We start from the raw sequence: 69,248 nt of genomic DNA, 5'->3' as shown, positions 1-69,248 counted from the left end.
GAGTGTACTATTGACTGCCTTGTAAACGTTGTGTGAAGGGATGAGTATGTCTGAGCATCAGTCTGATGACACAACACATGCGAGTTGAACTTCAGCGCCGATGGCCCTTTTCCCCCGCAGCAGCTGTGATTTGACCTGCTACGTTTCCTCTGGTTTCTGGCTTCTTTTGCTGCTTTCTCTGATGGTTTTGGTGACAACTGACAATAACGACAGTGTCACTGGCATTATGCCGTGTACTTGTGTATCTTTCGGTACCGATTGCCGTTTTTATCCAGTGTCATATTCTTTTTCTGTTCATTATGATTGGCTACTGTCTGTAAGCCAACTTAACCCTTGGGAACACGGAGACCTTTTTAGGAATTGAGCCTTAACAACAGGAACCCGGTTCCAGTTTGCTCCTTTGGTAGGACTTTCTAATGACCCCAGAACTACTGGGTTGGAGTTTGCAGTACTGAACATTTCTGACCGATGGAACACATGCTGGCTCATGGAGGAATGTTGGGTCTCTGTAAATGATATTGTAAAGTACCCTGTGATAACCTCTGTTATGATTTGGCACCGTATAAATAAAGTATATAATTAAAACCGACTGGACCTGACTTGACAAATCTAGAGATGGCTACGAGTTGTGTACAGCATCACTCAGACCGTACACAAGAACTAGTGGTTGCTAGTATCAATATTCTGACTTGAGATGGGAACATCACTAAATGTTTTTGGTGTCTTAACAGCTAACTTCACAAGTACGTGTTGGGAAAGCCCTGACAGGGTCCACCTAAAGTATGCTGACAGGGCCGAACAGAAGTTTAGCATTGGGAACAGAGCTGACATGGTTGGTCAGTCAACAGAAAATGAATCCGAAACTATTTCTCTAACAGACTAATCTATTGTCATTTTCAAGCAAAAATGCTGAACGTTTTCTTGCTCCAGTTTATCAGTTGGCAGAATTTGCTGCTTTTTCTTTGTCTTATGTGACAGTAAACTGAATCGCTGTGGTTGTTCGACCGTTGGTCTGACAAAACAGGTGATCGGAAGGCGTCATCTTGTATTTCAGAAAACTGCGATTGGTATTCACTATTTATGGAATTTCTAAAACAAACAAATAATCAATTATGTGAGAAAATGGTCGGCAGATTGATTTAAGATGAAATAAAGGTTAGTTGTAAGCCCTAGATGGAAACGCTGAATACGAGGTGTAAAAAACTTTGCATGTGAGGACGTTGTAAATGAACAGCCAATAACACATTTCTGTCAGTGGCAATGTTGACATAGACGGCAGGAATACAACCTTATCCTGAACACTACAGTATTTCAGTTCTCACCCTTAGTGGCGGTACGAGGTGTGACAGACTGTCCCTCAGGTAGGCGTAGTGTCTGAAGGTGTGATCGGAGAACAGCGCCGGCATTGTGGGGCATGACTTGGCAGCGTTGAACACCAACACCAGCACCGCAATGTCTGAGATCATCAACCAGAGTCAAGAAAAAACAAAAAACAAAAAAAAAAACAACAGTCCAAAGTTCCAGAGTCAAAAATTCCTCTGCCTCTGAGACACAGTAACAAAAAACCCAGTAAATCACTGACTGTGGTAAAGATACACGTCAATTTAACAAGCTGGTGAACTTAACAACATGTATAAACTGCGCAGCAGCTGAGCGATCTGTTTTCTACAAAGAAGAAGAAATGTCAATTTCGGGAAAACTTTGTTACCTTGTATTGTTTGTAGGCTGCAAAACTTGCGTCATGGTTTTGTTTTATTCGTTTTCTGCATATTGAGATTTTCTGGCAGTGGTTTAACATTTTTGTTAAGACAAGTTTTATGTTTGTACAGTGACGGATTTAGAAATAATCTTGTCCCATTCTGTTAATGATAAAATAAGACAATTTTTTGAATATTTGACTGAATAAAAAGAAATACAAAGGATGGATCCAGAAAAACTTTTGCTTTATGGCATTTTTTTTTTTTTGAGTGAGCCACACAAGAAATCGTTCTTTGCCACCCATGACTTCCATCCAAGCTGCGTTATGTACACTTTACTCTGCAGGACACAAACTGAAATATGGAAGAAACTGCCAACTTTTAACGCTAACCAGCCCAACAGCAGACCGATCACAACGGTACAAGTCTTTGTAGTCGTTGCACTGCCTGTATTCTGCTGGTCCCGATGTATTTATAGGCTGAAGCTCATTATGGCTTTAAGCTGCTGCCTATTACTAAGAACTAGTTTAAACTAAAAATGCGGATTTAGGAAACAAACACAGCAAAAGTGGAAAAACCCGTAAAAGCAAATCCGATGTGTCAAAGCTGATGTGTGTTTTGAGAGTTTCAGGTGTGTGAAGGATACAGGCAGGATCGTCCATGTCCGGCTCTGGTGTGTCGAAATATGGGTGTGTGCTGAGCAGCTCAGAAACCAGCGGCAACACCAGTGTTGGGTGGCGGGAACCCACAAACTTCAGACACCTGAGGGGACAGAATGAAATAGAAACCGCAGTCAATCATCAGGTCATCAACAGACAGATTCTATCCAAATGAAACCTATTTCTGTCAACTTGAATCTAGCTTTTGATGGTACTATAGTTTTGCACAGCCATTTACATACCGAGCTGTTTAATATGGTTTTGAATTTTTTGAGGACTGTTCATTGTAAACTAAGGGCTCATTTATAGCTGACTAGTGATTTCTCTGCAGTTACATGAAAACAAGAACTATGAAAAACAGCGTCAGCACGAATTTGAGAACCCCCGACTTAAACCCTAGTCCTAGTCCTCAACTTGCCTCCTGAACATGGACCAGCCAAAAGGGTCTTAAAAATCAAATCGCTTCTCATAAGGATTGTCTCACACACACAGACACACAGACACACAGAGACGCATAGACACAGACACACGCGCTCGCGTGTATTCTTACTTCCAGACAGAGTTGCGGTCAGTGGGATACTTGTTGAGGTTCTTTAGCAGCTCCAGCAGAGCCAGCTGGATGCACTCTTTAGTGGATACGTTGGTGTAACAAAGTAATTCGTGGAGAGCTTCTCTGATGTCACGAGACGAGTCCTGGAGACCGACAGCGGCTTAATCAGTGTGAGCAAATATCAGGCTTGCAGAAGGAGTGTTGTGTCACTAACCAGAAAATACTTTTGATAGATTGTTTGACCTGTGCGTGTGTTTGCTTGTATATACCTCCAACACAGCCAGCACAGTGTCCAGCTGGTCCTCTCTGAGTGTTATATTGGTAGAGATTTCTCTCAGCACGTGGATGGACTGCAGCCTCACTTCCTCAATCTCGTCATTGAACATATCGACCAGGAAGTCCAGACACTTTTCGGCAAAGCTGGGAGACGACCGAGCGAGCTGGCACAACGCCTCCACCGCTGCGATACGGACCTCTGAAATGATATCAGAGACAGAGTGAACACACGTGGGGAACGGCACTCAAATCAGAGAGTATTAAATATGTAGAGCAATACAGTAAATCTAATCCTGGGTATAGGGTAGAGGTGAAGGCGAGTAAAGAGGGGAGATGGACAGAAATTACCATTCTCTGATTTTCTTATATGTTACATTTTAATTGTAATTATTCATATTTGCCCTGTGAACCCCTTGGAGGAACTCATGAGCACATGCCATGTGGTAAAAAGTCTTAAAACACTGACTGGATGGCCTCTCTTTAGGGGCATGTGAAACAGATTCAGCAGAGAATCTTCACTCGAAACCTCAATTTGGCAACAAGAAAAGGTTACGAGGTATCAGATACATACCGCCGCCTACTTACTTGATTATAAATCAACACTATCATTATAATACATGAAAAGGTGACATCGGTAACATCCTAAGGCTGTGTAGGCTGAAAATCACTTGTATCCGTTGGGCTCTGTTTACATATGGACCGAAATTCGCTTTTGTTTCCCGTACCAAACATCTCGTCCTCAAGGCCGTGAACGAAGGCACCGCAGGCCCCTGAGGCAATGAGGTTGACGGTGTTGGTGTCCAGTTTCTCCTTGGGGGCGTCGTCGGCCCACTTCCTGCCAGAGGAGAACTCTCCGGAAGCAAAGAGCTCCTTGGCCCGTTCATGGGCTGTACGCTTCCTCTGGACACAGAATAGACGAGGAGGAAGAGGCAGTGAGTGGACGTGTGCTGATTAACATTTTAACAGTTTCGCTCCCCCATTTTCTATAAAGGGAAAGCAGATATCCTGTGAATCAACAAGTACTCACCCTGAGATCTGACATCAGCTTCTTATCCAAAGTTTGCTCCAGAAAGTGAGGACTGACCTGCAGCATCGAACCCTGACACACAAAAAGATTCAAGAAGTTTCACTTTCTAATGTTGTTTGTGTCTAAATCAAAAGTCTTTTTCAGATATAGGATACATGTCATTACTGGCTTTATCCATCTGTTAAAATAATGGATTTTGTCATTCAGATATAGGTGTCGGTTGCCAACAGCACACGAGCACAGAATGACAAGATGTCACGTAAGGACTCACGTTGATTCCTATTTGCTTACATGCAGTTCGTAGAGCATTTTGTTTGATATTTATTCATCTGTGCAGTTGGCAAGGCTGAAAAATGAAAGGGAGGAAGAGAGAGAGCTTGTCTGATAATTACTGTGGTTGTACAAGAGTCAGTATTTTTAAAATCTCTTTTGCCCTCGGGGGAAAAAAAAAATCTATCTTATGACCGATCTGACATATGACATAAGATATAACTACAACAAACTGATTCACTCTTAGTTTATTCAACTAATTTGATTTTCTTTGTGCAAAGGGGATGATAATTGAGCAATACTTTTATAGAGTGCTCCTACTGAGGTGAAAAGATTCATGTAATTTTTGTCCAACAGCATTCAAGGACTTGTGCGCATTGTTGAACCTGTTCTACAAATGTTACTACATCCAACCTAGTCAGACTGCCTTAGTCGACTTTATGTTAAAGTGACTCAGGAGCTTATTCAGACACAAGACTGACTTCCATCACATTTACACAATGAGGTTCATGTCTCAAAGTGACTCAAGTGACCAACTGCCTTAAAACGGATTCAAACAATGTCGACGTGTGTGAACACAACATTCTTTATTGTTTGTGCGTCAATTTGTTTCTATATCTTCATCACCCAACTCCTGTCTGTAAGGTCTAGACTGAAAAAAAAGAGTATTTATAAGGATGAAAATAACTGTGTGAGTACGGTGTGTGTTGGTCTGACGCGGTTGCCTCACCAGTGTCTTGGCGGCCTGCACACGGACCATCCAGGAGCCATCACTGACCATGTGACTGATCTTCCCAAATGCGTCGTCAACCAGTCGGATCTCTTCATTGGATGATGGGATGGGCACAATGCTGATTGGATAGAGAGAGCATTGAACCACAAGTCAGGCAAGGCCATTGCAAAATGTTGTAGCCAGTCAGTAAATGGCTATTTGGAAATTTATAATGAAAAGCGTCACTTACTTTTGGTAACCTTCAGTATTCACGTAACTAGCTAACTTAATCAAAATATCGACAATCTATATAGCAAATATTATCAAGACAATAAGCTGTAGCGTCACAGGAAGCAGAGGTTAATCTTATACAAAGAATCTCACAGATATCCAGGTGTTTTCAGACTTTCTGACCTTTCTGGGTTTCTGCCTTAAAGTCAGTGTCTGACTGATGATCACTTGAACGGAGACAATTGTTACAGACATGAGTGGTTTAGCCCCAGCGTCGCTGCTGTCCTAGATGCTACATGTGTTTATTACACATTCCTCAAGGCCTTGAGGGAGAGAACTGTTCAGTCTTGATGCCGTAAAGCTTGTAATGTTGTTGATCCAGGGAGTGGAGCTAAATCTACACCTACACTGAACGTAAGTCGCTCTGAATAGCAGGGTTTTCTCACCTTTCTGGGTACAGCTGGCTGAGCACCCAAACCATTTGCACCGCTGCAGAGCGGACCTGCTCATAATCATCTGACAGCAACCTGCAGGCCTACAAACACATTTCAAATACTTAATGTGAATCTGCCAGATACATTCTCGTATATTCTTTGACATTCAAGGATAAGGACACACACAAACACACACACGCAACAAATACAGTAGATACACGTGTTGACACTTTTATAGCCACTGTAGCTGTGATTGTCTGCTACGGCCACCACCACCAGAGGATAATTAACAGTAATCCGAGTCCGTAAAACATCTCCCTCGTGGCAGACACTTATTATCAGTATTTTATTATTATCTTTATTATTTCATTATTATTCTCCCACAGAGACATTCGTCTTGTAATAGCACGGGACCTGAACACACAAGTCTAAATGTCCCCTGTGAGAAAGGTCTTATTACACAAGAATGTCCATGATTCTGGCAGGTTAAACAGAGCTGTTACCTGCTCATAAATGATCTGATGAATCTTCATTCCCCTCTCATGCAGCTGCAGCTGGAAAAGAATCAGCAGCACACAGAATGAGCTGAGTTATGTAAAACGAATAATCACTGAAATAAGAATGGACTGGGTTCGGTCACTGCCGACTGAAATTGCATTGTGTGTGGTCCCTAAATACATGAGTGTGGTGCTGGGTTAAGCGTTTGGCGAGTGCAGGAGTTTGGTGGTGTCCTACCATGGCTTTGAGGGCTGCAGTGCGGACTCTGGGGTCCTGGTCTCCAAAGTAGTCGCTGATGATACTCTGGACATCCCTCACTCCTCCTGGAGCACCAAGTAACATGTAAAATGACGCATCGCAACAAAACCACGATAACATCATCTCAAAGTTCAATCATGACCCGTAAATCTGAGTTTTCTTAAGATTTGGGGGTTAATTTGAGTGAGTTCCGACTATAATGTCAGACATTTCAAAGCCTTGTAAAATTCCATAAAAGCTAACATTTCTAATCAATTCTGCCACAAAAATACAAAATGAAACAAAAACAGAACACGTGTTCTTGAAGACTGTTTTTTATATACATTCCTCTCTATATTTTAAACATTTTAAGGCAGTGAGGACACAAGATTCAGTTTACGCGCAGGCTCACATTGTACCTTAAACTAAAGAAAGTTGAATTCACAGTTGAGCCATCTAATTATATTTATGAAATGGCCCACACCTATCAATGTGCCCAGTCCATCGTTGTCTTTGTTCAGTGGAGTGTCCACCATGCCGAGACATCCCAGGAGCTGCAGACACTTGTTCCTCACCCCGAAATATGTATCAGAGAGGTGCTAAGGGGAAGAAAGAGATAAAACAGAAAAGTGTTTTGTGGCTTTGTGCAAAGAGTCCTGTTGAGTAAAGTGTGAACACTTAATGATGAGTACCGTGCGTGCGTGTGTGTGTGCGTGTGTCACCTTGCAGGCCATCTCTATGAGCCTCTGTCTGACTGTAGGACTCTCGGGTAGTTGCGTACCAATGACCAGCAGAGTGTCCAGCAGCTGGGCAAGGACCTGATGCGACTCTGCACACACAGACAGAAACAGAGCAGAGCAAACACACACATGTTGTTAAAGTTTGTCAACTGTTTAAGTTTGTGTTTTTGGTGGGGGACAGCAAATGTTTTTCATTCAAATTTCATTTTATGTCAAAGCGAAATGTTTTTTAGTGCCAGAGATGATTCTGCAGATCTTGTTGCAATTTCCATTGCTCCCCGTGGGAGGTCACTGAAAACTTAAAACCCCTCTAATACCCATATTTGGAAATACGTTTTAAAATCGTCTTTAATTGGAAAACTAAAAAGGGGCAGCTTTTCAGCTCTTCTTAGCCACTTTATACACATTTTTCCTACATCCTTTCAAACATGGCTCATTATGCTGCCCAATCCATAGGAACAATAATGCTGCTTGGCAACATTAATGCACTTAATTACTTACTAACAAACATTGTGTAGGCAGTGCTCAGTGAAGACAAGAAACCAAAAAAAAATCTGCGTATCACAGCATATTTCAAGGAAAAGCTTTTCCTCAGTTAATAACAAATAACATACTAATGTGTAATTGTGGCTTATTGACTGTGAAAGTGACCAAAAACAGAATGACAGAGGATCTATTGTGCATTTGTGTAAATAAGTGGGTAAAAAAATCCAAGGTCCAGACTGTGTGAATGTGTCTTACTCTCATTGCTGAGCGTGTTAATGGCGTCGTCGACGATGCAGTCGGGACTGAAGCCCTGTGTTTTGGACAGCAGACCCAGCAGTGAGGCAATCTTCAACCTCACCGAATTATCTGTCTCCTGGGAGAGGACATCCTCATCAAAACCAGACGTACTTTGTCTGTTCCTCTTAGCTTAGACTTAACACAATGAACAAAACTTTAAAACACTGTAAATAGTCTTTACAGTTGCAATAAAAGGCACTATAGGCTATTTATAATCACAGCAGAGCGATTGTATTACACCTTTGCAGAGATGATCTTTTCTAAAGCTCTCAATAGTTCTTTACCTTGTAGTAATGCTCCAACAGGATCCTGACCACACCCTCCACGCTCTCCGCCTCCACAGGCTTGCGTGCAAACTGCAGCAGGTACTGCAGGGCGTCAGTAGAGTTGGTGGCCTTACAGAGGTCAATGTGCAGAGCCGCAGACTTGCTGGGTTTGGACAGACGCAACTTCTTGGCCGGAGTTTCTTCGTGGGGAATCTGTCAGAATGACAAAGCTGGAACTGAAATATTATTTCCACACAAAGCAGGCGGCGTCCTCATCTCCCCTCTGGCTCATGTCCAGACAAAACCCTCAACATGTCCTATTTATTCAACATTACTCAGTCGGGTGTGAACATTTTACAAACACACTGCTTCGTGCTGGGTCCTCGTAAAACTAGCATCTGTAGAAATTTGGCTTGATTCTAAATTTGTTCTCTGTGTAGTTAAAATAAAAGCATCACCCAGATGGACGACAAGAGATGCCACAGTTACACAGATGCGCGATCGACGGGCTGTGAAACCCTGGTGAAATAACGATAGACATTCTCATAACCATACAAGCGGCTTCTCAAAGTCCCTCCAGAGCAACAGCACCAACCTCTGAAAGTCCTTCTTCAGCACAAAACCTTTTGATACTGTCAAATTCGCTGTAATACAATAAGCCAAAACCGTAGGCATTTAATTTACTACTCACTCTGCACGCATCTTAACAGTTAGCTAACGTAAACACCGGCTAGCGTATTCAGTCTCAGGCTGTTAGCTCGCTGGACTTCGGGTTATTTTGGTCACACGAACCACTGCCAGCAGCCCAGCTTATATTTACAACTGTCAAACAACAGCATTTATCCTGTACCCAGATCACAGAGGTGACCCGCGTTGTGTTTTGACTGTGCGCGGCTGGCTGTTGTTGGGTTATGTTATGTTATGTTATGTTAGCCTATAGCATTAGCATTAAGGGGTTAGTTCGCCCTCAAGCGGATCCGTCATATCGGGTTACGAGTCTACAGCGAGCAGCGACGAGGGGGGTCCGTGTGCTCACCTGTACAACTTTGGAAAATTCTTCATAAACTCGCTTTTTCAGATGTGCCGCCATGTTCAGGGAAAGATGGTTAGCCAAGCTCTCCCCCTCAGCAGCGACATGAAAGTGTGCCCTTCCGACTCCCGTAGCTACGGTAGGTTAAGTACAACGCGTTTGGTAACTTGCGCTTGTGCTGATGTGCCCGCGAGACGACTTTTGTCTAAGATTGACATTTGACGAGATAGTAAGATAATGAACCCAGCTATTTAAATACAAGCAACTGTAATGAAAAGAGTTGCTTGGAAGGATAGGTTTATATAATTTGAAGTCCGTCTTAAAACAGTGCTGACACAGATGTAGCCTGAACGGGTCATAAGTTGCTGTAGCTGTTCATACATACGTGCTCTTTTGGGCTCAAGTATGTGGTGTGTGTTTGATGGATGGATGTGTTACTGACCGGGCTCTACTGCCAGAGACTCTGTATTAAGTCACTATTCTATATTGATTTTTTATTTTCGACACTTTGAATTGTTTTGTCTTTGTCCTGCAAAGTGCACGCCCACACTGCGGTCAGCCCACAGCCATTTTCGACGCAACCTTAGACCTATGGTCGACCTGCAACGTGCCACAAATGCCCTGTGTGGTGCAGACGCTGCTTAAAAGCTTCCTTTTTGATCAAGCTTGCAGTCAGGGCTGGCTCAGGCTTCTCTTGAACCATACCCAAGTTATGCTGCTGCAGGTCTAGACTGCCAGGGGGACACCCCCCACCCCCTTTCTCTCTCAACCCAACCTGACGAGGCAGACGGCCCCCCCACCACGAACCGGGTTCTGTTCAAGGTTTTTTACCTGTTAAAAGGGAGTTTCTCCTCGCCACTGTCGCCAAGTGGTTGCTCATGGGGGAACGTTGGGTCTCTGTAAATACTGTAATATTGTTAAGAGTCCGGTCTAGACCTGCTGTATATGAAAAGTGCCCTGAGATAACTTCTGTTATGATTTGGTGCTATATGAATAAACTTTGAATTGAATTGACTAGATGTGGTGATGCAAGTATTACTCGTCACAAAGCTTGACTTTGTGCCTCTTGATGATATCGGTCCCCGTGTGATTCTTTCCCCCTCTGCTTCCAGACAGTATTCGAGACAGAGCGAGAGCTACCAGTAACTTGCAAGAAGAAGGGATTAAATATCTGACGTGGGCAACAGAAACATTTTAAAAACATGCTTTCGCCTTTGTCTTTATGGATTATTGATTGTAGCTTGATGGGATAAAAATGGAAATTTTATCCATGTACTAACTAAATCTTCGACATTAAATGTGCAAAAAGTGAAGGGGTCTTAACACATTCTGAGGCCGCCGTACATTCCACATTACATACTACTGTGTATGTTGCTACATGTATATATTTTTCAATGTATACTGAGCATTTTAGGGCGCGAGCGCTTCGTAGCCTCAGCAGAGCCTGTGTTGAGCAGGGACTGTGGTGGATGTGGCTTCAGTTGAGTCTGATAATATGCGACCTGAACCTTATCAGAGATGTGTGGTGAGTGTACATGCTCTGATGTTTGCTGAGACCCCCGTTTGCTTGACAGGGTGTTTGGTGGACACGGTGGGACACTGCCTTTTGGTGTGTCTCTGGGCAGAATGTCCTCAGATAAACTGACGATGGCCAATGTCAAGCTCAGTGAAGAAATTATATCATGGTTATATTGAACTTGTTGTAGTAGCACTGAGGCCTGTACTACGAAACGAGCTCAAATGTACCCGTGGCATCATTTCCTTAACTGCAGGATTTGTAGTTAGCGAGGCAACTTCAGGTTTAACCTTGGGTTTTCAGTGTTACGGCGTTGGTTCACTCCTTACTGGGATACATCGCAAATGTAACTTGTGCCGCACGCGTAACCTGCTCCAGAGCAGGTTCTGATTCGAGATAATAGAGCAACACGTATAAACGCTCCGCCTACTGACCAATAAATTCTCTTGATAAATGGCACCACCGTTCCAAGAAGATCCCGTGGAGCTCAGTGTGCGGATCGTGAGGGGGTCTAGGAGGGCACGGGTGTTCAGAGACCGGCAAACCCCTTTTGCTTTCCCTGACCATTTTTTATATGAGCGACCCTCATTATTGCAGAGGGCCCTCTCCTCAGCAGGAGTGTACTCCTGTGTAGGAGCCCCCCCCCTCCGTCTTCTTCTTTACAGTTTTTCCCTGTTGGCTGCAAACAAAGTCAAAGACATTTCGTTTCACTTTCGTACACCGCTATCAACTGCCTCTGCAACAGCCGCTGCTTGCTGCTCATTAAATTGATAGGAAAGAAGAAGAAATGAGTTAAAATTAGTTGAAACATTTCGGTCAGGACTTTGGATGGGATTGCTTCATGTTCAGATGGCATTACATGAAATCTCTAAGACTGATATTTTAAATATATCCTTAATGAACAATACACAGGAGAAAGAGGGGAGGCGGTTCAGTGCCACTCCAGAGAAATGTTTGTGTTCATTCTACCTGTTGTATGCGTGCAAATTGAACAAATTAGAGCAGACTTTTTTTGCATCAAACTACTTCTCCTCTTTCTTTTTTTCTGTTCTGTACTGACTTTTCCAGTTTCTGGGTGTAATGCCTTCTATAAATAGAGTATATGATGTACATTTGCAAACTGTCAAGTCTATGCATTTTCAGCTATATTAAATAGGCCAACTGTATTTGTTGCCAGATAAATCCTGCCAACAAAATCTTGCAACCATAAAGAAAAGACAATGTACAGGAGTTTGTTTATTTTGGGATTTACCTTTATGGTTCTTTTCAGCCCTCATCCAAAGTTTTTCTATGTTTTTGTGAATGAAAATATAAAAATAGAAAATGAAACATGCACATGCTGTTTTGAAACTACAACCTTGCTTTTTTTTTTACAGAAATCCATCCTGTCTCCACACAATGCAAAAACACACACATTAGCCTACTGTTGTTAGCTTAGTTTAGTTGTGTAAAATGTGAAATTTTTGCTTGTAGGCCAAGATCTGAATTGTAACACATAAAACATCTCTAACATATCTACAGTGTCTGGGATCCATGGACAAAAAGGAGAGAAATTCAGCTTAACACCAGAACAACACGAGGACAGGTACAGTAATCAGCAATCAGCTAAATTCCTGGAGCTCGAAGCCAGCTGCAGATGTTTTGGGCCTCTTATGGTCTCCTCTCCATGTGAAGAATCCCACTATGATCACCAAGACTGGCAGAGCCACACAGAGCACAATGCGGCTGATGGGCAGCTGGACTGGACAATCCATGGCAGATGAAAGAATCGGATTTTGGGCCGTGGAAGGATTATGGAACAAAAAGGCGGATGTGAAGTCCTGAAACACTGTCCGGCTTTCTTCTGTGGTGTTCACCTGACATCTCCACTTCCTGTTGTTGTCTTCCCTCCGGAGTTTTGTGACCAGAGTGATGTTGCAGCAGTTGTTTCCAATCAGCTCATACCTGCATGGAGGGGAGATTATCAGAGAAACACCATCCGGCTGTCATTCATCAGTAGTTAACGTTCTATACATTTTGTATTGTAGTGTTTTGAGTCGGCAGTTGGGTGATATTCTATATCTTGCTGTCAACAAATTTAATGAGGAGACCCAAAGCAACAATGAACTGATCCTACTGACATGGAAAGTGTGTGTATGTAAAGCTTTGTTCCTCTGTGCCATAGAGCTCCACCATTGAAAACACAACAGTGAGCCAAACTGTTGCACTGGGTGACACGTCCCTTCATCACCACAAACACGCACAGCAGTTCATCATACTCACTAGAGCAACAAATGTGGATTATTCCGCCGCTGAAAATAGTCCCCAACTATGTCCTCATGTTTGAGTAACTTTGCCAAAACAGATGAACTACAGTAACCAGCTTTTCAAAAAAAAAAAAAAAAAAAAGATATTTGTGAGTCATTTTCAAAGATTTGGATCTTGATAGGAACCAATGGCCCTGGGGTTTAGAGCCAAAGGCAGGAGACGTTGGGAACTATTGAGAGTTGGACTAACACATTGTTGGTTTTGGTCTTTTCATGCGATTTGTCGACAGTAAGTATAATAATTACATCAGCCTTGTCCTTTAATGTTAAGAAAACTAATGATTAAATACAGGTTTGTGCTGACTTATAATGTATGAAAGTCCATCTCTGCCAGGAAAATAGTAGATGAAATGTTAGGAATGCAAAAAATAAATGTCCGTTTGCACCCAGGTGAGGATAGTCACACGTCAGCTATTAGGCTATTTACACCCAGAAATGATTTGGGCTAAAAGTGACCCTTTCACGACCTTAACAATGTGTTGGAAGCCTTTCTGCCAGAACGTCTCCCATGTGACTCATTGAAGTGGTTCAGGAGAGCCTCAAATAATCTCCATATCTCCTCGCTCCTCTGTGTTTTAATGTTTTGCGCTTCTATGGTCACTTTGTGTAATTCCTGCTTTGTCTTATTGTTTGTGAGTTATCTGGTTCTAATCTTGTACCCAATCCCAATCTGCTGCTGAACACCTGAATTTCCCCTCGGGGATGAATAATGTTGTTCTTCACCTGGTGCGGCAGATCGGGACTCTGATGCTGTCTCTAAAATATACGTACAGTATATACAAATACAGTATCTAATGTGTGGCCCGCTGCAAATAGCATTGTCGGCTATTGACACCTGGGTGCTAATAGCATCTGTCAAAATAACAATACTCCTGGTAAATCACTTTTTTGCCCTTTTAAGGCAAGATTTTATTTAATGTTTTTCATATTTCCTGACTTTTCATCTGTTTGTTTTCTTTTCCTGGCAGAAATTGGCCTCCACAGCAACAGATTTAATTATTTTCTTAAACAAGAATATTTTCTTCTGTTGTAATATTTTTTAATAACTTTTTAAAATCCAAATATCAGTTACATTTAGGTCTTTTTGATATTGTTGATTTTTGTTACCTGTTGGGATTATAACAGTTGTCCTGAAACAAAATAATGTATCCTGTCACAACACAGCTAAACATGGAACCAAAATGAAAAAATGTCATTAATTTGTGGGTGCATTATTATTATTATTATTATTATTATTATTATTACTTTAATTTAATTTAATGAAATTCTGTCTCTTAATTTAGACAGCAACATCGGTACTATATTTTTTGTTCCTTCCGGACATCCATTATGTTTAGTAGATTCATTGTTGAAACTGATAAACATTTTGATTAAACAAAATAATTATAATTTTCCCCAGAGATGTAACTTCCCCCCAACACAGTTCAAAGGCAGCAGTGGCTGCTAACAGAAAAAAGAGAGAAAATGGCAACCTGCTCTCTTTGGGCAGCACGGTACCGTCCTCGGTCGCCCAGTTGAGGCTGAACACGTTGGAATATGACTTACAGCTTCCAGCATCATAGTAAGTGAACAGGATACAGCTCAGGATGAGGTTTCCTCCAGGCTGCAGGTCAGTGATTTTGGAGAGTGCGGTGACGGCGAGGAGAGAGAGGTAAACGTTAGTGATGGTGTTTTCATGCTTCTGGCAGACGTAGGAGCCGGCGTCGTCAGAACTCAGGTCATGAAGGCGGAGAGAGCAGTCGGAAGTGACGGACATGCGGGTGGATTTGTCTGAGTTCGCACTTATCCGCCCGCCGATGACTATCTGGGTGTAAGATATCTGCCGACCACTGTAGAAGGTCCAGGAGATGAGGGAGCAGTCTGGGGAAACCAGGTTGGTACATGGCAGGAGGATGCCACCTCCAAGTCTACTGTACACAAACACTGCATCTTTTTCGCACCACACACCTGGAAACACAAAATTCTCTGTCAACCGCAAAGTGAGCTGACATTTCCACTATCCAAACAAAAAAAAGAGAACTCTACAAACTCATTTTTATTTTTCTACTTGAAACAAATTTTGTGATACTTCAGCACTGGCTCTCAACCTTTTTTTTTGTTTTAGCTTGTAACCCTTACTTCAAAGCAGTGGCTACTTGTGGAGAGTGTCCATGCATGGTACATGTCTATAAGTTGAGAGCAGTGCAGAGTTTCATTTGAATAATATTTGGAGGCATGAAGAGGTAAAACTATCCACTATTCCCTAATTTTAAGCAGAAAATGTAAAATTAGACGCACAACGAATAAGAAACTCACTTTGTGGATCACTTTAAGATTTATTTGAGTCTTTATACCCCACTGAGTTTTATTTTAAGTTTATATAAACCAGTGGTTCCCAACCCTTTTGGCTCTTGTCCCCTCAAAAAAAGCAGTGTCTACTTGGGGCCACGTAATCACACATTTCAGATATGTGTATGAGCTGTGAGCAGCTTCGCCTGGTCAAACGACACAGCCTAATGTAGCAGGATGTCGTTTTTTCTCCTCTTCCATCTGTAATCTAATGTCCCCTCAGATTTATCTTGTGACCCTTGGGACATCTCCCAAGGGTCTGGCCCTGAGTGGTTGGAAACCACCAGACAAAACTACCGAACTGTATACAAAGTAGTTAAAACTAGCAACAGTGGTGGTAGTAGTAGCAGCAGAACCGGTACTTACGCTCTTGATATTTAAAGTACTTCTTCCGCCACTGACCAAACCGAATCCAACCCTAAGCAGAGCAAAGTAAACCCTACCTGTTAGAAGCAGACTGGTGAGCAGCAGGTGTCTCATTGGATTTTTCATGCCCTTCATGGCTGTGTTTACACCACTACAGCAGCTCTGTCTGTCTCTCTGCTGCTGCTGCTCCTTCTACTGAACTCACTTCATTTCCTGTCTTACACTGAATTGAACAGGACACACGCATCAGCCTTCATCTTCACTGGCACGAGGGAAAGAGATATTTAAACATAATTTATTCAATATTCAGCATTTTACAATTAGATGTTGCAAAGTACAGTATCGTGTCCTGCTGGACTACAGTGCGTGTGGCTTATGAGAGGAAGCGCACATGCAGAGTGATGAGACCTCCGATCTTTGATCTGTTGTCTGATTAATGAAATATATTACACTCATTAGCAAATGACTTAATCATCAATGCATCTGCTTCACTTTTCTGTGTGTGAAAGCTCATTCTTGTAAAGTAAATAAGCGTAGCTCTGGCTCCACTCACCAGTTTTTCCCGGAGCTTTCAGCCACATCCCACGATGCTGCTGTTAGATGAAGATCATCATGGGATGCGGTTGAAAGCCCTAGAAAAAGCTATCTGCCCATTCAGTACAGGAGATCAGTGATGTACAGCTTCTACTTTGTTTTAGGAAACCTGCTGCATTGCATCTCAGAACATTTGAACAGAAACTTACACAGCACGTCACCTGAATAAGAAACGTCGCATCTTTAATCAACGTTTATTGTTTTTTCCCCTGAAAGGAATTTACGTGACATTTTTCTCACTTCGTGATGTGTAAAGTTTCTTTCCTACTCAGCTGTGAAAATTTTTTTCACCTGTTTCCATCACAAATCAGCTAGTTTCAAGACTTTTCAAAAGTCTCAAGTCTGCATATGAGTGAAGCAGGTTGAATACATGAACACTCCAGCTGAACCAGTTGTGAAAATGTTGCATTTTCAAATTAAAGATGAAACCATCAACCGTGTGGCGTTTTATTTGTCACTGATCGGTGCCACTTTTCTTCTTCTAACTTGACCCAAGGTGTGAAATGCCGTTGTGCAACTCTTCTCAATTCTGCACCTTGGGGTTTTCAGAGGAAGCGTGATTGTGACATACTGTGGTGAAAATACTGTCGACTTCTGCCATTTCTTTCAACAAAGGAGGGAAACCTACTTTGACCTGAGTTTTTGGTGCAGATCCAAAATTGTCCGTCAAAATTTCCCGACCTCTTTGTTCTGTTAAATTAAATTGAAAGCCACGCTTCAAGAGTCTGAGAGCATCCAAAACGGAGCACGTGCGAAAAAATACATGACCCTCAAGACAATGAAAAACAAGAGTCTACAGCCATGCTAGTGGCTCCGTGAGGCTCTACTAAAGCACTCTGGTGCTTTGAGCTAAATGCTAAGGTCAGCATACTAACACGCTCACAATGACGGTGCTAACGTGCTGAGGTTTATCGGGTATGATGCCATGATACCACGTTCGCAATCGTAGCGGCAAAGTACTCATACGACAAAGTGTTGGACAAGCTCAAAATCTGATCTGACGGCGGTGCTTGAGGAAAAGTCAGAGGATGGCCAACGAACTAATGTCCGTGCCACATTTCCTGGCACAACCATCCAATAGTTGTTGAGATATTTCAGCGGCGGACGGATCGACAGACGAAGACTGCCATCCAAAGGCCCCTGGCGAGGCTAAAAGTCCTTTGAGCGGAAAAGTGCAACGTCCAGTTTTCTCGCAGAAGCGCTCGCAGACAGAAGATGGGAAAAAAAATCCCGCTCAACAAGAACATTTTTTCAAAAAGAGAAAACAGTGAGCTCGTGATTAGACCCACGGAGGGCAAAGCATCAAGGTTTCAAATAAATGATTGTATATGCTAGATACACTACAAAATTACATTTTTAATAAATAATGAATATTAGAAAGAATAACGTCGTCCACCTGGAAAACCTATGATGAATTTGTCTTTGTGCATTTTATGTGTTTAACTCATAATTCATAAATGTTCATAAAATAAGTTAAATCTTGATTTAAGGGCTCTAATGTTTCCTGTCACGTCGAGTTGACCGAGTTACAACCCTGAAAAGTTATGAATTAGCCTGGTTTTCATGGCTCTTGATGGACACGATCTGTGGCCTCGGGACCCTCCCTGAACCTGTTTTGTAACCAAAGCTGTTGTTTACTGTCGGGGATTTTCGCGTTCTGATCACAAAGGAAGTGGTCTGATGTGAAGGTGCTGTCACACACTCTGCCTTGCTGTGTTAAGCGCTGAGGCCGCTTTCTGCTGACATACTTTTTCAGCTTTTGCGGTCTGTGCCCATTTTGTTTCTTATGGCCTGGGCTGTGGGTCACCCATTGTTGTATATATGATGTAGCATTTTCCACAGTGACCGAATTCACCCTGGTGCAAAATATAATACAGAACAGTCAGGTATTTCACATGAAGCTGATTTGCAAGGAGAAAGCTCAATATGTGAATACCTGTATGACGCCATTAAATCTAACACCACAAACTTTGGCTTTCAAGATGGTTTGAAGGTGGGCGATGACACCCTGGACAAAAGTATTATTCATTTCAATGCTGTTGATTTGTAATACATTATATTATCCAGGTGTTCTTGTTAATATGTCCAGTCCCCTGTAGGTGATCAAGTGCACGGAAGGTACCTGAATAACGTACTTCTAAACTGTGAGTGAGTGAAACAATGATTTCGTAACTGGGTAGTTTATTGCTCATTAAAGGTTCGCTACAGTAAAACATGATTTCAATGACATTACACAGGATATGGAACAATATTTATATTTATAAGCATCTAATTAATTTTTTTTTTAATTTTAATTAATTATAAGATTATAAGGTCTTTGTTTTAAGAAGTCGTGGATATATAAATACTTTGGTGGATCCATCACTATCTGAAACCACAGTACCTTTGAAATCCATTACAAACAGATGCTGTACTGACCCCGTGTGTCTAAAATGGTTGGTGTTTTTTTTAGACGGGGGCATAGACATACAGCTTGACTTAAAAATATTTTGGAAAAACTGAAGCAACTTGGTCTTTTAACTCATGTAATTTATCAAAATGCTACCTGTTATTTTCAGAAACAATATGCAGAGGTTCAAATTCTGCTCTGAATACAAACAGAAAAGCAGCCTTCTCTTCACCACCAGGTGAAAATGAGTTTGTAGAAGTAGTCGTAGCTCCTGGACAGGAAGCTTTTCTCCACGACGTGAGGCTGGACGCGCACCTTGTAGCCCTGATTCTCGATGTCCATCTTTACACAGTCCAGCAAGTCTTGAACGGAGGGGACGGCCTTCCAGGGCCCGAACGTCACCACCGACTCCTTGTCCGCCTCCAGGCTGTTGATGGCGTTGTCATAGAAACCCCAATCCTCCTCCGTCCGCAGCACACAGATCATGATGGTGGAGTGGCGGGCGGCGATGGCCTCGGCTCTGGCGATACGAATCAGCACCTGGACGAAGGGTGAAATTACGGCGAATCATTTTTCGTGGACTGCGGATTACAGGAGACATTTCGAGAGTCGATGGCCAGCTGGAGTCTGCTGATTTCCCCCGAACTGGTCATAGCCGCTGGTTCAGGAGCTACTTTCCCTTTTCTTTTAGAGACTGAGTCAGTGTCATTTAACACAGAAAAACACAAGTGGCATGGATCATTTAATCATATATGATGTGATGAGATGATGGTTACAATGCTACGGTCTTCGATCCTGACACATTTCATTTTTTCTGTCAATTGGGTCTTTGCAGTGGCTCTTAATACTACAGCACTGGCTGCTACGACTGTTTTCAGCAATTCAAATGGTGTGTTGTGCCCGCTGACTGCTGACTGGTGTTTGCCGTCCTTGTTGGCAAAACCACTGAGCTACTCAGAGCTTTGTAGAGCTAAGGCTCCGCTGATTTATATAACAGAAATTCAGCAAAAATATTTGAATAAAATTGCCATGAAAAAGGGGCAACAAAGTCAGACTACATCAGCACAAAGAAAGGTAAAAGCTGTTGCGCCGCTGGGAACGTGACTTCCATTAACCGGGGAGTAGAAAGACACCCGTGAGAGCAGAGCAGCGAAGCTGGAGACTACTGAGGAATTCATAGGTTACGGGTGGTCGGCAATTGTCGTGGAGTTTTGGTGGCAGTTGGTTTTTTGTGTTGTCGCCACATAAGGTGAGCGCGGCTGACCTCGATGTTTTCTTTGTAGTGGGGGACTCTGGAGAGGAACTGCTGTCTTCCCACCAGCTCTCCAAACATCTGAGGGCTCTCCTCCAAACGTTTGATGAGCGGTCTGACGTTGTAGTACACTGCCTCCCTGTGGACCTGCAGAAACACACGCACGTTGGTTCAGACGCACAAGGGAGGTCGGTTTCAAAGTGCCTCTCGGAAAAATACCATTGTCTTTATACAGTTTACCAGTAAACCATCGGTGAGGACTCCTTCACGACTGACCGATGCTATATCAGGCTTATCCTTATAAATTAACCGAAGGACCCAAACCTCCTGGACGTTCTCTGTGGGCAGCCGGTCCGATCTCAGGAACTCGAGGACAGCTCCAAAGTGCGAACCATCACGGTCGATGAAGTAGCGTCCCTGTGCGTCAGTGCGTGCTTTGGGCTGTCCGCTGAGCAGCTCAGCCAGCTTGGAGTCGGGGTGTCTCCGCAGTGTGCTCAGGGAGGTGCTGAACAGGTGACCGCCAACGTTTAACTGCACCACAGGAGAGTGCTGAGGGGAGAGAATGTTCGTGCAATTTATCAAACTGTTTTCTCCCCTTTTGTTGCCTGTCTGGGTGGAGCTTTTGCTCTGCTGCTTTGGAGACAGTTAACAGTTGTTTAATAGTTTCGACTGAACATGTCCGGCAGGAGAAATGACTGAACCTCAGAACGCAAATTTCATTTATGGTTGCACATAAAATAAATCAAATGGAGATATTAATAAATGTATCAAAGAGGAGAAGATAATGTTCCAGTAGTGTCTCAAACAGGAGTCAACAACTGTTTTTATTTTTTAAAAACACGAGTCAACTTTAAGTCTGTTGTTTCTGACAGCTACTTTAATTTTAGAGATAAGGTAGTAAAGATAGGGGTTTACAGGGTTCGTCCTCCGTAAAGTAGTGGTTTCCAAAGGTTTCTCAAACCGCCGCCTGTCACGTTGGCTCATGCGTTAGCTAAACACTTCGATCAGAGCTGAGCCCATATATCAGGAGACATTCGCTTACGGCAGCTATCGGCATATCAGTGCTGCCACGTACAAACGACGGACGATAAGTAAAGTGAATGTTAGGGCTGCAACTGTGATTATTTTCATTGTCATTTAAGCTGGTGATTATTTTTTGATCCATGTCAGAAAATAGTAAAAACTAATGCCCAGTGCTATTTTCCCAAGCCCAAATTCATCTCTTCAGATGTCTTTCTCTGACCAATAGCCCAAAACTCAAAAGATATTTAGTTTAATATCACAGAAGACTAAGAAAACAGCAAACAGCAAGCTTTTACATTTGAGAGGCCTGAATTGGATTACTGTTGGCATTTTTGCTTAGAAATTACTTAAATGATTAATCCGTTACGAAAACCGTTTAATTACACTAAACAATTAAACCACAAATCATTTGAGTTCTCAGTAAATTGCAGTGAAAGATGTGTTGCAGCTAGTTTAAAAACAGAGTCGATGCTACATAGTTTGTCCACCAGAGAGCGACGGCAAGTTTGTTTTTCAACCAATGTCCCGCTCACTACAAACTGTATCTTGGTCACAGTTCTGTAGTCGTCGAATGTACGGGATCCTTATCAAAAATGTTTGCTCATGTCATGTGAAAGGAGCAATGAAAAAAAAAAAGAAAAAGATATGATCGATGTATTGTTAAACTTGCAACTATCGATGTCAGTATCGGTCCCAAGAATCCAGTAACAGTCGGGCCATGTTAGATACATTAGATAAATTATTAAATCAGATGAATATGAGGAATGTATAGATGAAAACTTGGCCTGCGTGTGGCTGCTAAAATCTGCCCACATCGTTATATTATAGCCAAAGTAGTCCCCAACGAATTATTCAAAGTGGTGACTGACAGAAATGAAATCATCATAGTCTTGCAATGGATTATGGGAGTAGAAATGTCAAGTGTTTGCGGGCTGCGGTTTCATACCTTATTACATTTCTCTGTTTGGTGTCATTCTGAAATGAACAGTTTGGGTTTAACTTAGATGCTGATTGGACGTAGTGAGAAAACTTGGGAACTTTGGGAACTTGTGATGACCACTTATAATCATTGTCACTGCATAATAAATGATACGTTTGATTAAACGACAGTAAAAAAAAAAAAAAAAAAAAAAAAAATCTGTTCTTGGGACTCACTGCGAACACTAAAATACCACAGCACATCAGTAACTCTAACACACACACACACACACACTGTGTGCTGAGTAGCTACAAGAAGCACAAGAAGGGCGGCGGCATGAGTCACCTAACACCAACACATTGCTTTGCTCAGGCTGATAAGACCACATGCCTCTGCTGTCCGTCAGAAAATCACTGATGTCTCTTATTCCTGAAACACCCAGTCACAGCGGCGGCGACAGCAGGCACACAGGGTCTCATCGTTCACCTTAAACTGTCCCCATGTTTCCATCTTCCGACTTTATAGGCCTTTTGGAAAAAATGCGAAATCCATACTGAATAATAGAAGCTGAATGACAGACAGGCGGGAATGTAAACAACAACCTGATCTGTATTGGCCATGTACAGTCTACAAAAACAAGGCAACACTCACATTGAGCACACATGGCCGACGTTGCAGTGTTTGGATCGACTAATGCAATGTCTTATTGTGGCCCAGTGGTGACTGAGTGAAACCTATGAGCTTTCAGTCAATCTGATCAGAACAGGCAGATAAATAATCACAAACTAAACAACTTAATCCAACTTAAATACGGACAAGCCTGTGCAGCATCTTGAAAGCGCTTTATAATCTCTTTTGCAACTGTTCTTTTTAAGTTCCCCTCCAGCCACGTTCTAAAGTATGATTGATTATTTTTTCAAACATGGTTTCCAACCACATAAAAAGTGAGAAAAATAAAGCAAATCTAAGCCGCCTTCCTCACTGAGACTCCGTGGACCGGGCCTGGTGCCCCGGTGGGCCGCTGAAGGAGCAGGCAGCATCGGGGGGGCTCGCGGTGGAGGAGACACCCGTTCCGCTGATGGTAAGAAGCAGAGGTAACTAAGCACATTAACCCGGTACAGTACCAGAGTGCAACTTTGAGGTGCTTGGGCTTTACTGGAGCATTTACTTTATACTCCCACTCCCCTGCAATTCAGACTTTTTACTCCACTACATTTCCTTGACAGCCATAAATGTACTACAAAACCATACAATGGGCTTTTTAAATACAACACACTATTAAAGTCTAAACCAGAGGTTCCCATATATCCTAAATATTGTAATTTTTTCAGATATAATAGACCAGAACGAATGTTTCCCTCTGAGATGTGGCGAGGTCGACGTTTTCTTTAAACTGTGCAGTACTTGAGGACAAGCACCTAGTTAATTCCACCACTGTGGCTGTCATATGAAAAGCCGAAGGAGGGTAAATAACCTCCCGACCAGAGACAACTCCTTACTCCTGCCTCGTCAGACTAACTCGGGAGTTTCCTCGGGGTTTCCGTGGGAGGACGGTGGCTGTTCAAACCGCCTTGAACAAACGCCCCAAGGCGACAGACTGGCCAAATACAGGAAAAACGACGGCGAAAAATAAAGATTCTGCATGAAGCCCGTCCGCCTGCTCGCTCCCTCAGCGGGTACCAGGTTCCGGAGGCTCCCGCTGCTCCGCTCAACACTCGACACACGGGGCTCAAACCCGGTTTTTCCTTACTGGGCCGGCGGGCGCGGAATGCCTCTCGGGTGACTTGTAGTCCGGCAGACTCATCTCGCCGTCCAGCCTTCGTCCAGGTGTCCGGGCGGGAGCTGGGAGCTTCTACGCCGCTCGACAGGTAGGAGCCGGGGCGCGGCCTAACCCGGACCTGATGCTTTAGTGCTGCGAAGAGGAGTCACTCGGTCGTAGGATCTTTCTCGGGACCACACGCGAAGTTAGACCAATATTTGATTAAGCTAGGCGACGCGAGGGCTACACGAACTACCCTCAAACATACCTGTACAGACCGAGGGTTATTTATTTACCTATAACTCCCACGGTTCCGTGTAGTCTGTGTTTTGCTTTCATCTTTACGTTTCGACCTGTCCGTGTGGCTGTAACATTTTGTTAACTGCGAGGCCCATTTCCACGGAAGCATTCGCCGAAGAAAACGCTCGTCTATAACTCCGACGCACTGTCTCATAAGTTACGAGATCCGGACCCCGTGAATCCGAGACAGAGCGCCGCAACGGACGGGAGCCTCGGAACTGGCCTGAGAATCGGCGGGTGTTTAGGATTTCCTGAGTTTCAGAGTAATTCACTCGTAGTCGCAAGCTCGCCCCGTGGTACCGGGCAAAACCGACGTGTTAGCAGCTAAGTCGTCGCACGTAAGTTTTCGGTGTAAACGGACCCAGGCTAAACCACGGGGCGCTGCTCACTGTATCCATGGCAACACTATATTTCCCGTTTCCTGTAAAAACTTGACTTTTTTCACACAAATTTTTGTTTTTTTTAACTCGGCGTTTTCCGAAATATTTTGTTGATTAAAAAACCCCTTATACCGATATTTAATCTTATTATGTACAGCTGAGATCGCCTTGATAGGACTGGTAAATCAAGAAGCGCCAGAATTCCCTTCTTCTCAAGAAAAATTAATTCAAATTAATTTTTTTTATCTCGTAATTTTGATTTGGTGGCTTATTGTGATAATTATTTTTTATGCTGACTTACCTTTTCCTCTTTATTTTCTTTTACTAGCAACACAAAAAAAAAAAAAAAAAAAAAAAAAAGATCTCCATGTGCCTGCGGGTGGAGTTTCTAACCTTGGCTTTGAAAAGCCACCGATATAGTTTGATCAACATAAAAAAAAAGTAGAAAGTTTGAATAGGTCAAAAATCGTGAAATAATGGACAGACGCTCAAATGAACGACGCCTTACATCCAGCGAAAAAGGTTCATGGCAGATCGATGCATTCCTTTACCATCAGACGACAAAGTTGAATCTTTTCGCCTTTTCGTTGCTCATCCTGAAGACTTCGTCCGCAGCGGGATGAGAACCGGAGCAGAGCGAGACGTCTGCCGGCCTCCCTTCCGGTTGAGGAGTACCGCTTGACCTCAAGCTCGCTGCTCCGTCGGTGCGGACCACGCTGAAAGTCTGTCACGAAACCCGTTTCCAACGCGGTGTACATTCGTCCGAACCGGTGTTGAGAGAGGTTTAGAGGCAGCAGGAGCGCGCCAGGTAGTGTATTAGGTCTTGGGGTACTGCTGCGCACCGATGGCAGATGGTGCCTTTTCATTAAGAATGATTCAGACCGGCTGAAAGAATGAAGGTGCCGAAGGCTGTGGCAGGAAATACACGCAGTCCTTCCCCAGTATCAGAATTTATTGGTCCTGTGGAAAGTCAGAGTTGACTTTTTGAGGGGCTCGTCCCATTCTAGTGCTCAGCCGCATTGTTCATTCATTTGCCTTTCTATTTTAAACAAAATTAAGGTACTGAAAGAGGAGCTTCACATTTAATTCACCCTGGAGAGACTCGTAATTCCCTGACTTTTTCTGGGATTTAAAGACTGAACATTGTGCGCAACAAAGTGACCACAACATGTTTAAGTGTGTTTTCCAGATTTTATTGTTTTTGTACACAAAAAACAAAGGGTCTTTCTTCCATCTGGTGGAACGGTTGAAAAACCTGTAAAAAACAAAAGATAATCAGAATTAAAAACCGGCTTCAAACACTCAGGTAAATTTGATCCTGCTGAACAAAGCGGCGCTATTACTGTGTTTTCTTAATGACAAAACCAATTAATGGTTTTAGCCAAAGTAAAGTCACGACTGATCGACACCTCACAGCCGGTTCGTGTAGGTTCAACTTCTGCTACGTTTCTGGCTTAAGCTGATTTGCCAGCCAGGGTATAAACTCAACATTTGTTTTTCAGATTTTCAGCAATCATACTAGATTTAAAGCAATCTTAAAACTGTATTTTAAAGCTTCTGGCGATTTAAAGTATATCAAGAGGCAAAAATCAGATTCTCTAAGCCGACTTTTCCCCAAAGTTGCTTTACGCAGCTAGATGTGTTTGTAGTGCTTCAACCCTTCTCAGACAAATGCCTCGATGTCTTCAAATGAAAGGACTCCCTGCTCTGAGGAACTGGAACAGAACCACAGAACGTGAATCTGAGCCAGTAACCACCAGAACCAGACTGAGTTCTGTTCCGACTCGTCATCGTATCATCACCGAAGGGACAAAAACTAAGACTAGAACTTGCTTCGATTTAATACCTGTTATTGCCCACGCATTCTAACGTCAAGTGGATAAATAAAGCGCAATTTGTTTACCTAACCAGCCCTGCCTACTGGATCAAATTTTCACTTTGATGCACCCAGTACGCAACCAGTGCCAGCTTGGGCCAAAGATCCTCTGCTATCAAACAGTTATTAAACTGGATGGAAGCAGCTGTGGTGCTTCAGTTTGTTTTTAGGAGCATTATAAAGATCACCACCGTTTCAAGATTACAACCATCTTCTCATGATATCAGGCCACTATGTTAAAGATAGTGTTGCTATGGTGCCGAATAGAACCATAACTAGGAGTCTGTTGGATTACCAAAACACTGAAATGACAAAGTCTTTGGGTAACTGCCTCTTCACGGTGATGGGACCCTGTTGTCTCTTACCCTCTTATGCGGTGGGCACAGGTGCTCCCTGGGGCATGACAGGCACCTCTGGCTTGGCCCCCTTCTGCTCAGACATGGGTGTGGTGGGCAGGGTCTCCTCCTTGGGCTCCACAATGCTGACGTGGTCAGGCAGGGGCTTCTTGGGGCCAATCTTACCGCTGGGGTCCCAGGGAAGCATGATCTTCACCTTGATGCCGAGCACACCTGAGGATGACCAAGAGAACCCATCAATAAACATGCAAAGGAAAACTATGAAGTAGAGCCAAAAAACATCCTCTTAACATTCATGGACCACAAGTATCATGTGGCTTAGTTCCAGTTCCAGTAATCAGGTTCTCGTACCGGCAGAAAACCCTCCAAATGTCAAACACCAAAGTAAAAAGGTGTTATATCTTTAATGTTGCTGCCGAGTCCCTGCTGCCATGTCCCTGATCGAGCTATACCCACCCTGCCTTAGCAGGACGTGGCGGACTGCTGTGTCGACGTAGTAGTTGACGGGGTCTCCGCTGTGGATCATCAGGCCGTCCACAAACTTCATGGACTTGGCCCTCTGACCCCTCAGCTTGCCGGAAACCACAACCTCGCAGCCCTTGGCACCGCTCTCCATGATGAACCTCAGAACACCGTAGCAAGCCCTGAAGAGCGGAGGGGTAAGAACAGTGTTAACATACAGCCATTTACTAAGAATTACTGTTTGTTCTTTTAGGGAAACTGAAGGCCATGAAAGCAAGTATTGATTCTAAGCTTTAGGTTTATTAAATCCAGCTTTTATCTGTAGTGCTTTAGTTACTTGCTCTGGTCAGTCTGTTGGCATGTCATTGACGGATCTTCACAGAGACAGATTCTCTCTGTTCGCTCCCGATACGTTACTTTAAGCGGGTAAAACAATGTGTGTTTGTAGTGCTTCAACCCTTCTCAGACAAATGCCTCGATGTCTTCAAATGAAAGGACTCCCTGCTCTGAGGAACTGGAACAGAATCACAGAACGTGAATCTGAGCCAGTAACCACCAGAACCAGACTGAGTTCTGTTCCGACTCGTCATCGTATCATCACCGAAGGGACAAAAACTCTGACGCTGAACAAACGCGTCACCCCGAGAATCTACTTGGTATTTCTGATAGCATCATCAAATCAGCTCTGCAGAGATACATCCTGCTTGCATTTGCATTTTTGAGGAGGCTAAAGTCGGCTACGATGTTTATCAGTTAATCCTGGTATAATGTTTCAAACATGTTACTTGCTTCACTAAATTAAGACCACATTTTCTCCCCGTGTTCTGTTTTAAAGGACGTGGTGTACAGAATATGGCAGATATCAGCCTCAAGCAACACTCCTTATGAATCCTGCCCTGGCAAAATGGTGAAACTGGAGTAAAGGCGGGGGGCTGCTCGCAAGGTAACATTTCGGATATGATGTGAAGGGATCCAATATTTTTAAAATCTGACCGCTGCAGTGAAGGGATCCTTCTTGGCTTAAGTTTCTAAAAAGATATACATTCACAGTCGAGACTTAGTGTCACGTCACCTTTAAGATAAAGAGCCGCGACAATGAAGCCAGAGCAGGTTATGAGCATGATGAATAAGTTATGCCAGCGACAGTAAATCCTTCCAGTTCCTGTATAACACTGCTTACCTACGAACAGCCAGGCCTCCCAGCAGCTTGTAGCGCAGGGACTCTGCCTGAGCGATGGCACACAGACCACGGGTGGCAACCTTCTCAGCATACAGCTAACAGAGAGGGGGGAGGACAGTTCAGTCAACCATCATGCATGCTGCCAATGTAAAACTACAAAATGACTCCTAAACCCATTAGTGAGTCAGAACCACTATGTTCTCATTACATTGGATTAATATCAGATACACGAGTTTACTGTTTCCTAGAGTTTGCTCTCATCCTTTCTGGGCTCTGTTTTAGGAAATGCAGTACACTCCTGATGCTTTGACCCTTCTCAGACAAATGCCTCTATGTCTTCATGTTGAAAGGACTCCCTGATCTGAGGAACTGGAACAGAACCACAGAACGTGGACCTGAACCAGTAACCAGCAGAAACAGATCGAGTCCTGTTCTGTCTCGTCATCGTATCATCACTGAAGGGGGGGGGGGGTAATACCGATTTAGGAGCCTTTGCATCTGCATTCACAGCAATAGACTATTCACTGTAGCCAAGCATTTGGCATCATTGTACATCTATCACATTTGGTCTGAAATGTAAACCGGCTTACCAAAGTTTAAAAGACACTTTAAATGGGTTAGAAAATAGATACTGAGTGAAAACTGAGTACATTAATCAGCTTGAAAACAAGACTGTACCATTTGCCAGATCACTGCACAACTATGAAAGAATGAAATTCTTTTTATCCTTGCAGTAAGTTTTTAAAAGTTGCCTTAAGACCTGCTATTACTACCCCAGCAATGGTCCTTGAAATGACTTGCATTCTATGTGTTAAGCACAAACGTGTGTGTGTGTGTGTATATCTGTGTAGGTATGCACTACGTATTCTATGTATGTAAGTACTATGCCCATGGGAAAATCTTTTGCACAATCATGTTTGTTGTAGAGCACTTTGGCACCAACCTGGTTTGTCTTTTAAAGTGCTCTATAAATAAATTTGACCTTGAACTTAAAAAAAAAAATCTTAGTATGTATCTAACTTTCTCTTGTGCCTGAATTTGAATGCCACCTTCACACCGTTCAATGCTGTAGATATTATGGATTATTGCATTAATCGTAGGGACTTTTAGACATTTTGCACAGATTTAAAGACAAAGCTGTAACCAATTATGAATATTAATAGCATGGATTTGTTTTCCGGCAATAAGGTTCACTAAACAAAATGCTATTAAAACTGCTGGTATCCCAATACAGATTTTTCTCTCTTTCTGCATTAACAGATTCTAGTTAACATTTCGCTTCATGTAATTCATCCTGGTTCCCCTACCTCCACACTGCCCTCAGGGAAGCCAAACCTCTTCTGGACCACGGCGGTCAGCTCTCTGATCCGACGGCCCTTCTCTCCCAGAACATTCTGGGTCCTAAAGACAGTTTAAAACATTTAGGGTTACACTGCATTCCTGGGTAAAAAAAAAAAATAATAAAAGCAGCTGTCAACAGCATCCAGTTTTGTCATAATGTCACATTCACGTCATGGCATGAATAGGAAAGACACCGATATTAACGAATCTGTGACATTCACGTCGTCAAGCTTGTTGTAGGACTACAGGGGTGGTCGTGTGAGGACCAAAAGATTGTGCAGTGTCAACAGTGCCATGTCCATTAAATATGTCCCGTATTAGTAGGTGCAAGGTTGGATATATCAGTACTTTCAGGGGAGAAACAACAAACCAAAAAACGGTTTCCAAATTGTAATAACTACTTGGAAGTTAATGGGAACGCTACTTAAAGGTCCATACCTCATTATTGAAATAACTTTGAAATGACGTGAATGTGGCATATGGCAACGCTTATTAAGGTCAGGCCACGATCCTGAGATATGGACATGGTTACAGGTGTGGTTGTCATCTGCTAAAGTGAATGACAGACACTTACGCAGCACATAGTTTAGTTTAGTGTGTCAACGCACGTATAACAACCTTAAAGTCTGAAGACTCACCTAGTAGCCAGGATGATAATCTCAGTCCTGGTTGGAGTCACACGCACCTCCACACCGGAGTAGCCATCCTCAGCAAGCTCGCGAGTCAGGAACTCGTTCAGCTCGGCCTTGAAGATACCGTCTGAGACGAACTGAGGACGGAGAGAAGGGTCAGATTCAGATGGAAACAACTGGCCATCACTTAGAAGAAAAGCATGGGACGCTGCATTTTTAACAGGGACAATTTCAAAAGAATAGATCCTTAATTCTTCACCTTTTAAACGGGAAACTCCAGGCTAAGGCTGGAGGGGTTTGGATTTAGTTCAGGCCAACTCAGACCCGTAGAGACAAACTCTAGAGATGCTCCACAGACAGTGAATACGGGGGCGAAATGAGAGCAGTTCTGTGTTTTTACCGGGATGTACGGGCACGTTCAGACTGACAGCAGTCCAGACGCTGGGCTGCGGTACAGAAACCCTTCGTTAACCTACACGTGTGACATCGCTGAATCAAGTACCAACTTCAGCGGATGTTTAGTTATGTCTCATCCCACCAAATACACAGGAACCAGTCGTCAGCTCTATTACAAGGTGCTTTTAACGCCAATAAACCCAAATACGATGCTGCTTCCCGTCGTTTGTTTCCATATTAAATACAATCCATTTACGGCCTTCGGATGTTTTATTCAAACGTCGCATACGCTCTATAACTACATAAACTACTCTTTAATAACTAAACGCCCGCATATCTGCCGGTATATCAGGGATAAGCGGCGTTTTCTCGGTCTCCTATCACTTGACTGCGAAGCTAGCTCACCAGCTAACCCACATTACGAGAACTAGAGCACACCAAGGCGACGGGCAGCGATATTTCACCATGGCTTCACTTTGAGGTCTGGTGAAACCGCCTCGTACACAACCCGCCCGAGAGTTTTAACCGGGCCTCATGTCTGTGGGTCCGTCACTTTAACTCACAGCCGGCCGCGGTGCACCGAACCATGCTAGCGAGCCAAATGAGGAGGTCGTTGCGCCGGCATCATCTGGATCAATCCTCTCCGGACCGGCGGAGCACAAGCTCGACTAACACCGGGACGAACACCAAACGCTCGTATTCTAACCGCCGCGACACCATTTTTACGGAAACTCGTTGTCTCTGTGAGTAAAACGCGGATAAAACAGTGCTAACCTTCCTCTTCTTGGAGATTTGCACCGCCATCTTCCAATAGGCCGTAGACAGGAAAGGACCGTCAACGGACGCGGAAATGCTTTTATACCAAAAGGTCAAACTTCCTGTGACGTCCTCTTCAGGGTGCCGCTGGGACTTGTAGTCCCCCTCCCCCCCTCCCCATGCCGGAAAACAAGCACAGAAGTCGCTCCCAGAAAGATGAGTGGCGGGAAGTACCTAAGTACATTTACTCTAAGTACAAAGTGGAGTATTTAACTGACGTGTACAGATACTAAATATTTCCTCCACTACTGAGAAAGACGCACTAGCAGACGAACCTCCGAATTCTTTCCCGTTGTGTCTATTATTGGAGTCTCTGCGGGGTTTTACCAGATGTGCCTTCTGCATGCTGAGCGGAAGTCGGGCGTATTTATCTAACGACGCCGATTAGAGCAACGTTGTTCACACCTCGGCGCAGGTATTTAAAGGTCTGCCCGGGTGTTTTTAACAGGTTTTGAAAAACGACTGGACTATGAATCTGCATCTGCGGTATATACCACACAAAGCCCCAGTTATTATTCTCTCTAGTCCTATTTTTAGATCATTTTGTTCTAAATGTTTTTCTTGTACTATACTGATTTTTTTTTTTTTTTTTTTTTACTGTAATTAAAGTATCTGCTTTTATTTTATTCCTTTTACGCGTGTCTGCTGCTTGGATTATTTTCCTGTATGTTTAAACCATTTTCTTTTCTTCGGTATTTATTGACAAGATTTCAAGATTCGGGATCAACTTCATGCCGAGACGAAACCTGTAAATCGCGTTGAGCGGTAGCTGCTTTGAGGACCGGGTGTGGGTTCAAATCCAAACGAAAACCCGATTCATGGGATGGACGGCAGATGTGTGTACGTGTGTGAAATACCGATAAAAAAAAACTGTTTTAGTCTCGACTCAGTGCAGCGGTTGATGCTGGTGTTGATGTTGATGATTATTATTATGTAGCTTAGTATTAATGTTAGTGTCAGAACTGATAATACACAGTTACACACTTAGATAAAACAATGTAAGAGTTTGTTATGAACGGATATAACCCCCCCACTGTGGATTGTTTTCTGATAGCCACTCAATAAATGCTATTTATGCGGATTTTTCATTCACTTTCATTTATATACTTGACAGATCATTTCAAAAAACGAAAAAAAAAAAGGAAAAATGAACGAAAAACTGCTGTCGCATTTGATTGCTTTATTTTGAAAGATATCACCGGATGTCTTGGCATGGCATAGTTCCTGTCTGACGTTAGTGTTTGGTGGCATAAATGTTTAGTGCCCTCCGGTGGTCACGTCGTGGAACTGCAGCACTACAATAAATCCGCGGCTGAAACGCAGTATTGATTTCAGTATAATCGTTATTTACAGCAACACGTGCAATTAATTACTAGTGCAATTAAAATGCACGCGTTGTTTTTATCTCAAAAACTATTTTATTCAGCGGGCTGATGGTTCCATGTCTCGGCACCAGTGTTTGCTTCCCTCTAGCGGTCACAGGGGAGAACTACTTCAAAGTCACACGTCAAGCTGGACACGATAACATGGAAATACTTTCAAAATAAATCTATAAGACAAAACTGAATCCATTAGAAAACAAATTTGGAAAAATGTTCCTGAAATGATGATACGATTTCTCTGTGGCGACCAGAGACTCTAACGCCACAATCTTCAATGGAAGTAATACAGCTATTTATTCTATTTGGTATTATTTTTTAGTTCAGTCTTAGTTAGTCATGGTAGCGATGTGGTTAGCATCTGAACTAAAACCAGTCCGGGATGCAGGTGCAGCAGGGGGACACAAATACAATTCTGCAACTTATTGAAATTTGAATTCAGAGGCACATTGGAATGTGGCGCTGGTATCCAAACTAACCAAAGTTCCTGTTCTAAAGGCCACTTTGCGGTAGGTATGCGTGGGGCGTAGCCAGCTATGCAAATGTAATGTGTAACAATGTGTCAGTGCAGGAGTTCGTGGGTATTATGCCTCTGCTGCACACCTGGACCTGTCACCGTCAGCGTAAATGTGACGTGTTTTCCGTCGAAAATCATCAGCCCGCACTTCTACCGTCTCTCACCCGGTCGACACACCTGGACTCTAAGCGCGCGTCAAGCTGATCTCACCGAAGCATCGATCACAGAGCCCGACGAACCTCCAGCATTCTTCAGGGAATGAGAACAGCTCGTCTCACCTTGACGCAGACCTTTGCTCTTCACCAGTTTTCGGGCAAAACTATTTTGAAAATCCGGAGCTGTGACCAGATCAGACACATTTCTAGTTCTACACTCTAAGCGGACAAGTGATCTTCTCTTCCTGTGATACTGAACATTTTTCACCTCTCCATTATCGATTCCACACAACACAAAGCAGAACTACACCAGAGCTGATGCCTGGCTCTCCCCTTTCTCCTAAAACGTCCTGCCTAAAGACATTTCCCGTGCGCCTACACGGCAAGGATCCTGTTTAATGTCTGTAACCGTTTCCCAGTCCGCAACCTTTATTGGTCACTTACAGCCGGACTCAGCCGCTTGGCTGGAGGCGTTTGCCGCTCGGTTCTGTTGTGCGTCTTAAAAGCGTTTTCCTCCTTCATTTGCAGGATGTTTTCCTACCGCGAAATGGAAGCGTTAACTGACTCAACCGGCAACACGTTGTCAACCACAGTTTGTCCTTTACAGGGTTCAGAACAGGAATCTGAACCTTCACTTGGTCCCTCCCTCGGTCCACGTAGACCCGGCTATGAAGTGGTTAAAATGTAAGTCCTCTCCCTGAGTTGAAAAGATGAAGCTTTCTTCGAGTTTTAGAAGACGGTGCACGCACACGCACCTTGCACGCACCATCGTTAGTAGCTAGCGTCGTTTACGGGTTCAGAGTTACACACATACACCGATGAGCCAAAACCCTGCGACCCCTCACAGATGGAAGCGAATAACGTTGATTGTTTCGTCACAGCAGTGCATGTCAGCAAGTGAACAGTTGGTTCTCGCGGTCGGCGTGTTGGATGAGGGAGAAACGGGCAGGTGTGAAGGCCCCAGGGACTTTTACAAGGGCCAAATGATTGTGGCCAGGTGACTGGGTAAGCGCATCTCCAGCCGAGGTGCTGGCCGTCGGCGGCGGCGAGGGGGGGGCAAACCGCGAACCGGAGCATCGGCGACGCAGGCCAGCCCCTCTGGTCCGAAGTTGCCCAAAATAGGAACGATGGTTATGGGAGGATTGTGGTCAAAACCCACGGAGCGGCGACACACCCTCGCTGCGTGCGGGCCGCGGACGGAGTGTGAGCAGGTCACTGCCTCCGAATGATGCAGTTACACGTGGGGCCAGTGAGCGAACGACATCGGTGGCAGTCGCGATCCATTCGGTGCCCCGGGTGAAAGAAAGGAAAACATTGAGGTTGGTCACGCGCTATGCTGGTTGGTCTTGGGTTGCTTGACTTTAAATGTACTTTATCCTCAGTAAGTTTAGGGAAAAGCAGCGGGTCACCACTGGATTACAAAGCCGCTCGATGAAATGGACCAAAGGTTTAAAGTGAAAACGTGTGACGACGCGGACACTGCCCCCTGCTGTCTCCGCGGCCTCATCAACAAACCCAGTGCAAACTCTCTGCGTGATGACAGAGTAGCTCCGAATCCACATTCCCGAGACTCTGACACTAGCTTTCCAGGATAATTCTGTTTTGTTCGAATTGGTTCTTAGTTTTGTAGTTTTGTACTTTTCATGACAACACTGTACCCACCAGTTGACTCACCGAGACGCCGCTGAACGGAGTCAGGTAGGTTTTTTTTTTTTTTAAAAAGCTGGGGAAAAAAAGTCACCCCTCCTTGCACCGGAAAGCTGTAGGTCAGAGTTGAGGCAGGACGCTGGTCTGTAAACTGCGCTCGATGTTTACAAGGGACAGTTTCCGCGGTGGCCTACGTTTTCTCTCAAAATAATAACCCGAGGGTTTGTTTGGAACACGCCCGGCCGTCTGGCCGCTTGTGTTTCTTACCTCATTTGACTGATTCTTAGCCTTGTCTCCGTGTTTCCAGATCTCATCCACTGACCCTGAGAGTACAATGTAATTACCACAGATGCGAGTAATGGCCGGAACAAATGAAAATGAAGCCTAAGCTTGAATAAAGACGAACTGTTCTTCAAACTAAGCCTGATTCCAAACCTCGTCCCCCTTCGGTCAGAAAGGTGTTCTGCTCACCTGCCCTTCACCGTGCAGACTGATGTACGCGCTGAAGTTGTTTTCACATTCACCTGCTGGGAACGTTTCTCTGTGCTCACCTTAGATCTCCCTTTTTAACAAGTACCTACAAGTGTCACAACTAGTTCGGAGCCTATCGTGGTCCGAAATGCAACCAAGTGTGATGTGGACACCTGCATTCATTGAGAACGGACTTGAGCGGGAGACATTTTGTGTCCTGCAGTTCTTCCAGCTTTTGAAATAAAGACTATTTGCGTGTTTATAGATTTTTCAATGAAGGAGGAGGAGTAGATGTAAATTTTAGGAATTTTTAAGGAGGTAATTGAACCTTTTATTGTGGAAAAACCATCTCACACACAAAAGTCAAAGTTGAGTATTTTTGTAGCTTAAAACATGTTTAGAAAATCAGAAAATCAAGTCTCAACCCTCAGACAAACCTCCGGGGTGGTAAAGAATGGACTTTCCAAAAGCCAGCTTGTTCCTCACCAGGTTAGAAGACCAGGATCACACACACACACACACACACACACAGACGAACAAAGGCTAGTGTACGCTGTCCTCTGGTAGAAATCCACTCTCTCTGAGCACAGTATCGACAGCTGGCGTGAGGTAGGTGCTATAGCTCAGCAGTCTGCTGTCATAAATCAGCTTGTCTGGTGTCAGCTCGGTTTGTTTCGGAGCTCTGCGCAGACAGAAAGCAGAGACGTAAAGGTCACAGTGTGTCCGCAGACGGGTGCACCTGTTTCCCTACAGACAGAAATCTTATCTCATCTCAGTGCTCTTTTTTCTCGCAGCTACCTGAACCGACAATGTGGAGGAACCGTCTCATATTCTCCACACAATAAAAAATAAAAAAACAGTGCAGTCTCGCACATGATCTGATTAGGAAGTTCACAGCAAAGGTCTACCTTGTGTGGTACAGCCGTGCTATGTCCCTGTCTACCCAGGAGCAGCCTTTCTCCGATTCCAGCAGTCCGTGGACGGTTGGTGTGAACACGGCGCGGGGGTTGACGATGATCTTGAAGTTGCTGAACTGAGTCTCCTCCACAATGGGCTCTTGGTACAGGTGAGCCAGGATGTTGACCCCGGACACGGCCTGCCAGCCGCGGCAGCAGCGGCCCCGGCGGGGCAGAGTGTGGGAGGTGGGGGGAGGCAGCGCCACGGTGTTGGGGAACACGTTATTTTCAAACATGTAGCACCGGTCAGCTCCATATTTCTCCTCCAGCAGCGGCAACAACTCCAACCAGCTGGTAACAGAACGATTATAAAAAAAAAAACAAAACAAAAAAAACGGGATCAAATTATGGAACCAGCCGTTTACATTCAGGAGCAGCATTTCAACAATTAATAAACGCTTCATGTTGCACCAGAACACACCAGCAGGAAGTTGAAAGCCCACATCAGGATCTGTCTGAAGAACATCATGTGTAAACATCTGTAGCTCCTTCAGATTTAACTTGTGCATAAAATGAGGAGTAATTGCAGCAGAGTTATCATCACGCAAGATGTTGTCAAAGTTCAAGCAGCTCTTGAAAGCTGGAAACTACTTTAGGCACTGTGAATGAAATGAACTGAAATAAATGCTTTATGACGATAAATGCTATAAAATTGTTTTTCCTTCAATTCGCCTTTTATAACTTTTCAAAACAACATTTTTAAGATTTGACTTTAAACGTCAAAGTCAGTGTTTATCACGTTTCCCGCTCTCTTCTGATATGTACAGAGCTGCATTGGCATAGATTTAACAAATGCTGCGTCACACGTTTATTGTTATTTAATCCTACGTGTTTTCATTGAGATATTTGTTTGTCCGTGTGTGTGTGTGTGTGTGTGTGTGTGTGCGCGCTCTCTGCTGCATATACTGTTTAATTGCCCTGCTGGTGGTAAATAAAGTTCTTTGAACTTGACTGAATGTTGCAGTAGGACATGAGGGCATTAATTAATCAATAACTATTCATGCGTTTTTTTTATTCCCCTCTGACGGTGACCTAAATTAATGCCTCATTAAAAATGCTAAAAACTACTCGGCGCTTTTCAGGAGTGTGTGTTCTAGGTTTGCGTTTCACGCCGTCAGTTTGCTGGTACTAAAAACTTGATACGGAACTGATGTTGACACCAGGTGGCGTTTTTGCTCGGCTAAAGGCTGATTTATCACAACGAGACGTGTCCCTCGTTTCCCGCGCCGACGCCCGTGGAGAAGGTGCTACCTGTCGACCGACTGGGGCAGAATGAGCTCGTCAATGTCCTGCAGGGCCACGTATTTGGACCGGTACATGTATCTGTAGAGGCAGTCAGAGAGAGCAGGAATCTGGCCGTAGTAGTGGAGGTCTCCTGGACCGTGTTCGGGCAGCCAGCTTCGGGACACATTCAGAAATCTGGACAGGGACCAGGGAATCACCTCCACTAAACCTGAAGGACACACATGAGCAACCAAGTGGTTTGAATTCTGTTTTTTTGTTACATTGTCTGAAATGACTTGACTTTTGTATCATACAACTGATCATTTTTGATGCTATTGATGGTCGGCATTTTTCCGGACAATATCCATTCGGTGTATTTACATCCTTTTCATTGTTAGTCCGCCGTTCCTGAGCCAGAACCGAATTCCCCAAACACACGACGGACTCATAGGAAGCGATGCAGCACACGCTGTAAACAGATACAGCGACTGCTCATCCGCCCCCAGGGGGCAACGCTGCGGCAAGATTTGCGGGACTTGGATTACACAACTAAGTGCGATGCGAACGCAGCGACGAACCTACGAAGAACCACTGTTGTGGCAGAGTCTCGGCGCTCGCTCTCATTAACCCTGTACTGAGCGGCGGCGGCAGCAGGCAGCTGTCAAAAGATCCAGTTTGAGGGCAGGACATTTCTGGACAGTGGATAGTTTGGGGCCGTCGGGGCTCACGTGCTCTTCCAGGTTATGTTGATACTGGGATTAGTGTCTTCAGGCTGGAAAACAGGCCATTTCCATTCTAAAAAAAAAAGGATGATTTTCAGGCATTGAGGAAACACACTGCTGTCATGGAACTGGGCAGCGCTGTGTACTTGTTTTTTTTTTTTTTCCCAGGGCACGGAACACTGTAAAAGCAATTTATCATCATAGGAAATCCACAAACTTCCTCCAATTCTTCCTGGGGAGCCGGAGGAAGAAAGTCAGTGGAGGTAAAAGAGTGTTTTGCAGCTCTTGTCATAGTGTGCGCACGATGCCGAGAGAGACAGTAGGGAAAACTGAGGGATAAACGATGGAAAAACAAAACAAAAAAACCCTGCTTCAATTGACTGTGCTGACAGTACCGAGTTTAAAATTCTATTCTGACACAACCACACACCTAAAAAAACACCATACTCCACCTGTGTGGGTGTAGTAGTCCAGTATGCGCTGTGTTTCGGGGCTGCAGCTGGTCTTGTAGACCACGACCCTGTTCACCCCCAGTATCTGCAGCATTTCCAGGCTCTGGACCAGCTGCAATTTAACACCGGTAATTAGTTTAAACAGAACTGAAAAGGAGAAGCGTTTGAAGAGAACTGTCAAACCGGGGTCATGAGACGTCACCTGCAGCACGTTGGTGAAATCGAACATGGTGGAGAGGCAGACGGTGAAGTTGTAAGGGAAGGAGTCGCTTTTCCCCTCTTCTGGAACCTGCTGGTTCTTCACCTCCACGAACTCTTTGTCAAGTGTGTCTACGAGGCCTCAGAAAAGAAGCACAGGTGCATTTTGACAGTCACATTTTTTATTTTTTTTAACCAGCGTGTTCAAACGGGATCAAAGACTGCAGACATCCGTTGAAAAATACTTCAAAACTTATTCGAAAAGGGCTGCAGGTCTTACACTGCTCATCCGCAGCCTGTTGCACCGCGTGAAAGGTTTGAACATTAAGTCAGCGCCAACTTCTGCATTCTAGCCATATTGTTTACGACCTCCCGGCCATAAAATGCCGGTGCGATTCGAAATCGCAGTGCAGCGGTGAAGCAGTTCCTCTTCACCTGGACCCGATTTTCATTTATGCTCAGTCAGTTACAGGAAGATAAAAAAACAGAGAAATATGAGAACAAGAACAGTAAAATGGTGAGTGTGTCTGTATGTGGGAGAAACCGCCGAACGTGCGCTACGTGATCGCAGCCACCACTTCAGCCGCAGTACATGTCGAGCGCACATCACCTGAGGAGTCCGTGCACACTTTACAGGCTAAACAGTAAACAGCAGACACATTCAACACAAAGTTACGTTAATCTGTCTGCAGTAATCTGAATCTCGAATGTACGAACCTGACCACACATTAGCAACACCTGGTAATAAGGTGCAACAGCTCTACTGGTTTCTAATCTCTGGCATGACGACAGACGACATTTGACAGTTCATATGTCCTATATGGATAAATATTACCCGGCCTGAGACAGTTGGCAAATAACAATACCGTATTTTTTTTGTACCACCATTTTCTCAACTCACCGGCTTAGTGTGCAAACAGTCTAATATATGGTGGAACTTACACAGCAACTGCGCATCGTGCTGCTGATACGAACGCAGACCTTCCTCAAAATAAATTCAGGAGTCAGCACTTTAAACACGCAATCATATTTTCATTCATATTTTCCACAGCTGTCCTTATATTGGTTTGTGCCATTTATTCAAAAAGACAGGAACAGTCATGACTTGCTATGTTCAACAGTGGACACAATTAATCGATAATTGATTGTTCAAATCAATTTTTCCAACACAAATGCATGATTTCCAGACTCTCACTTGTGGGAATCTGATGCTTTTCATGGTCCTATGCAACCGTAAACTGAATATCTTTGAGCTTCGGACTTCAAATTTCAAGGCATTTAATCTCAAAGTCGTGGAGATGTTCAGAACCGCGAACGTGTACCTCACGGTGGCGGTAGAAGAGAAGTCGCCAAAGTCGTTAACGTACATCGTCTAGATGCCTGAACGAGTTCTGGTGCCAACCCGCGTGGGAGATGTTGAGATATCTCAAAACAAGGGAAAACTTTGACCTGCTGGTGTCGCTAGAGGAAGTCAGCGACCACCAAAGTAGTGCCCACAGATGTTTCAGTCTTGAGTAAAGTGGCGGACCAACTGGCGGACAGACTGACACCCCCACCTCTAGAGCCCTGGTGTGTGGAATCTGTCAGTACCTTCGGACTCGGCCTGGCTAGTGGTCACAGCGACGTGAGACAGGGTCTCACAGCCTGCGGGGAGAGGGCACATGATGTCCGCCGTGCCGTACGCGAAGTCAAAGTGATCCGCGTGGATAGTGCTGACACCTTCGGAGATGTGCAGCTGATCCTGACAACAGAGGAGGCAGCGGTAGGCTACCGTCTCGCTCCTCAGCACCACCGCAATAACACGAACCTGGCTCAAGAAGAAGACAAGAATAAGGAGGATGTTAGAGGGAAAATCTACCTTCCTGTTTATCCTGGTATTTGCTTTTAATGTCTCATGGACATTATTAGATTCTCTTCTTTTATTGTCACTGTTACTTTTAAACAGTTTTTACTTCCTTTTTGTTTATTCTATTACACTTTTCGTACTCGCCCGTATGAAGGATGCTACACAGATACATCACGAGTACAAGTGCGAGCGATCGACTGATTGGAGACAGATCTTAGCTTCATAAAGCTGGACCGCAGTGATTTCCGAATCAAGTGGCTAGAAAACGTGCTTTTAGAAAAAAGGCATCTATACATGCGTGAGTTAAATCGTTGATGTCATGGTTGGGGCTCTAGAAAAGGCAGGGAATCACCGAAATATTTACAATGCAGTTTAGAGGGAACGTGAATCAGCGTACCAGGTTTTTGTGGCGATCCAGCCCATAAATAATTCACTAAAAGCCGTGAGGTCTGTATGGGCCTGTGGCCTACACAAATTTCCATTTATCTGTGAGCACAAAGGAAGTGCCCCTCGCTTTATCTGAAGGTGTAGCGGTCCCTGTGGACACTCAACCCAGTTGTGCAGAGTCCGCGCCCTGCTCCCTTCACTGACCTCCTTGTGTCCAGTGCGGTGCTCCTGATAAGCTGACACCAGCAGCGTCTTCGTCCTGTTCACTGCCACGAGAGACACCTTTTGTCTCTGAGGAACTGCATGGGTGAAAATGAATAAATCAGCTCGGTGCCTCAGTGCCGCACAGTGGCAAAAGTCGTCTTTCCACGAAAGCTACTAAGCTGCACAATTCTTTGCGCTCACGAAATGTTCAGGTTGGAGCGATCGCACAGTAAAAGCATCATTTGTTTAAGTTAATTGCTGAGATCTGGGAACACTGGTATCACTAAAAAGAAGTTGGTTCAAACAAACTCCCAAGTTAGTTAAACTAATATTACAAGAGAAAACAAAGACAAAGGGTGAAATTATTACCGAAACTGTCCTGAGTAAACATCCACTGACGTACTGCCTTTGACTTGATTTCCTGACTTCCTGAAGTTGTCTGCACAATCACGTAAAAATTCCATTTCTGTATCCCCCACTTTCAGTTTGACCTCCAAATAAAGTGCTTTAGTTCAACCGCTGGCTTGTCTACAACCTGCCTGATTGTCTGACAGCTTGTTGTCATCTTCCCAGTCATCAGATATTAACTTGGTGAGAACAATACGACCATACAATAATCATAATCAGTAGAAATGGTGGTCAAAATGAAAAAGAACCAAGCTGTCATAAACTGGGATTAGTATGTATAAATATATATATATCCCTTCTCGTGCTTTAGGTCACTTTTGATTTTTTGAAGTATTTAAGCCTTAACCATAAAAAAGCTTAATCTTGTTTTAGTTGCTACAAGCAGATATTGTAGGGAAATATGTTTTTTTCTGGCTTAACCTTCCCTCCTGTTGCAGTGATATACCGGTGTGCCCCTGGTGTGGTTCCAGGTTTATTAAAGCACACTCAGCACCACAACCAAACTCACCCATCAGTCTGCTGAAACAGGTTTGAAACCTGAGGAAAAAAGGCAGCACTTTTCACCCCGTTGTTAAGTTCCTCTTTAAAAACATCACAAACGTTAACCACAGGATGTTTATTGAAGGACTTCATTCATTATGATTTTCTCAGGAACAGAAAGTTTTTCTTCAGGATTGGTACATTCCTTGAATACTTCAACGTGAACTGGATTAAGGGGCGGTTTGTTTACCCATATGTCCTGGATGGCACTTTTGAGTCAGAATGGATTCTTCTTGGGGCTGTGGCTCAAATGTTCCTTTGAAGTTCCCGGTCCAGACCTGATCAGTCCTGTCGGGCCTGTTGATCCACAACGCGTTATTTGGATGAGGTCAAAAAAGTTTTTGAATATTACATTTTAAACTGAAGTTCAAAGAACACTTCAAGAGGTAAAAGAGGAGGAGGTCCAAAGGTCCTCTGACCTGAAGGAGGCACTTCTTTGAACCTGAACCACAATCTTTCCCTAAACCTAATGAAATCGTTTTAGCTGCTAATTTTAACCAAACCCTAACAATAACAGTAGCAGATCAGAAAAAGCATCACTCCCGCAAATAATGATTTGTGACAGTTTTGGAAGGCACTGACAAATGTTCTCCTGCTGACAGGGGCTTTGTCCCGGAGGGAAATTACACACATCAGGGTTTGTCAGTTGATTTGGAGGAGAAAAGAGCAGGTGGCACCAACACCAATACTGTCTTCTAGTTGGTAAAATACTACCTGGATCCATCCTGGAGCCTCCTCAAAACTGTAATACATTACAGTCAAATACACAATCACATACTGGTGTCCAAGAAGAAACTGCTCTAACAAAAACCTCAGGAGTCAGGACAGCAAAGAGACAAATTCTCTTTTTAATACACATCACACCTACTATAACTTGTGTGTAACGAGCTCTTCAATTTAAAAGTAGAGAAATTACACTGAACAAATGTTGGAAAAGACACAACAGAATCAACACAACAGAGTGTGCTTTTTTTTATACTTCATGTCAGATGAGGACGTAAGATAAACAACTCAAAGTGCTTTGCAAGCAATTGACAAAACGTAGGATGGTAAAAATTGATTTAGAGATCTAGTAAATCTATGAACTATTACACAAAACAAACTGATTATAGTAAGACTGTAAAATGGTAATAAAAGAAAACAGAATTAAATAAATAATTACAGACAGCAAAATGTTGTTAAAACAAATAGAATAAAATAAATAATAATGATGATAATAAATAAAATAAGTACAAATACCAAAACCATAAAATTATAAAACACTACAAAGCCAAACTGAATAGACAGGTTTTTAGTTTATGTTTAAAATATCAGTACTTGTAGCTGCTGTCAGATCCTCTGGAAGTGTGTTCCAGCGGCCTGGAGTTAAATGGTTGAAAAGCAGCATCGCCAAATGTTTTTGTTCTGCTTTGGAAAAAAGCTTCGCTGAAAGCGCAGAACCCGAGGATCGGAGGGGCCTTCCTGGTTCGTACACCAAAAGCATTTCTGAGTTGTAGTCCGGTGCAGTGCCATGTAGTGCCTTATGAACTGATATTATCATTTTTAAAATCAATATGAAAGCTAACTGGTAACCAGCGAAAAGACTTTAAAATACGTGTAGGCTTTGCTCCCCTTTTGGGTGTAGGCTTTGTTCAGACTGCAGGTAAATCAGATCCGTCTCTCTAATCAGATCTTTAGGACAGACTGTTCTGAAGCAGATCAGACTAGCAATTTCACCCACCTGTAGGTCCGAAGCAGCAGGATGAGAGAGAAGATGGTGATGACATGACCGAGGTACATCAACCGTCTGAGCTTCTTCGGTTGAGGAAGATGCTTCTGATTGTGGCCCATCGCAAACATACAGTCTCAGCTCCGCCTGATGCGTCTCCCCGACCGAGGTGGAGAAACCTGGGCAAGCACAAGGTAAGTGAGCAATCCCTATCTGTTCTCTCGGATGCGTCGGCTCCAGCTGCTCAGATGCCCTCAGTGGAGGATCTCTATAGATCTGCCAAGTGGGACCAGAAACTCCCTCAAGGAAGTGTAAGTGTGTCAGGTCAACGTTTCACAATTTAGATACAGAGGAGGCTCCTAAATAATGTAACCGTCCAACTCATCCAACCTGAATGAGTGGTTGATTGTCCCTACCCTCTGATACGAAACGCCCCATAAGAGCACTCCCTGAATTTGCGCATCAACGGCAGCCATTTGCTCATGTCATAACTAGTAGAGTACCAAAGCCACTAGATTGTTTTGGTACTTGAATGTAAACACGTCTTCTTGGGGCATTTGACGAGGGTGACGCCGTTTCACACGACCACCAGAGGTCCTTCAAAAGTAGAACTATGGGTTGTAATAAGTTGTCTGCAAAAACAACCTATGGGCTCGTTTTTTAGGAGAAGACAGTCTCTCGCAGTCTTATAGGTTTATGTTTATGGCCACCAGTTTTAATTATTTCACCTTTGCTTCTGAGAAGTCTTGTTTTTTTTTTCTGTCAGGTTACAGTAACACAAGACTCGTGAGATGTGAATCACAGCTGTGGTGAATTCAAAAAGCTTCATTATCTCTGTGGGTACCAAAACACAGTGCCACAGTTGCAGAGTTTTGTAGTTTTCTTCCTGTCAGTAAACAACTTTCTTTCACCATATACTCTGTAACCTCCTCCTCTCCATCTGTTTTCGGAGCATATTTTTCTTTCCCGCCTCGGAAGAGGTGAATAGCAGGACGGCAGACTTGGTGTAATTGTCTTCAGCCTCTTCCTCTGCTCTGCCCCTAGGCTGCATTCAGACCCATAGCACTGTGTTGCTTTCTTGCTAATTTCAGTGAGACCACTGCTTTGGCACAGCGGGAGTCCAAACACAGAAGGCGCCAGGAAAAAAAAAACAGAATCAGAGGGCTCGCCACAATTTGGATCATCCTGTAAATTTGTCCTCTGCACTGTGTTTAACTGATAGGTTAACATTTTTTTCAAGTTTGTCTTAAAACAAAAGCAGAAATTAAATAGTATTAATGCTGTATATTAATTTTGTAACAGATATAGAGAGCTACTGAGAACCGTTGGCTTCTTGGTCAACTCCCTGACCAAGGTCCATCTTGTCCAGTTACTCAGTTTGGATCGATGGCCAGCTCTCAGAAGAGAACTGGTGGTTCCGGACTTCTTCCGTTTCATAATTACCAATGAGTCAATGAGAGATTTCAGTTTTTAATTTTTAATTCATTTGCAAACATTTCTAAAAAGATGTTTTCACTTTGTCAGTATGGATTATTGAGTGTAGACTGATGAGGCAAAAAGTGCAATTTTCTTAGTTTCAAATTAAAACTACGACACAAAAAAGTGTGCTAGAAGTGACGGGGTCCGAACGCTTTGAAGCTGCTCACCAGTGCATTCAAAAAAAGCTCATATACTGTTAAATCCCAGTGCCATTTTGGAAGATTTATATAATTGATGAGCCCATTTATAAATCCTGACCAATTCTGGAGAGGTTTTACTGTGCCCCTCTGCCGACAACTCGCTCTGAGCAGGAGGAAACACAACTGAACATAGAGCACAGAAAACATGGAAGTGTCTTTTACCGCCAAAATCTGCAAAGATCACCGTCTTTTTTATTATTATTTCATGATAATGAATTTACTTTTTTCCAGCCAAATTTTCCCTCTCCGCTTCTAGATGCTTCCTGTACCGCTCATGCTAGCAGCCAGCTCTCAGCTTGTTATGGGTCAGGTTGCCTATTTTCCATTTGGGTCAGGTCGGTTGTGGTCCAGTCCTGCGCTTTGTGGGTTTTTTAAAACACGACTTTTCTGTCAAGTTTGTAGGACTCTGAACTGGACTCCTGTTTTTTGGGGGGGTTTTTTTGTTTCTTTTGCCAATTTAAATATCGCATATGCACACCAGGGGGTGCAAAAGAGACAAATGCAATAAAAACATGTAAATAAAAAATCTGAAGTCTGACTATATTGAACAAAGCTGGCTCACAGAGCAGGATGCGAAAACTAAAGGCTCAAGTATGAACATGCTTTTGGCGGAAAGTGGTGCATGCCCTAGTCTCCCCGCCTTGAATGAAGATTGTGTTACAAGTTGCATCATCTGCAACAAGCCGAACCATCACTCTGTGTTATCTCAACATGATGTAAAGAAAAATTGTAAAAAAGAAGAACATTAACTAAAACAACACGTTATATGCAAATCAGGAAACATATGGCGTTTCTATAGAACAACTTGTTGGAGGGCGCTTGGAAGCTCAACCTGACGAATGGCCTGTGGACGATCCCGAGCACACGTGGTAACCACCAAAGTCTGACAACAGCTTTATTGTTGTCTGCCAAATTTTCACTTTCAAACAGCACCAACAACCCATGCTGCAGACCACACCTTACACTGAAGCAGGCTGGTTTCACTTCAGCACGTCAGAGTACTGAGTCCTGTGGGTTTAAAGGACGCTTTTTTTTAAAAACAAATGCAAATGCCCTCGTCTCCACTGAAACAGGTTTTGCCGCCTGCAATTCTTCCTCCTGTTCACACTGGCCATTAAAAGAAGAGATTTCCCTCCGTGTCCCTCGGCGTAGTCTCGGGTCTGCTTGCCGAGACCCATTAACACAACGAGAGACTTTGGTTCTATGAAGTCTGTTATGTTGAGAGGCGTCCACTTAATTTTCTTGCTCTGCCGAAGCCCCGTGGCGGCTTCAGATAACCTTTGACCACGTTTTTTGCACAGAAGGAGGACTGTGCATGTTGTCCCCCATCACTCATATGGGGGGGTGGGGGGTGCATTAGGAAGGTAGGTACCTTTTCATCACCTGGACTTCACAGATTGTGACCATTCCCTTGAAGAACATATGAAAATATCTCCTTATCCCATCTCACACTGGGCTTTGTCGCGCGCCAGCATTTCTGAACCCTGACCAACCCAAGTCAGGACATGTCACCCGCTGATTCCTGCAGATTCCATTTTCTCCTCTTCTTTTTTCACTCAGCAGGACTTTCAGACTGATGTGCCTCAGTTTCTAAGATGCAGGTCATGCGAACGCTTCCGCTCGTCTCGACGGTAAGTGGATGTGCGCAAACCCAGGCTTCTGGTACCCCGGTGACACACCGTGTAAAATGCGTGGGCGTTTTTAACGCACCTGCGGGCACGAGCTGAAGCCAGAGTGGGAATGAAAACTTACCTTTCTCGACGTGCGCACTGATCAAATCTGACGTCCGAATTGGTTAATTTTTAATTATTTCCCCAAAATGTCCAGATCTCGTCGTGGCTTCCCGCTTTGATCACCAGTCTGCGCTTCATCTGCACTTATCTTTTTTGGGTTAGACCCGATGCAAATTCGTCCCTCTGCTCCCGGATGACTTCAGTTATGTCTTCAACGGGCTGCGCGCAGGACGCGGGGAGGAGCGCGTTTCATCGGCCGTACAGAATGATAAGCTCTCGACCGCCAGAGAGGTGTCTGTAAACCTATGGTTGACCAGACGTGGGTTCCGAAGTGCGTTAGTTCAGCTTCGGCACAAGTAATAAAAGGAGCGTAATAGTTAACATTGGGCTGGTGACCCCAACGGGTTTCTGGTTAGATCTCGCCGAAGAAGAGAGAGACATCTAAAATTACAGTTTATCAATTAAAAAAAACAAAAAAAACGAAACAAAACTCATCAGCACAACACAAAGAAGAAAATGGAAAACAAAACAAAACAACATGGGCCGTTAAATACGTAGAATTTATATGAACAGATGTGCTACAACCCAACCAGGCTGCAAATTCTAATGTTTATTCCAGAGTTAATGAGAGAACTTGTTCACTTTTATTAGACATTAGGACATTTTTCAAAATTTACAGAAAAGCATTTTGTGAGACAAATCTTAGAAGTTAAAGCGTTTATGTCTTCTCTGAGAGAACAGATGCAGTATGGAATAGACAGGAAGGTCACGTAGGGGATGTTATCAAGACTACAGCTGTGCTTTCTCAGTTCTGCTTCATTCTATTGAGTATGCAAAGCGCAGAGTAAGAAAATCTCATGCTCAGCCTTGAGAATCAAATAAAGAACGTAGTCACTATGACAACACGACTAAGAAGTGAAGGATGTTGAGGAGCGTTTCATAAGAAAAGGTCATTTATCATCAGACTCCCCTTGCGAGTACAGTGCCTCCCTGCTGGTCATTCTGTCACTCAAACAGCCTTGAAAAGCTGATGTCGGTACTGTATGTTACTGACCCGGTTCTCGTGACTTCCGCCGTCAGGCGGTTTACGTCGGTATTGGCTTCGATAACGGCAAACTGAAGCGGAGATTCCTGTCAGAAAATGTTATGACCATTTAGATTTAACATGTCGCTGTAGTGCAAACTGAAATGTCGCTCCTTCCAAATTTGGCATCCAGTTATAGAAATCTAGTGTGAGAAAAAAAAAAACATATAAAAACCTGCACAACATTCATTTCTTTAGGTTAATGTTTGTGTGTTAAATACACTATTTGGTGACAATATAGAATGAATAGATGTAACAATACAGTGTGAAACCTTTGTTCCGAGTATGACTTCTTTAGTATGTAAAATGTTTGATGTTTTTGACACTTCATTCAAGATTTCAGTGTTTCTTTTTATAAAGTGAAAAGAGCGTGACGGCAACGTTCGATCATCGTGGCACATTTGCCAGGATGAGCGAAGAAAGAGCCAAGGTACAGTGGTCAGTGGGCCTTAGGGCAGGAGAAGTATTTGACACAACACGGCACAACACGGCAATGGCGATATGTGTCTTGAAGGGTGAGTGGAAGGTGCCGGTGTGTTTTGGCCCGCGCCAAACACACACCGCCTTCGCAGCCACCCACGACTGTTCCAGGTGGTGCACGGGGAGCTGTGCCAAAAACAAAGGAGAAGTGAGATGCAAAAATGAAGCTCGCCTGGAGCCAACAGCATCTAAATTATGTCTTCATATAAAACACAAACGGTCGCTAGCTCTGGCTTCTCCTCTCCACGCTCCAACGATGATAACGATGGTGTTGCTAATCACTTTTAACGTGTGAACCGCAAAACGCCACCAACAGGCTGGTGCGATGAAACGTGAGTGTTTGTGCTGCTCCGTCTATCGCGTTTGTATTTATTAAGATCCTGCAGCAAGGCAGAGATGATCCGGCCGGGTTTAAGATGCACGTGGGCCATTTGAAGTCTCTCAACAACGACTGGATTGCTGAAATTTGTAACAGAGGAGGAATCCGATCGACTTTGATCCTAACAACTTTCAGGAGACAGGCCGCACGACGCGGCGAAGCATGTCCAGCTGTTATCAAAACTGCTACTGCGGGACGAGAGGAAAACCTCAGGGTCGTTCTTCGCCTTTCGAGACAAGGACGGGTCAGGTACTGCCGCAGCGGCGGATGCTTTCATTCATAAGGACAATAATGCTCGGGTGGAAAGATCAGATGTAGAAGACGAGGGTTTTCCATGGCTGTGAGGTCTGTCTCTCCTCTATTCTGTTTCTGACAGCAGCTGAGTTTTCTTGGGTGACTGTTGTAGTCTGTCACGAGAACCCTGGGCCTATTCTAACGGGGGTCGGTCCGAGCAGTGGGAGGGGGCACTAGTTTCCGATCGTCTGACGCTTGGTTTGACTGGCAGCTCCTCCTGTTCAGCCCTGCCTCCCAGAAACGATCTCCACACAGAACTTATCTCGGTCTCCCAATACGCGTTGCAGTGAGGCATGTAATTGCTGCCTGGGCCGTTTGCAGTTCGTTCCAGTGAAGGAAGTCCTAAGTTTTAGCACTGCTCAGAGGTGGCAGGGGGTTGGTCAGGACTTTGACGCTGGGGACCAGTGTCTTACCAGTTAGTCAGTCAACAATGTTGACTATGATGTTCATTATGATGATAAAAACTTGGAATCGGGATGGAATTGTGTGTCCTCCAAAACATATTTGCAGTTGTAAATTAGTAGTAAGTAAACTGTAATTTCTAGGAGACAGGCTTTCCCTGTTTTGCTAGCCCCGTAATACCAAACACAGCATCCATTTTTTTTTCCAGTTACCAGTTTGGGAGCCACTGTAGTAAAGATAACACGTAAAGACATAAATAATAAAGATTTCAAAACGTTGAAAAACTCTGCTTTGCAAACGCTTGATGAGGAAGGATAGAAATTCCAAACAATATGTAATGAGAACACACCGGCTTCTCTCTGACAACTTTCCCTCAGCATTAGTAAAGGTTTGTTTATGGCAGTGTGTTGGTGTCTGCTAAAGTCTTTAATGGCTCTTCCTCTTCGTCATCCTCAATCTGCCGCGAAGGTCAACGGCTCCCAGGTGGTTTTGACTTTTGTCCTGGAGAAGGAAGACCCTGTTCCGAGCCAGAGGAAGTCGGCTGGGCTTGCTGCGTGTGCATCAGGGATGTAGCAGTTATTTCTCCCAAGATAGTCATTTCAGCTAATATTTCCAACGTGCCGCTACAAAAAAAACAAAACCACTGATTTCCTCTTCTGTTTGTGCCTCAGCGAAAACATTCTGGCGCAGAGGCCGTTTAGTTGAAGGTGAATTGTCTTCCATCTCCTACATGAGATAAAATAAGAGCAATTTTCACTCCTTTTCACTTTACTGGCTGTTCCACATTTTGATTTCCATCTCTGTTTCCTGATTTTAGTGCCACACACACACACACACACACACACACACACACACACTACCACTCAGAGTCACATTACAGTTGGCAGTTGAGGGGCGGCACGCCCTCTTTTATCTCTTTAGCTGCAGTTCAGCTGGACATGCCCTTGTTTTGACAGAGCCACCGGGTCCAACTTAGCAAGCAGCTGTGAAAAAAGGCGTTAAAACCGAGCTGCATTGAGCTGGTGTCCTACTCCCTCTATTGTAGCAGCTTCTCATTGAAAAGTTATTGAAATATAGTGACAAGACTGTGCTTTTTTTCCGTCCTGTTTCTACCTAGTTGTCACTGTTTTTAAGAGGGGGCCGAGTTGTCGACTAATGATACCAATAATCATTTTTTTCTCGGAGAGCTCTCTGGGACTCCAGAGAAGAAGAATGAGCATCGTAAAACTCTGAACCACTGGGGTTCTCTCTCTCTCTCTCTCTCACACACACACACACACACACACACACAAACACAGAGAGAGAGGGAGAGAGAAACTTGTGTATTTCTCTAAAGCTTCCACTAGATGGCATCGCCTCTCCGCACCTCTGCTGATACTCAGCCACAGGTTGTCATTAGTGGACGTGACATTAGTGCTCAAGGAAAAATGTTCTGTGGTTGGAGAAGCTCTGTAACGACGATGAAAACAATATCATTTCTGGCGTTGAAGTCACCTGCCTTAACATTATTTGCCATTTAAGACTTCTGTGTAACGTGCAACCATCGCTAAGACGTGAATCATTCAAAGTTTAGAACACGCCCATGCAACTGTTGCAACAACAAACAGCAACAACAACATTCGTTACTCACTCACTACACCACAGGCCGCCGGCGCGGGAATTTGTTGACTAAAGCGATTCATTTAAATATGCATTCGACAAAATGTTTGGAGTGACGGGTAACGACCACGGAGCCCGTCAGGTAACGGAAGAAACCTTCTGACCGCTCATTCCCTCAAATGAGAAAACTGCTCCTCGAAATGACTGGATCCCCGACTTCAAATGAACCAGATGGCAGTAGGCACTGAAGGTACTGATTGTTTTTCCCGCTGACTGGGCGAGTTTGTTGCTCCCAACAGTTATAATACAGTGTGTTATACATACATATATATACAGTATCTTATATATATGTATATATATATATATATATAATATACTGTATATATGATAGAACATTGGAAGATATCCACGTGTTTTGTCTACTGCTGTAGCCTCGCATTACCTTCAAATAAGCCTTGAAATGTATTTCCATCAAAACGACCTCTTCTCCAGATGCCACGTCCGTTCACGTGCCATGTTCTGAGCGAGCGCTGGGTTTCACCAGCGGTATCACCGCACGGCTCCTCCCCGCTGGGACTGAGAAGTGGCACGGTGCAGGTGGAGGTACCATCAGACGGACCGTGATCAACAAATGACCAGACGCAACGCAACCGGTGACTGCAGTCAGGCCCGCTCACATCAGTGACACAACCCAACAGTACACAGGACCACCAGAGGGTCCACACCCTCATGGCACTGAGAACAAATGGCTGTGTGAGCTTCTCTCCCGACACTCGTACCCGCTGTAGGCCACGAAGCTGTGTGCGCACAAGCACTGACGAATTTCCTTTGCTATTTTCGAAGGAGGAGACCTATTTGAGTGTTTCCCACAGCACCTGGAACTTCAGCATGTTCTGTTAGAAGTTAAAAATATACTGGAGGTGCAGAAGGGCACTGCACCTCCAGTGGGATTTTACTGATCTCGTGGTGGAGGCAGAAGACGCAGCCAGCATTTCCCCCCCTCCAGCACGTCTGTAGCTTTACAAACTTAAAGAGAGTTGCTTAGCACAGTACATTCATACAACGCCAGTAACATATGAGCATGTTGTGAAGGGAGCCGCCATGTTTGGCATAAACATGGGATGTAATTACCAATGTTTGCACCAAATATCAGTCAGTGTACCGGTCCAGCACTTTGGTCCAGAGTGAAACATCTGAGCAACCTTGGTACGCATGTTCCTCCTCTTTCAGCTGTCCTGCTGGTTTGCTTCTGCACAAAATGAAACCAAACGAGCGTTTCCCAAATGAAGGCTTGCTGTGCATGACCAGGAGCTCAGCTGCTGTGATGAGAGTAAACTGGAAAGCCTCGGGGCTTTCTTTGCGTTTTGGATTTGACTGATGTGCTGGATGAGCATCAGTAATTTTTCATTTTTCCCCTGTCGAAAATCTGATCTATCTTGATAGTTTTACCGGCGTCACAGTGCTCTTGATGATTCGAGTTTTGGCTAAAGTTTTTATGCGCAACAAAGATATCAGTAATAAAAAAGTAGTAAAGGAGTAAAAACTAAAATAATTCTTAAAAAAGCGAAATAGCTGAAAAATATGATCAAAATGTCGCAAAAGAATGCGTACATTGTGTGTTTGAAGAAGTTGGAGCTGCATTTCTCATTGGGACGGCAGAAGCTGAGGAGAAACATGCATGAAAACGAACAAGCAGCTCATTGTTTTGTTAATGTCATCCAAAGATCCCCTGCAGACATGTTTAAAGACATGTAAAATACTCCGCTTCGAATAATAACTTGTGTCAGAAATGTTCAGTTAACTGGTTGGAACAATGATCGGTGCTAAATGACTGCGGCCGAGCTGGAGGCTTCCCTGGGGAAGGTAACGCTTTGATTTCGGTTTCTCTTTACCTTCAGCACTACTCGGCTGTCTTATTTGTGGGGTATTTGAAGACATTTGTAATTCAGAGAGAGCCCTCCCCACACACACACACACACACACACACACACACACACACACACACACAAAGCACACGCACGGCCACTTACACACACACACACACATACTTTTAACTTTGCCCCAACCCCTGAGATACCCGTTAACCAATAATTCTTCTTTTTCACTCCGCTCTCTGTAAGTCCGGCACAAACCCAGTCCTGCTGATGAATTCTCCCAAATCACATCATTCACCCATCTCTGTCCACACACACACACACACACACACACACGCACGCACAGGGGAGCCGCCCCACACCCTCTCTCCCAGGCTGATTCCAGTCCATTCCCATTGAGCCGCATTAGCATACAGATGTTAGAGTGAAAAGGGAAAGCAGGGAAACACAAAAGGCCTGCATGGCCAGGAGGGGAGGGTGGGGGTCGAGGGGCTGCACAGGGATGGCCCTTGGCCTTTTTAAGGTCCTACAGACACACACACACATGCATGCACACGCGCAAACACACACAGAACTATGGGTATTGAATGGTAAGTAGCCATGGGGGTTGTGGGAGTCTGCTCCTGCTTCACTCTACTGATGATACTCATTCACCAGAGGGAGATCCTCAGCCCACAGCTGAATGCCAACACACACACACACACACACACACACACACACACACACACACACACACACACACACACACACACACACACACACACACACACATGCACACACACACACACACACACACACACACACACACACACACACACACACACACACACACACACACACACACACACACACACACACACACACACACACACACACACACACACACACAGGACCCCAACTGCCTGTTTTGCTTGTGCACTCAGATAGAATGCAGACACATACATGAACATATTTTTGGAGGTTTTTTCCAAATACTTGCTGACTGTAGCTTCGCAAATGCAAAACTTTTTTTCTAATTTTCAGATAATTTTTTAAGGGGAACACAAACAACCGCAGAAGCTCTAACGTGTCCAATATGCGATTAATTTATATATTCATATGAACAACTGAAGAGTTGAAATCATAGGAATCTTTTTTTTGGGTGTGTGTTTGTCAAATGATTTTCTATCAATCCTGCAGTCAAACTTTTAAATTCACCATAAAACATTAATATCTGGTTGTAGTTTCATGTTGGTCCTGCCAGGCTCCAGTTCGCTACTCAGCTTTATGGTGGCAAATGTTAAATTTGATTTCATTACATCTCACAGAGAAATATTGTTAAAATATTAAAATCTTTTTAATTGACATTACACGTAACAACAATTTATTTGACGGAGTATTTTTTTTAATGTAGTTTTCAATCCAACACACACCAACGCGTACACACACACACACACACACACACACACACACACACACACACACACACACACACACACACACACACACACACACACACACACACACAGGGGAGGACCCCAACTTCTGCTCCACTTTGTGTGAATAGATGGAAATCAGTCACAAGTATCTCTGTGTCCCATTGTGTGCTGGGAAGTCTTTGTTCGAGCATCTGTTGCCCAAACATTCTCCTCAGTGTCACTCACTCTAAATTGCTCTGTTCAGACGAGTTGCAACAAAACTCACTCCTCTTCCCACACAACACACACATACACACACACACAGAGGGGAGGGCTGGGAGATTCCCTACACGCAAGTAAGAGAAAGAGTTCATCTTTGTTCTTTTTGTGTGTCAGTGAGACGCAGATGATCGTAAAGGCCCAAAGAGCAGTGGCCGCATTTCGAAGTGATGCTCCTGGAAACACTTCACCAGAAATGGCATTTTTGTGAACCACAAAGATTTCCTGCTCAACATCATCACTTTTTCGTCAACCTAACTTTTACCGCGCTTACGGGGAATCTGACCCCTGTCGCGAACATTTTTCGAAGAACGACTAACTAATCCTGCAGATCTAAGCTATTTATATCATTTACCACTTATATAAGAACAAACTGAGCAAGTATGTAATATAAAGAGATTTTGTCCGCAGTAGCCCTCCCTGCAGAGGGCATGACTGCCTTTAACCGCACTGCTAATCTAGCTGAGCTAATAAGAGTCAGAGTTTTGATCATTTCCCTCGCAGACAGCGAATAAAAAGGTTTGGGCTAAGGAAAGTGTTTTTGTAGAGATGAGAGTGAGCAGAAGGTTATGTTTAAGCATGGACATTGGACGGAGGATGTGGATGAGAAATAGAGTTGCCCTTTGCGGGAGAAGAGAGTGAAGGAGCTGAGCTATGCTTTATGCTATTTTGCTTAAGTTTAATTCTGTTCTTTGGCCCACAAGTTGCTCAAGATAAAAGTTGCCCAATTCATAGGAAAATATCATAAATCCTAAAACATTCTATGTTTAAAAAACCCCACCTCTGACTTCCTTTGTGCTATGTAACAAACTGACACAACAGCGTAACCAGATACAAGACAGCTGAGCTTAGTTTTCAGAGACGTTTATTTTGAAATAAAGATGGACAAATATATTAAGATAAAGAGCTAGGATATCAACATAACCCATGGAATGTAAACAATAAATGCACTTAAATTATGTGAAACAAAAAACACGATATCAAACAACAAAATATAGGTTTTGCTTTGAAAAACAAAATAAATAAGACTTTAAGTTAACAAAAGTTACGTTGCTGTCAAGTCAAGCTAACGATTAGCCACAACAACAACAACAAGCGTCTCTGGACTCGTCAGGGCAAGTTGACAAAAACAAACGATAAAGACTTTGCCTGATTTCATTTGAACTCGCTTGATTTCACCTGCCGCTCAGAGAGTTAGCTAGCTAGCGTGCAACAGACGTCGACCTACAAACACATTGTCATCGAGGCAACTCTGATAGTTGAAAAAAACCAACTACAAACAAAGGTCACCTTTTTCCCCTGTGTGTTTACGTCACAAGAGAAGAATAAAGCACACAGGATTTTTTTAAACAAGTAGGAATTTTCCACAGACAAAGACCGCAATGCAGCAATGCAGCAATGCGGCAATGCAGCAGTCCTGATAGACACTCAGATTAGTCACACATGTAAGATGAAATACTAACACTCCTTCCTGGTTGTGTTGCTCCCAAACTGATGGTCATAATGTATTCACTTTTTTATTTATTTATTTATTTTTTTGTTTTTTTGTTGTTGTTGTTTTTTGGCCACTGCTGACTCACACTGAGGCCATGAATGTGTGGTGAATCTCTCACCACCGTTTTGCCTTGTATTTAGATAACAGCGGTTAACAAACGGAAAAAAGGTTATTACAGTCAGAGGTGCGAGGCTTAATGGAGAGGAGAGTAGACCCACTGTGTTCTCTCACCAGAAAGCAGAAAGCATTGCTCGTGCTGCTGATTGAAAATGTTTCCCAAGAGTTCAGGTGCAGTATCACCGATAGACCACTGACTAACTTATTGAGCCGCTTTCGACGTGAAAACTCAGTGAGTCTTGATTCCTGCCAGGCCTACTAGCCAATAAGGCAACATACATATAGAATGCCAAAATGTCTTTTCCTCCTCCTTTCCTCCCCTCTCCACCAGCCTTCTTAAAGCTACTGGATAGTGTAAACCGAGCAGACGGACAACATGAATGCATAAGTAAAGCATAATTTCTCTGGCATCGTAAAAAATGCATAACCACAATCGCAAAGCAAACGCTGACAGAAACAGCAAATCATACAAAAAAGGCAATAAATAAGTCTAAAAAAGTGTTAAGCAATAATACCGATAATCAAAACACTGTATATTAACTGTCATGGCTAAAGGCTAGGCTAGGTGTTAACAGTACTAGGTTAGGGGAACTCTAAGATCAACTTTGGTAACTAGAGAGAGTCAGTGGGTTGCCTACACTTGTGCTATTTTTTTGCTGCTGAGGCAGTTTAGCCGGACCCCTGCCAGGCAGTTAAAATGGCCGACAACTACAATCAACTGGCAACAGCCGTACAACCAATCAATGAATCCATCAGTGGCAGCATACAGTCATTTAACTTTAAAAAAACAAAAACAAACTCTTACTCATGGGCTGGTTTCATAAAGTGGGAGAGCGCTAAATATGACTGGAGAAGTGCTGCATCACTGAAGCTGTTTGTAAGGAGTGAAACAAGAAATAAGATTTGTAACAAACAACTTTGCTATTTTTAAAAAGTGGATAGCACACCAGTCGTACATAGGCCGAACAGCACTAATCTTGAAGTCCTTCTTAAATCAGGGTACAGGAAATTCTCAGACAGAACTTCCCACTGAGCAGGAACAGCATAAGGGTGGATGCTGAGCTGAGCGAAGTACCCTCCAAGTATACTCTAAAAATGGGTATACAACAGTATACAGCAGTAACAACGGCATTAAAGGACAACCTTACAAAAAAACAAACAATAAAACAAAAAACAAAAAGAGAAGTCAGCTAAAACTGGACGAACACTGAGCAGCGCTACAACTGCTTGGATGAGAAATGCAATATGCACAATGTTAGGTACGTTTACCTGGCTGCAATTAGGGAGGAACAGAAAACCTAATGCTTTTGAGTCTTTGCCACTTGTATCTGATCTCTGTTTTAAAAGGCCCAGTTTCGACAATGGAGTTCCTGCTTTAATTACACTCAAACCAAATGTCAGATCCTGGTCACAAAGAGTTAAAACCATTAGACCATCTATTCCTGATTAAATTCAGCCCTGCAGTAAAACCCTTCCCTACTCATCTGAAACAGAGAGGCGGCTAAAGATGGGCAGACGTCGGCCCTCGAAGCTTGGTGACTCTGTGCCGCTGGAGGAAGAGCTGAGGGAACAGGAGGAGGTGTAGCCTTCCTCAGAGAGGGAGTCAGCTGAGGAGCAGCGCTGAAGACCAGGGAGGCTGTGCAGGGAGACCGGCAGCTGCTTGGGGAGGTGGTAAGGGAGGTTTGGGTTTTTGGAGGTGAAATTTGAGGTGGGACACCTGGCACTGATGGAATCGGTCACAGCATAGAAGCGCAGAGCCGAATCACCGCTGTCGCCTGCCAGGTCGGTGATGCCAGAGAAGGGGTAGGGGCAATGCTTCAGTGCTCCTGGCTCAGGAAAGAGAGGGGAGAGGAGCTCTGGGCTCCCCGTGGAGGATGGAGGAGGGGAGACAGAGGAGGCTCGGGTGAAGAGGAGGGAGGAAGGCTGTGACTCCTCAACTGGTTGGAAAGTCTGTGTAGAGGAGAAGCCTGCAAAGCTAAGACTGTGACGCAGCAGAGGAGGCCTCGGCTTCTGTTTCTGTGGAGGAACGGTGGCGTTGGCGGCGTGCAGCTCATCGGCGTTGTGTATGAAGTGGCAGCGGGCGCCGTACGGGCAGAAGCCAATTGTGTGGAAAGTGCGGCAAGGCTCTGTCTTGTACTTGGGGTGCCTGCTGAGACCTCTCAGCTCGTCCAAGCCGTGGGCGAACTGGCACTTGGCACCGTACTTGCAGGTCCCACTTTCTTCAAAGGTGCGACACAGTTCTGTCTTGTATCGGGTGGAGATGTGAGGCGAGGCGGCTGGGGGTCTGGAGGCAGAGGAGGAAGCAGTGGAGGAGATAGAATTGCTGCTGATGCAGAGGCCTGGGGGAGGGAGAAGCAGTGTTGGGGACACGTTAGCCATTTTGTCCTCCCTGCTTCCCAAGCTGCTGCCGTTGCCCTCAATCATGCTGACTGAGCGGTCGACTCTGAAGGGGATGTGGCTGAGTGAGGAACGAGGAAGCTGACCCTCCCTGCTCCACTGCTGGGCGGAGGCCATATTGAGCCCCCAGCAGGACGACTCAGTCACCTCAGAGCTGCTGCTGCTGCTGCTGCTGCTGCTGCTGCTGCTGCTGTTGAACTTGGAGTTGGGGAGGGTCACGGGGCAGAGAGAATGGCGACGCTGGAAGCCCAGGACTCTTTGACTGTGCTGCTGCCGTTGCTGCTGCGAGCAGGCAGACGAGCCATCTGTCGCCTCAAGGCTGCGGAAATTCTGTCACACAAAGGGAGAGGAATAGACGTGAGCTTTCTGCATTCCTCGAGCGCTGGAGCGAGACTGGCGGGGCAAAGTCGAATCGAAGGGAGATTTTACAGCTGCAGCTAAGGCAACAGGGCTGATAAAAACAAGACCGGAAAAACTTACTCATGGATTCGTGAGGAGTTGGACTATGTTTTTGTCTCGGGTATAACTGGATTGCACAGTGGCATAACCATGCACAAAGTCCTAATACACTAAAAATCCAGTTCCATTAAGTATTTTGCCCGTTTATCGTTCCAGCCATTATACGTTTTATGTACAAAATACTTTACAGTTTATGAAAGAAACGGTCAAAACACATGCTGTTTTCCAATAAGCACTATTTGAGCAAAATACTTTTTTTGAACTCCCATAATAACATTAACATGTGAAGCTTCAAGACTTATCCCGCAGTTTTAATATTACGGTTTAGGAAATCATATTAAAACGAAGCACTTTTGAGTTTCACTTTTCTTCTGAACTATTTCAACAAACATAAGTTTCGAACCGAACATTTTTAGCTTTAAACCAAAAGCTGCAGCAAAGATTTTCCCAGGAAGACTGAAAGGAATTATTGCATCATTAAATAGGCCATATCCCTGAATGGGATACAGCGAAAGAACACTTTATCTGCAAATTAGGCATTAGTTTTGTAACTTTTCATCACTTTGTTATCTTTCCCCACAAATTGTTATTGGTTGCTCTCACCTTGCAGAACTCCTCGTCCAGTTCCAGGAAAGGTGTTAGAAAGTCAGAGGGCATGGTTCGCTCCACCGTCCTCACAGAGTGAAAGAGCTGGATGTCTGATCCCACAGTGGAGGAAGGCTGGAGAGGAAAAATAGTGTCTGGGTCCGAAGAGAGGCAAGAGAGACGGACAAAGTCTGATGTATGAGGAGCTGAGACAACAGAGAAATGGTTTGGGGGATTGGAAAAACCGCAGAGATTTTAGTTTGGCTGTCTGAAGGTTGTTTTTTCGATGGTCAGGGATAAAGAGGCTACTTGTTCCAGGAGCCGAAAGAGATTTTTTGGGGGGGAGGGAAGGGGAAAGAAATGAAGAAGTAGTCAGGTCCGTTGTGAAGGAGACAGGGAGTTGGGAGAAAGAGCAACGTGACTCTGGGAGGAAAGTTTCTGGACCATCTGCTGGAATCTGCTTAAATAGTTGGGGAAACCCACCCATACACACCCACCCCCTGCCTGTGTTCTTCAGGGGGCAGAGCAGGGGGTGTATGCGTTAGTGAGTGTGTGTGTGTGTGTGTGTGTGTGTGTTTAGGGGGTATGGGGGAGGGGCCAGGCATTGTAACGGTGTGCTGGGGGGCAGGGTGTGCACAGAAAGAAGAGGAGGGAGCTGAATGAAGCTACTTTTCTACCCATTCATTACCAAATCCTTAAAGATGCATTCTTCTTCTTTTTTTTTTTTAAAGGCCGTCCCCTCACTTTGTCTAGGATCGATACAGCTAAGGAGATAATGACAAGTGTTGCATATACCAAACACATTTACTGTCATTAGTGCAGTTAAAATGCAGCAAAGTTTTAAAAAAATATGTAAAACTATATAAAAATGTGTTGAAAATTATTTTACGTGCAAAGTTTATTTCTCCCACACTGCATTCAATGCTGATTAAAGCGATCAAGCAGAAAACGAAGGAATGCACGTGCTATACGGTAGGAGAAACTGCAACCTGATTTTTTAATTTATTGGATCATGTGACCTCAGAAGCTAAATGTCATTACATTACTGCTTCTGGACACTGACACTACAGTGGATGTAAACAAGTCCTAATACTCTTTTAACACGTTTCCTCCGTTGAATACTCATTAAAATAACGTTTTGTCATGTGGGGTCCTGACCTTAACGGGATTTGTTCGTACTTGGGGGAACGCAGCTCAAAGCTGTAAGGGCAATAAAAAAGTTTTCTAACTGGACACAGTCAGGGTTTCCTCAATAAGCCTGCTTACACACCATCTGCAAAGAAGACAATATGCTTTGTGACAGATTCTGTTCAGACATAGTGTTGACTGTAGTACACTTCATTCAGTTTCAGAGGACTTGATGGACAGGGGTAGCTCCAACACATGGTATCCACTGCCACTTTAATAACACCCACAGTCTGGCATATTAAAAGCAGTTACTTTCGTCCCAGGTGTGACACTGTTTCTCACCATATGTTGTGGATGGATGGAGCTCAAACCCTTTCCCTCTAAAAATAAACTCAGTTTTGATGGTTGTCTAACTACAAACCCAGACCAGCCTTTTCGTTTCTGTTTATATGAAGAACAAAACAAAGCACTAACAATGGCAGCACGGTGGGTCAGTCCGGGGTCAGAACTCATTTGATTTCTTTCTGTCTGGAGTTTGTATGTCTTCCAGGTGTCTGTGTCAGTTGTCTGCCGGAGTCCAAAGTCATGTCTATTGGAAACTCCAAAAAGCCCACAGGTGTAAATGGAGTGTGAATGTGTTAGACTGACGATCTGTCCAGGGCTTACCCCACCCAGGTTTGTGAGCGTCGTTTTAGTTCTTGAACCTTTCTCTGAGTCTGCGGTGCCTTGGGACAAAAATGATGTCATTGGTTAAAATAAAGACAGTACGGGTTCTCTGGACAAACTGCATTCCAGTGAGATAAAAGCTTGCTATTATTATGATGCCTGTTGTCACTACTAACTGATAAACATGCAACAGCAAAAGTCTCTTAGTTGCTATCAGCTGTACATAAACTACAACGTTCACCTTTCAAGATTCTGAATGAATCAAAACTTCCCACTTATCTCACTTTATATTTTATATTCGGGCCCCCACATTTATGTGGGTCAGTGGTGAACCAGCCACTCCTTCAAGGGCGATGTTTTCATCATCGCGGTATGTCGTTTCAAAGCTTGTTGTTGTGCTGAAATGCAAACTCGGGTCAGGAAAGATGGTTCAAAGCTAGCAAGGCTGGAAAGGTGTCAACTGTCGACCATTGCCCAGTAACACACCTTTCAAAACATAACAAAGATGACTATTGGTCTGAATGGGTCACCGTGGGATTTCCAACTGGGGTCCGTGATTGTGCTCCCAACCTGGGTTTTACAAAAGTCAGTGTTAACAACACAAAAGTGTCTGATTGTGGTGTGGATCAGAGAGATACTTGAACATGATTTGAGAATGTGTACGGTATGCATGAAGTTCGCAAAAGTTGACCAGCTAAAGAACAGAAAGGCTGAGGTTGCAGCTTTCACCAAACACCACGTCATCCTCAGTGTCTGCCATGTTGAATATCCACTGTCAAACAACCTTACAATGATGATGAAAAGCAGAACTACAGCTGCATAAGTCTGTTCGAAGCCTAAATCTGGTACTTGTGAATAGTCAAAAAATGGACCGAACCTATTGCCATTATCTCTGAGAGAAATATATCTGCCATGCACGTGGACACGCGAACGTTATCTGTATCAATGGCCTCTCTACATACTCACGTCAAGCAAGTTATGTTTTCAGTCCTCTTACCTTGCAGGATTGTGCTTGTCCATTGTGACTTCTACAGGACCACAGGCGAAGGCGTGCTATCAGCTTATCAGAAGAAGTCAGGATAGCCTGGATGCGCCAACATCTAAGAATCTCAAGAAAATGTCGCTCATCTGGAGCGCTGGCCGCGGATCTGTCTGTTTAAATCGAAAATGACTCGTGCGAGTGTTTTTATGTGCCATAAGTATTTGGTATGTTTGGGACTTGACTGAAAAGGCTTAGACAGACACATACGAAAAAAAAAAAAATCTAATTAAAATAACCTATTTAAAGCACTGTGCAGTAGTTGTGGGTAATGGCAAATGACGCACTATAAACAAATGAAACCAGGAAGTGTAGTTTCTTCAGACAGAAGAAGGAGTCTGTTGCGTGTTTATTAGAAATCAGGGTTCAGTTTAGGTTCCAACTCTCACTGAAACTCAATGGCCACATGTTGTTTGAACCTGTTGATGTGTATCCTACCGTTTTACACTCTTTCCAGTGGGAGCAATAATGCATTTCAATACAATACCGCTGATCTGCTGTTTGTGTCGTGCATTGTGTCTCTGCATGTTCACTACAGGGACGTTTCAGACAGTGCTAATGTTGTGATCTGAGGTGTTGAGCCCATCGAGTAGTTTAGAGGAGCTAAACAAAGGGAATGTAAACACTGCAGTGTTTACTGATTGTGAGATTCAGCAGGTAATACGGAAACAACACAGTCAAAAGATAAAATGAGAAAGTACCAAGGTTGCTGTGTGCGTCTGAGAGAGAGAGCAAGTAAGAAAGAGAGTGTGAGGGTGTCTGCGATAAACTCACTAAATTCGAAACCATACCTTCCTCTCTATGTTCTGGCCGTCGGTCCACACAGAGCACCCAGAAATAGTTTTTAAAAAAATGGTTTCTGCAGTGGATAAATCTCTGAGTCTTTCACATTTTAGTCTGGATATCTCACTACGCTAAACTGAGCCTTTAGAAAACGATGACGTAAGCCTGCTCATACATGCTCAGGGGCTTGTGGCAATAAAATCAAGAAGACGACCTTCTGTCGCCTCAAGCCCCGTCTGTGGTCACTCATTTTAAAACAGCCAATCACACAGCACAGGTGATGTGACTGAACTGCAATGTTTCTATGTGGATTTTGCCAGACGACGTGTGATCATAAAATAGCGATTTGATTGACTGCCGACCCGATGTGGGATCTTGGAGGAAACGCAACTGGGGCAAATATTTATTTAGCCCACATGGGGGAACAAGTAACCCAAGAAGTTAGTGGTTTGATGTATGGAATGACAGTTTACTGTAAAGAGGCTGCAAAACAAACTGTAAAAAACACGACATGTCTTATCACAATGCCTCCCTGATTCGTTACTGCGGTGTGTGTGTGTGTGTGTGTGTGTGTGTTTTCAGGGTTGAATAACTGTAATCCAGTGTGGTTTCCTCCCTGTGGTCAGTTGGTTTGGTAACAGACTGACTTTCGTTATGTCTCTCTCTATTACACTTTCTTTCTTTCCACTCCACATATTAGTCAAGTAATTTAGGAACAAATGTTTCCATCACCCCTTCACTTCCCCGTATTTTGTAGTATTTTTCATGATCGATCTGGTAAATGAATCAGTTATCTTATCAGTTATCTTTCTCTGATCCCCCTCTCTCTGTCTCTGTTGTTGTGGTCTAGTAGCCTTCTGAGTGACACAGCAACTGAATCTGTTCTTACATAACCAGCATAACTGTCTGTGGGGCGTGTGTGTGTGTGTGTGTGTGTGTGTGTGTTTTGGGCTTGGGGGGTGGGGAGGGGCAGAGCTCGTGGGTTTTTCTTGTGTACTTCTGCAGTTGCTAGACTGAGTATGTAAAGTGTAATTATGGTGGTTAAACTAATAACTCGCCACGTGATCATGTAGATAAATGTCTTTGTTTCTATTGATTGAACCTATAAAGTGTGATTCAGCCTGCAGTTCAGAGAGCCTGTTGTTCACACTCAGTGTTTACTGGCAGCGTAACTGTAATACTCAGACTGGGTATTGTCCAACATTTTTGCCAGTAATATATTGGTTACTTGTTACTTTATCTTCACATTATTATGTGAAACAAGCCAAAAATCTTAAATACAACAGGGCTTAATGTTTTCTTAAACTGAACAGTGTTTAAGGAACTGCGTCTACATAACACACAGTTTAAAAATTGTCAAAACAATTATTCAGATCAGGTGATAGGTAACCAGAGAATAAACAAACAAGGTGAAGAATATGACCAAGCCTTTGGTGCAGACTTCCGCTTCCAGTTACAGTCACGGTTGCAAAAAGCATCGAATTTCAAGACTTCGAGCCCTAAATTTTGCATAGGAACTGCTGTTTTTTGTCTGTGAAATACAAAGTTTTGCTTTTGGATAGGTTCCACCAGGCAAAGCTATGAGAAACGCCTTCTTTTGTTTTGTTTTTTTGCAAATTCCTTTCCTTCCTTGTGCAACATTGCATAGAAAAAACTCAGATAGATTAGATGGCAAATCTCCTTATCAACTGCGATAGGAAAGCATTTGATCTAGAGCTCTGATCAGGTTTGATCAGATGGTTGGGGAGTAAGATCAGGGGCACAATGTCCCACCGTTACTAACGAGGCCCTGATAAAATTGACGGTTACATCATGATGGTGGTTCACTTTACTTTGGCTGGGTAACGTCAGTGGCCGTGTCAGTTAGCAATAGATTGGGTGGGGACGAGGGAGGGGCGGGTTTACAGAGGCTGGTACAACACAGTGACAAAGTGGTGGGTAAGTTTCATGTTTGAAATATGTTGACAACGGAGACAAATATGAGAAGTAATGGCTGCCTGTCCACATAGCTGACACTTTGACAGGTCACGAATGATCTGAAAACTCAAAGTGTGTCGGTTGAATAGAAATCTGTCTAAGGAGGATGGGTCGCGATCCCAAGTGTGGAGACGGCAGGCACTGCTGTTACAATAGCTGTTCAGTTTTAATCATACAAAAGATAAGAATGAGCCACTTTGCCAAAGAAAATTGGTCATTCTGTTCAACCTTGCAGTTTCACAAAGATTGCGGGGATATATACAATTACTGTTTATTATACTGTAGGCTTCTTTCTACTTTCTGACATGCAGACTCTCAAAGCCACCACGTTTTGAGAGTGTGAATCTCTCTCTCTCTTTCTGCCTCTCTTTCTCTCTCACACACACACACACACACACACACACACACACACACACGCACGCACACCCCCCAGCATGGTTGTCGACCTCCTGTCTGAGCCTGTCTTGGCCTCTTTGTTGAGGCCAGCATGACAAGAGCACCATTGTCCAGAAGCTTCTCCATATGTTCCTATATACAGCACAGTGAAGCATTATGGACAATACCAGCACACAGGATCTGTTCTAACTGTCCTCTCTGACCCTGACTCACATGGCTGCACTGCAGTGAACTGCATTCGGTAAAATCCTTTTCAAAGAGAGATGCCACTGCATCCCGCAGCATTTAAACAACCGATAGCTGAAATTTGATAATTTGACGACACTATAGGTTTATGTTGTTGTCCTTTGTCTACGGAAAAATAATGAAATTTCGCTTCTGGAACCGTGGACACATGAAATAACCTGACGAGACCCAGCAAGACAATGCGGTATAAACAAGCAGTTAGTGGCTGGAAGCCTCGCATCTCTCTCCTCTGAACAAGTCAGAGGATTCTTGGGCGTGTTGGGTTGGTGGCCAGCTTTGCTGCTTACAGCGTACAACACACAGGAGCAGACAGTCCTGCAGCTGTTAAAGGGCCACTTACCCTTAGTGGTATCTCACCACTTAGAGAGCAGTGGTTTTTGTCTTCTAAGGTTTCAAGATGTCCAGTGTGAACTCAGCGGCAGCATGTTTTCTCCAAAAACTTGGTTATTCAGGACAACCTGCAGACCCAACCGTGACATTGTCCCCAAGTCGGACATTGTTTCTAGAAAGGCACGTGTTGCCGTTGGGTTTTTCAAATGTAATCTTTAATTGCTATCAGCGCATCCTCTTACATGTAATGCTGCAGTTCCACATGAGGCTGATGAGTTGTTTACTTCCTAAAAAACCCCAAAACAATTCATGCTTTTAATATTCATCCTCATCTCCTCCCTGCCTGCCCATTGTCATGGATGTTGGCTCTTTAAGGTCATTTCCATTTCAGTGTGGATCTGACTGGTCGTCAAGTACCCTGTTAGCAAAGCCACAGTCCATTGTTGTAACCTGCTGTGCTTGTTTGTCGTGGTACCGTGCTCCCACTTTCCTCCCTCCATTATTTCGTCTGTTTGTACCTTTCTTTCCTCCTCCCTCCATCTACACAATTTTCTCTCTCTTTTTCTGTAACAGAATGAAAGACATCTGTAGCTCTCAGATGTCCACCACCTTGTTTCCTCCATTACATCTGTTATCTGTGCATACTGGGTATGTACTTGAGTCCTGTCTTGCAATTATACCATGGCCACATACAACAAAAAATGAAGCTGTGTTAAAACTGTCAAATATTTTTTAAGTCTGTCTTTTGTGAGTGATTGACAACCAATGAAAATGACAAATGGCCACCTGTCACTGTGACAATATGCTGACGTTTTTAATTGTTTCTCAGTTACTTCTGCTGTTGTCTCTTTTGCTATTAGCATGTCGCTACAATACAAAACCAGTCAATTCAAATCAGTCTTCACTGTCACCCATTGGGCTACAGTGTTTTCGTGACCTGCAGTTTGCCTCTTTGCAAGCGAACATATCATGTTCTCAGTTTCCCAGGTCCAGAATACAACCTCTCAGGTTCCATGTGAAGGGCAGCAATAACCGGTAACGTACCGTCGCTGTCACCTGGAGATCAGAGTTATGTTTCGTTTGTGCTGTTGTACATTTTAGACCTAAGGACAATATTAACGGTACAGTTTTTTTTGTAATCTATTTGTCTTAAATCATCCAGTGCTAATGGACCAACAGGTGAGGTCATTTGCAAAAACGGGAATAAAAGTAACCGCTAAGGACCCATCATACACCCAGATTTTCATTCTCTGGTGGGAGACAGTGAGTATTTAGCTCTTTTTGTACCCAGGGAATAAAACCTTAATCTGTTGGTGCCAAAGCACATGGGACCACAGCAACTCCATCTTCTTTTAGACTGGTGATTTATGGGTTCTTTTCTAAGGTGTCAGGAAATATTTCCAGCCCTGATAGGAGAGAAACAGTTTTAAACGGCTGATTACAGTGGAAAGTTATAGAGATTAATGGTGACTACAGTTGAGAAATGAACATGTCGTTGAAGCCGAGGGATGAATGGTGACCAAAGCCTGTCGGTGACTGTTTTACAGAAGTTGATAAATCACTGTGTAGGGACCTGACTGTGGTGAAGTCGCACAAACCGTGTCACGACAAACTGCCGAAGGAGGATATTTCACTTTGTCTTTGGCCTCGTTCCATCCATCAAGCCAGCTTCCTCTCTATTAATTGTACTTCTACCCCCGGGAAAATGTTTTCTGAGTTTTATTTCACAAAACGTGCTTTCCTGTCTGGTAAACTGAAATTTGACTGAATAATGACTCCGTCCTCTCCTCCCTTTTTTTCTTTGCGCACATGGTAACCTTCTGTCTCGCTTTTCTCGATCTCGCTGTTGAAAAGAGTTCTGCGGTGTTATAAAACAGCAGGAGAGGATGACAGTGACTATGCAAAAGGAGACAGATGTTACAGAATGAAGACATCCACCTCAGCTTTGCTAAAGCGACGATTCTGCTCTTTCCTTTCTAAAAGACTGTAGAAGTCACCCACCTCTAACCCGTGCA

General features: G+C 43.9%; 6 protein-coding genes and 3 non-coding genes across 11 annotated transcripts in view; all 9 read right to left on the bottom strand.

Moving 5' to 3' along the window:
* The window catches only part of ints4 (integrator complex subunit 4), a 14,455-nt gene extending 4,890 nt beyond the window's left edge, over window positions 1-9,565 (bottom strand). For both annotated transcript variants that reach the window (XM_040130732.1, XM_040130733.1), the window contains exons 1-15: window positions 9,417-9,565; window positions 8,399-8,593; window positions 8,073-8,190; window positions 7,314-7,420; window positions 7,076-7,190; window positions 6,592-6,677; window positions 6,360-6,410; window positions 5,869-5,957; window positions 5,210-5,330; window positions 4,210-4,281; window positions 3,908-4,082; window positions 3,176-3,381; window positions 2,907-3,049; window positions 2,344-2,459; window positions 1,323-1,456 (exon numbers count right to left, since the gene is read on the bottom strand). In XM_040130732.1, the coding sequence (XP_039986666.1) occupies window positions 1,323-1,456; window positions 2,344-2,459; window positions 2,907-3,049; window positions 3,176-3,381; window positions 3,908-4,082; window positions 4,210-4,281; window positions 5,210-5,330; window positions 5,869-5,957; window positions 6,360-6,410; window positions 6,592-6,677; window positions 7,076-7,190; window positions 7,314-7,420; window positions 8,073-8,190; window positions 8,399-8,593; window positions 9,417-9,470 (1,782 nt within the window). In that variant the 5' untranslated portion in view covers window positions 9,471-9,565. The remainder of the gene's footprint in view (window positions 1-1,322; window positions 1,457-2,343; window positions 2,460-2,906; window positions 3,050-3,175; window positions 3,382-3,907; window positions 4,083-4,209; window positions 4,282-5,209; window positions 5,331-5,868; window positions 5,958-6,359; window positions 6,411-6,591; window positions 6,678-7,075; window positions 7,191-7,313; window positions 7,421-8,072; window positions 8,191-8,398; window positions 8,594-9,416) is intronic.
* A 2,947-nt stretch (window positions 9,566-12,512) lies between these two features.
* Window positions 12,513-16,158, bottom strand: LOC120791896. The gene is made up of 3 exons (XM_040130734.1): window positions 16,004-16,158; window positions 14,705-15,179; window positions 12,513-12,870 (listed from the first exon to the last, which is right to left on the bottom strand). Exons 1-3 carry the CDS (start codon window positions 16,059-16,061, stop codon window positions 12,528-12,530), a joined length of 876 nt encoding a protein of 291 aa, XP_039986668.1. The 5' UTR covers window positions 16,062-16,158; the 3' UTR covers window positions 12,513-12,527.
* A 2,540-nt stretch (window positions 16,159-18,698) lies between these two features.
* Window positions 18,699-23,975, bottom strand: kctd14 (potassium channel tetramerization domain containing 14). Its single transcript, XM_040130580.1, has 4 exons — window positions 23,854-23,975; window positions 20,486-20,710; window positions 20,174-20,308; window positions 18,699-19,449 (listed from the first exon to the last, which is right to left on the bottom strand). Exons 1-4 carry the CDS (start codon window positions 23,905-23,907, stop codon window positions 19,138-19,140), a joined length of 726 nt encoding a protein of 241 aa, XP_039986514.1. The 5' UTR covers window positions 23,908-23,975; the 3' UTR covers window positions 18,699-19,137.
* Window positions 23,976-25,713: 1,738 nt separating this feature from the next.
* Window positions 25,714-31,681, bottom strand: rps3 (ribosomal protein S3). The gene is made up of 7 exons (XM_040130579.1): window positions 31,560-31,681; window positions 30,396-30,526; window positions 29,724-29,817; window positions 28,417-28,511; window positions 27,231-27,418; window positions 26,784-26,987; window positions 25,714-25,797 (listed from the first exon to the last, which is right to left on the bottom strand). Exons 1-6 carry the CDS (start codon window positions 31,587-31,589, stop codon window positions 26,788-26,790), a joined length of 738 nt encoding a protein of 245 aa, XP_039986513.1. The 5' UTR covers window positions 31,590-31,681; the 3' UTR covers window positions 25,714-25,797; window positions 26,784-26,787.
* On the bottom strand, window positions 26,201-26,349 carry LOC120792608. The gene has a single exon (XR_005707869.1). It is a non-coding gene; the product is annotated as a small nucleolar RNA SNORD15 (small nucleolar RNA).
* Window positions 27,694-27,842, bottom strand: LOC120792609. The gene has a single exon (XR_005707870.1). It is a non-coding gene; the product is annotated as a small nucleolar RNA SNORD15 (small nucleolar RNA).
* Window positions 28,728-28,877, bottom strand: LOC120792607. The gene has a single exon (XR_005707868.1). It is a non-coding gene; the product is annotated as a small nucleolar RNA SNORD15 (small nucleolar RNA).
* A 4,600-nt stretch (window positions 31,682-36,281) lies between the features above and the next one.
* Window positions 36,282-48,050, bottom strand: si:zfos-464b6.2. Of its 2 annotated transcripts, none has more exons than XM_040131385.1 (10): window positions 47,847-48,050; window positions 44,428-44,594; window positions 42,898-43,004; window positions 41,760-41,854; window positions 40,913-41,129; window positions 39,327-39,463; window positions 39,125-39,236; window positions 37,978-38,179; window positions 36,679-37,017; window positions 36,282-36,452 (listed from the first exon to the last, which is right to left on the bottom strand). In XM_040131385.1, exons 2-10 carry the CDS (start codon window positions 44,544-44,546, stop codon window positions 36,314-36,316), a joined length of 1,467 nt encoding a protein of 488 aa, XP_039987319.1. In that variant the 5' UTR covers window positions 44,547-44,594; window positions 47,847-48,050; the 3' UTR covers window positions 36,282-36,313. The 2 variants fall into 2 exon arrangements, with proteins under 2 accessions (XP_039987319.1, XP_039987320.1); XM_040131386.1 differs by having other exon boundaries at window positions 42,898-42,995.
* Window positions 48,051-58,703: 10,653 nt separating this feature from the next.
* LOC120792336 (mRNA decay activator protein ZFP36L1) lies at window positions 58,704-60,900 on the bottom strand. Its single transcript, XM_040131456.1, has 2 exons — window positions 60,687-60,900; window positions 58,704-59,954 (listed from the first exon to the last, which is right to left on the bottom strand). Exons 1-2 carry the CDS (start codon window positions 60,738-60,740, stop codon window positions 58,704-58,706), a joined length of 1,305 nt encoding a protein of 434 aa, XP_039987390.1. The 5' UTR covers window positions 60,741-60,900.
* Between the last annotated feature and the right edge of the window lie 8,348 nt (window positions 60,901-69,248).

The sequence above is a fragment of the Xiphias gladius genome, chromosome 7 (assembly GCF_016859285.1).
Source record: "Xiphias gladius isolate SHS-SW01 ecotype Sanya breed wild chromosome 7, ASM1685928v1, whole genome shotgun sequence".
NCBI classification, from domain to species: Eukaryota; Metazoa; Chordata; class Actinopteri; order Istiophoriformes; family Xiphiidae; genus Xiphias; species Xiphias gladius.
The sequence above is the reverse complement of the archived record's forward strand: the minus strand, read 5'-3'. Positions and strand labels throughout refer to the sequence as shown.

Bases quoted from the DNA above. Each gene is read 5' to 3' on its own strand.
- rps3 (XM_040130579.1), bottom strand. From the start codon at position 31,589: ATGGCGGTGCAAATCTCCAAGAAGAGGAAG. The intron at 30,527-31,559 runs GTTAGCACTGTT...CTCCGTCCTCAG, and splicing joins AAATCTCCAAGAAGAGGAAG to TTCGTCTCAGACGGTATCTT. The intron at 28,512-29,723 runs GTAGGGGAACCA...CCTCTCTGTTAG, and splicing joins TCCCTGAGGGCAGTGTGGAG to CTGTATGCTGAGAAGGTTGC.
- si:zfos-464b6.2 (XM_040131385.1), bottom strand. From the start codon at position 44,546: ATGTTTGCGATGGGCCACAATCAGAAGCATCTTCCTCAACCGAAGAAG. The intron at 38,180-39,124 runs GTGGAGTATGGT...TGTGTCCTTCAG, and splicing joins GGACTACTACACCCACACAG to GTTTAGTGGAGGTGATTCCC. The intron at 37,018-37,977 runs GTAGCACCTTCT...TTCTGTTACCAG, and splicing joins CTGCCCCAGTCGGTCGACAG to CTGGTTGGAGTTGTTGCCGC.
- kctd14 (XM_040130580.1), bottom strand. From the start codon at position 23,907: ATGAGTCTGCCGGACTACAAGTCACCCGAGAGGCATTCCGCGCCCGCC. The intron at 20,711-23,853 runs GTAAGGAAAAAC...CTCTCCCCTCAG, and splicing joins ATTCCGCGCCCGCCGGCCCA to CACTCTCCTGTGGTGCAGTT. The intron at 19,450-20,173 runs GTCAGCCGCGCT...CCCTTCGTCCAG, and splicing joins ACTACAAAGAAAACATCGAG to GTGCTGATTCGTATCGCCAG.
- LOC120791896 (XM_040130734.1), bottom strand. From the start codon at position 16,061: ATGAAGGGCATGAAAAATCCAATGAGACACCTGCTGCTCACCAGTCTG. The intron at 15,180-16,003 runs GTAGGGTTTACT...TTGTGTTTCCAG, and splicing joins CACCAGTCTGCTTCTAACAG to GTGTGTGGTGCGAAAAAGAT. The intron at 12,871-14,704 runs GTTGCCATTTTC...CCCTCCATGCAG, and splicing joins GTGCTGCCCAAAGAGAGCAG to GTATGAGCTGATTGGAAACA.
- LOC120792336 (XM_040131456.1), bottom strand. From the start codon at position 60,740: ATGCCCTCTGACTTTCTAACACCTTTCCTGGAACTGGACGAGGAGTTC. The intron at 59,955-60,686 runs GTGAGAGCAACC...TTTGTGTGACAG, and splicing joins TGGACGAGGAGTTCTGCAAG to AATTTCCGCAGCCTTGAGGC.